The sequence below is a fragment of the Scomber japonicus genome, chromosome 7, assembly GCF_027409825.1.
Source record: "Scomber japonicus isolate fScoJap1 chromosome 7, fScoJap1.pri, whole genome shotgun sequence".
In the NCBI taxonomy this organism is placed as follows: Eukaryota; Metazoa; Chordata; class Actinopteri; order Scombriformes; family Scombridae; genus Scomber; species Scomber japonicus.
This window is the reverse complement of record NC_070584.1, coordinates 22,831,813-22,903,901: the sequence shown is the minus strand read 5'-3', so window position 1 is coordinate 22,903,901 and position 72,089 is coordinate 22,831,813. Positions and strand designations below refer to the sequence as shown.

General features: G+C 39.0%; 4 protein-coding genes across 6 annotated transcripts; all 4 read right to left on the bottom strand.

The window, feature by feature from the left end:
- Positions 1-1,734: 1,734 nt before the first annotated feature.
- On the bottom strand, positions 1,735-7,409 carry ndufs7 (NADH:ubiquinone oxidoreductase core subunit S7). 2 transcript variants are annotated; one of them, XM_053322128.1, is made up of 8 exons: positions 7,381-7,409; positions 6,104-6,140; positions 5,311-5,382; positions 5,096-5,216; positions 4,535-4,714; positions 4,092-4,138; positions 3,525-3,613; positions 1,735-2,862 (listed from the first exon to the last, which is right to left on the bottom strand). In XM_053322128.1, exons 1-8 carry the CDS (start codon positions 7,394-7,396, stop codon positions 2,765-2,767), a joined length of 660 nt encoding a protein of 219 aa, XP_053178103.1. In that variant the 5' UTR covers positions 7,397-7,409; the 3' UTR covers positions 1,735-2,764. The 2 variants fall into 2 exon arrangements, with proteins under 2 accessions (XP_053178103.1, XP_053178104.1); XM_053322129.1 differs by lacking the exons at positions 6,104-6,140; positions 7,381-7,409 and adding an exon at positions 5,697-5,726.
- Positions 7,410-12,153: 4,744 nt separating this feature from the next.
- LOC128361600 (transmembrane protein 79-like) lies at positions 12,154-18,918 on the bottom strand. Its single transcript, XM_053322120.1, has 4 exons — positions 18,645-18,918; positions 16,364-16,924; positions 15,543-15,756; positions 12,154-12,409 (listed from the first exon to the last, which is right to left on the bottom strand). The coding sequence occupies exons 1-4, from the start codon at positions 18,916-18,918 to the stop codon at positions 12,154-12,156; spliced, it is 1,305 nt and encodes a 434-aa protein (XP_053178095.1).
- Positions 18,919-23,628: 4,710 nt separating this feature from the next.
- On the bottom strand, positions 23,629-32,521 carry ctdspl3 (CTD (carboxy-terminal domain, RNA polymerase II, polypeptide A) small phosphatase like 3). Of its 2 annotated transcripts, XM_053322124.1 has the most exons (11): positions 32,249-32,521; positions 28,950-29,073; positions 28,687-28,827; positions 27,813-27,927; positions 27,460-27,571; positions 26,616-26,702; positions 26,030-26,092; positions 25,617-25,696; positions 25,182-25,308; positions 24,867-24,962; positions 23,629-24,103 (listed from the first exon to the last, which is right to left on the bottom strand). In XM_053322124.1, exons 1-11 carry the CDS (start codon positions 32,375-32,377, stop codon positions 24,038-24,040), a joined length of 1,140 nt encoding a protein of 379 aa, XP_053178099.1. In that variant the 5' UTR covers positions 32,378-32,521; the 3' UTR covers positions 23,629-24,037. The 2 variants fall into 2 exon arrangements, with proteins under 2 accessions (XP_053178099.1, XP_053178098.1); XM_053322123.1 differs by lacking the exon at positions 23,629-24,103 and having other exon boundaries at positions 24,519-24,962.
- Positions 32,522-40,366: 7,845 nt separating this feature from the next.
- arid3a (AT rich interactive domain 3A (BRIGHT-like)) lies at positions 40,367-67,465 on the bottom strand. Its single transcript, XM_053322119.1, has 8 exons — positions 67,131-67,465; positions 66,720-67,002; positions 47,821-47,893; positions 45,628-45,811; positions 44,503-44,744; positions 43,864-44,151; positions 41,903-41,992; positions 40,367-41,196 (listed from the first exon to the last, which is right to left on the bottom strand). Exons 1-8 carry the CDS (start codon positions 67,463-67,465, stop codon positions 41,045-41,047), a joined length of 1,647 nt encoding a protein of 548 aa, XP_053178094.1. The 3' UTR covers positions 40,367-41,044.
- Between the last annotated feature and the right edge of the window lie 4,624 nt (positions 67,466-72,089).

Below are 72,089 nucleotides of genomic sequence, written 5' to 3'. Positions count from 1 at the left end.
GCATAGCCCAATTTTAGACCAAGCAGTAGATAAGTCACTACATGTTTAAATGCTTGCTTTGTCATAAACCTCAGAAAATATAGCCAAAGATTCAGACACTGTCTTTACTGTCACTGTTATGCTCTGGTCTCATATTATTCATGTGGAAATCTGACTATAAACACCACATCTATGCAGAACTGCACAGTGTGGTTTTCCAAACTGAATCATAAATACCAAGAAGCTGGAACATTTACGGGAAAACATGTTTCAAAAACATCAAAAACCTTACATTTTAGTAAAATGAGAATTAGACTATTTACAATATACGTAACCGCATACTGCACATTTCATACAACTTTAAAAAATGTTTAATGTTCAATTTTCAGTATGCTGAGAATGGTTTAATTTTTTTTTTTTTTTTAATCATTGTATTAGCTCTTAAATATTCCATTGAGATGCATATTTTTATTCATAGTCAGAAATAACAGATAACATTGTTATCTGCACACGTGGGAATAAGTGACCACCTGGCGAGGACATATTACTCATTAAATGTATGGGTGATGCAACACCAGGCTGCAGACAGGTGGGGAACTACAGCAGCTGGCAGATCTCAGGTCTGAATCAGGAGCTCCAGACTTCTGTATTTTAGCAAGTTGGTCAGCACTCTCATACAGAGAAAAAATAAATCTCATAGCTAAAAGGGCAAGAAATTACCACCAATATCTAGAAATTTACAGCCAACACAATCCCTAGTAGAGTAGGGGCAAAAAAATATAAATATTAAGATGAATTATAGTTAGTTATAAGTGACATATCTTGATATGTTCTGTTGTGATATTCAGTTTTGACTGTGGATATTTAAATAATTTGTGTTCAATCCTTTTTCCTGTTTACAGATGTTTGAAATGACAGCACATGTTGCCACTTATATTGTTAAAGCTCGACCCATACATCAGCATGGTCCATATTTACAGATCTTGGTTTATCACAGAAACGTCAGTGTATAAAATAATAAAATAAAATCTAAGGTAAAAAAGGAGCTAAGCAGCCTTATAATATATGTTTGTTTTGGGGGTTTTTGGTGTAGTTTTATCCTAGTTAGTATAGACATAGATATATATTGTGGTATCAGTAGATATGTTGGCCAATAACTAACAAGAAATAGCAGTACAGAAATGCAAACATTTGTTTGAGGTACTGTAGAAACAGTGTTAGCATTACATATTTTGTCTGGCAGATTTGTTTGCCTTTTGCCTCAAGAGAAAAGAAAAGAAGAATGCCTTCTCACTGAATAGCTCCAATAAATGTTTTGTCTTTATTAGGTGTTTTACTTGATACCATAACTGTAGTTATCAAATTAACTTTTCATTAGCACATATTCAGTTTAGAGCTTTCTTTTTCTCTTAAAATTGGTATCTGGTATCATGTTGAGATGTGAGTAAAACTATCTTCATTTTCAACTGCAAAATGTCCTGCTCAGTACATATTTAAGCGCATGGGATCACTACCAGATGTTTTTATAATGTTAATAGACAAATACTGAGCAGTCCATTGATATATCAGATTTGTTAAAACTCTCAAATATCAACACAGGCCTCAGAAGTCCAGTATCTGTCAGTGAGTTCAAACTATTCAAAATATAGTAAATAAAGTTCATGATTAATCGCTGCTTTCTGGAAACCAAGAATTCTGCGACTCCTTTAATGTTTGAAAGAACACCAGAATCTGGGTATACATTATATAGACACACAATGTGACAACGTTTTACTTTAATCTCTTTGGAAGTGCACAGCCATCACAGCGTAACAGCAAACTATTATCCAGAGCAAATTAAAACAAATAGCCAAGTAGGCATTAAGTGTCTCTCTCAAGAACCCTTCAGCAGCACAGACCGCAGAACCAATCATTCTGTTAATTAACACTGAAGATGCATAAAAGCTACTCTGCTGTCTGTCTGAATACATAATTATAGGAGCAGGTTTAATGTTGAATAGATGAATAAACTAAAACACTGCAGCTGATGTTGTACAGACAACACAAACAGATTCTCACAGACTTGTTAACAGAAACATTTCACTCTGTGTGTTTGGACAGTGTTTCAGCAGACTGTGACCTCAGAGTTAAACAACACGCATAATAAAAATGCATTTTCTTTCTAACCACTGCTTTGTGTCAACACACTGAAGGTCAGAGTTAGTGATCACTGGAGCCATCTAGTGGCTCTGCTGGTGACAGTGGCTACAATGACAACAGATGTTATAATAATGCATCAACCTGAGATCCCAGTTTGCTTAAAATAATATTCCAGATAATAAGATATGATGCAGGGTGCAAAATTGACTTTTTTGCCCACTGGTCAAATGGCTAATTAATGTTCAAATTTTACCAGCCACTCAATCAATTTTGGCTGGTGAGTGAAGCAAATCTACCAACCACTGTAGCATTTGTCTGGTGGCTGGTGCTAATTTTGTGCACTGGTAAGATGAAACACATACAGTATCTTATGGCTATCAGTGAAATGGTTGAGTAAAGATGAATCACACCTATGGTTGAAGTTCTAACAGAAGCTCAAACTGTGTCTGTGAACATAAATACTGATCTGACTGCTGCTGTGTTTAAAAAATTAAATTAAAAATAAGCAGTAGTGCTTCTTGCGTAAATTACAACAATGATTTTTATTGAAGTGAGTTCCTGCAGCTCTACATGGAGGAGGAGCGGCGCTCCAAATGAAACCAGAAATACATCATTTACATACCAGATACACTAACAAATAACACATTTACTTCCTATACCAGATCGTCATCTTCTTCTCACGTTTGATTTTCTTCTGCAACTGTAAAGTCCCGTAGAGAAGAGCCTCTGCAGTGGGAGGACAACCTGAGGACGGTGGAAGAAAATATTAAAATATATATTTTGAACAGTACTGCACAGATTTACTCTGATTCTGAGCATGAGCAGTAAAGGTTGGGAAAAGGTGTTTGGGGTTGAGGTCAACTCTTTTTGGACTCGGCTTTGGGCACAGGACACTCATGTTGAAACAGAATGGGCCTTCTACCAAAATCTCTTACCACAAAGATTTCCTTTTTTGAAACTAAGGACCACATCAGGAAAAATAACCAGACTAAAAATTCAAATCTGTGGACATGCATGTCTGACATGTTCCAGTTTTAATGGACCATAGTTTTCATTATTCTGGTGGATGATGGATTTGCAGATTTTACTTGAGTTGTTCTGATACAGTTACCAGTATCAGAAATGCCTCCAATATTACCTAAATGTTTTTCTGTTCTGGATGTGTACATCTACCACACAATTTTAACACTGGAAAGTCCCACCGGTAAAAAGGTAACAGTATGCATAACTATAATTTCACTGGTCTTACAAAGCATTTAATGACACTTCATTGCTAAAGATAACAATCATATCGCATCCATACAGGGAGTTTCAGGTATCTGAATTGGTATTGGGAAGGAAAAAATGGTATCAAACGTCTCTAGGTTTTACACTTTATATTGTATAGTGAGTACAGTAAACTCTACCTGGAACATAAATGTCCACTGGTACGATTCGGTCACAACCTCTGACGACAGCGTAGGAGTAGTGGTAGTAGCCTCCTCCATTGGCACAACTGGAGGAGGAAAATTATGAGAACAGTGGTGGTTATTAAGACACTTACTGGTGCAGGTTTAGACCCTAACCCTAACCCTACACTGCTATAAAAAAGGCACAAAAAGTGTGACTTTTACTGGCTGGCAGAAAACCATAATGACAATATACAGTATGAGTGAATAACCGGGTCAGATGTTGAGGTACAGCTTTTAAATATGACTGTGAGGTGTAACATTGTATATCAAAGCTTGCTATTAGACTAGAGGCTACAGGGAAAAAGTCACAGAGAGAATACTGAACAAAAAAAAGACGAAGAGAAAACACAGTAAACATTAGTATTAGCTCAGCTGTGGAGGCTTTGTGGATGCTTGAATACACAGGCTACAGATCAACAAGATGACAGGTGCTGAGGCATAAACTGCTTCCCTAAGAAGAGAGCTACGCTAGGAATAAAAACGCTCAGTTGCTCAGACAACCGTCTTCAGGAGTTAGCCTACCTTCCCATGGAGATGACGTATCTTGGCTCAGGCATCTGGTCGTACACCTGTAGGGAAAAGGAAGTTCAGCCGCTGTTGTTATATAATGTCTGACTAACAACTAATCTGTCCTTTCAGATGCAGGGAGGATTCATCCACACAGAGGCTGGTTATAATCCTGCCAGCATTTACACAGCTATACTCCCATCCTGCAGATAGAGAAGTCTCAGCAGGAGCATGAGTATATATACAGTGAAGGAAAATATTTCCTCCACATAAACAGCTGAATTATGTCCCATAAATTACCAGGCTACATATTTAGCCCATTGAGCTCAGTCAAAGTTGAGACAGTGGACATGGTTAGGTTAGTGGAATTAGACATTTAAATGTAAGATGCTAATGCTTTTACATCCCCTCACAACAGCTGCTGTTACATCCTGTACTCTCCCTCCCTCCCTCCTCACCTTGCGCAGAGCCGGAGCCATCTTATTGGTCAGTGTTCCTGCCACAATCATGACATCAGACTGTCTGGGACTTGCTCTGAACACAACACCGAAGCGATCCATATCGTAACGGGGTGCCGCCATGTGCATCATCTCCACTGCACAGCATGCCAGACCAAAGGTCATAGGCCACAGAGAGCTCTGTGAGGGGGAAACACAGCAGCGAGACATCAATGACACACTGACCATTTGTGCCTCTTCAATATACCTTTTTTGCCCTGAAATCTCATAAAAATGGGGACTGTTAACTCACACATATTACCGCTTAGCTGCCTTTGCAAATATGATTCATGGTGGTGGCAGCTTCCGATGATTAAAAGCTGAATCAATGGCAATTAACAAGACAACACGACCAACCATGTGACATTTAAGACCAAACAGTCCCACGCTGTCACATCACAGGGCAGAGGACTTGATCTTATTTTCAGGTGTAAAAATGAGCCATAGTAAAGACTAGAATGATGATTAATCCCTTCCACACATGCTGGGTGTTAAAAATCTAAAAGCCTCCCATCAACTCACCCTTCGTGCCCAGTTAACGAGGTCGTCCAGTTTGGTGATGACATACTCGCCCTTGCTGCTGGCTACAGCTGCTGGTTTGGCTGCTGCCACGGCCGTGCTTTTCTCTCTGACTGGAACCACGCTGCAACAGAAGGACGGGGGGGTTGTCGCTCACTGTGTGCAGAGTCTTCACTGGACATATTTTCTCCACTCTGATAATTACATAAAAGTCTTACCTCGTGGTTGTATTCTCGCTTTTAGCACTGCTGTGCAGGCTCTTCTGTTGAATAGCAAAAACTGAAATGGGCCTGTAAGGTGGAAAGAAGGTCAGACAGATAGTTCAACTTGGTGGCATGAAAATAAATGATTTCAGAGTTAATGGTGAAGTTAATTTAAAGATATACAAAATATGATCATGTCACTGACAAAATGCAGGTACCACTCAGTTTCAGTAGAGGGCAATGGTGTAAAATGTATTAATTCCAAAATATTGTGTGTGATGGATGGCTTTCATTGTAGGGGCTGAAGATTTTTTCCAAAGCGTCTAAAGTTCTAAAAACTAAACTCTAAATTTCTACTGAGAGAAACTAACTAAGTTTTCAGTGAAAATTGTCTGTTTTACCTTGACATGCTCTCTGACAGGAGGAAATCTGACCTTTAAGGAACAGACAAATTTACAGAAATGGAATAAAAATGTGATTGTTTGGCTTTGAGTTGATATGTGTATGACATGTGGAAAATAATTACATATTCTATATATGTCACATGACCTATTGTGATGTGGAAAAAAACAGATTATATTATATATTATATATTTTGAGTGAATATTCTCTTCTACATTTTTTGCCTACATAGTGTGAATCAAATTAGTTGGACCTTTGAGCAGGCTCAGTAAAAACTGTATTAGTAGGTATGAAAGGCCAACTCCTCCTATAAAGGGCACAAAACTGTCACAGCTGTGGGACCAGCAGGGCAGAGCTGGATTGAATTAAGTTTCAGAACAAGCAACAAGATTAAAAAGCTTCTTACCTTGTTGAAAAGGAGCCAAATATGGCTAGGCGGGGCACTGCAAAATAAAAACATTTAACAAACTTAATAAAGCTTATAATAATAAAAATCTAAACAATGTATTACTGTGGACTGCTATGAATGTCACTCATAACTTAGATTTATAGCAGGACGAGTTCTCTTGTTTAAAGTCCTCCTTCACTCAAAATTGTTACTTCAGTTGAGCATTTGAGCTCTGCTGTACAAAACAAAATATTTGCAGAGTTTGATGCTGAACAGCTGTTTTCACATTAATCTGTTGAAAGTGGGACATTTCTCGGTACCACTTGAAAATCAGATTTTTAAGGGTTGAGTGTATGAGCAGGATTTAAGATGTAACAAATAGTTTGGAGGCCAATCCTGGCCCAATATTCAACTGGCACAAGTGTGATGTGGAAACTTTAAGCCTCCAGTGCACAAACACCGAGAACAGACTTTACAGTGAAGTAGGAGACAGCTTGTGTCTTAAATTACAATACTTACATATTATGGGAAAAAAAACATATCAGACATAAAGTATAATTCAAAGTAGAGTATTTTATATACGTCATTAAAATTCAAAGCCAAGAGATAAATCTATTACATGATAAATTCATGAGTTATTCTAGTAAAAATCATAAGTACGTTGCATTTAAATGCAATCTACACATTAACAGCTGATCGACAGTGTTAGAAAGATCCAGTCACCTTTCATGCTGAAGGAAAAAGCCAAAGCGAGTAACTATTTAAACTCTTATATTTACTGAGATTTTACTGCTAGCTGGTGTCTCCAGTTTCGCTGTTACTCTTCGCGGTGTAATATGTATAAGATATAAGTGAGAAACACAGACTGACTGCGTTTTATGAATGAAGTTTAGTTAGACGACACATGTGACATAATAGTTAAGTCAAATTAGATTTTACAAATTTAACAAAATTAAGGGACACAATGAGCATATCAGAGCTGGGCTGTGTCATAATACATGTTAATATGCATATTGATTTTATTATTATTGTTATTTATTGTTGTTTTTCGGCTCGTAAATAGCTGCTGGCACAGTTTGTGTAAGCGCTAACCTGGCTAGCTACCATGCTAACGTAGACACAGCAAGGTCAGTGTGCGCATTCACTAAAAGCTACAAATCCGATCACCGACACAGTCAAAGCACTCGGCAATGCATTTTAGTGGGTTAAACGTTTAACCATTGTGCATATCACACGTCTAAAAAGGCTGATATGGTTTGTAAAAAGATTGATGTTTTAGTCAAAACATTACTCACCGACCAACGCCGCCATCTTTAGAATTCTATATACGTCACACTCCTTCCTGTGTTGTATGTGAGCGCGAGCTGCTGGGGGCGCTGCTGTAACCTTGACAATTAGCAGACGGTCAGATTATAATACAGTGACTTGTTTACATGGCAGCGTGTCTGTTGTAATTTAATATTTTTTTGCAGATGTAAAAGTGTTTTCTAAGTGTTCTTCGCACTTCCAGTAATAACACATTTAATTGGGAAAAATACATAATACGTTATTTCTGTGTTAGCCTATATTCAGTCTTTTAATACTGTTGATTTAAAGGATTATAAAATATGTCACCATGTGTAACTTGGCTGTAAAATGATCTCTTTACATCATCTATGAGCTACTCATTTAACATTTAAAATATGTTTCATGACATTTTCCCCCCTACCTACATGGTGGTTTAAAGGTTGTTTCACATACATGCAAGGAATGTTGAAAAATACTAAATAACTTTGTCCCAAATTTGTGGCCTAAAAGCAGTCAAATTTAATAATATTAACCCTATAAATGGAACAATTTGACTTAGCTCCCACATTCTGTTCATATTCAGATATATTCCCAGTATCCCTTCTTGATTATAAAACAAATTTCTGCATAACAAATCACAAATAAATATCTCACCAGTCAGTGATAAATCTGTAATTAATTCTTAAGAAAGCTTTCAGAGTGCAGAGAGAGTTTATTCTATAGTTTTTATGTTTTTTGTTTATGCATAATTAAACATTTACAGTCACACTATATAATAGACCAATGTTACATAAAACAGAGGGCATAAATTGAACAATGAAGAATGCAACAGTATTTCTTTGTACAAATATGTGTCATACACTATAATTTGTATATCAGCTGCACACAAATGTAAGAAGTTGAAACATTTCTATTTTTTCAGACTCTGGGTCACATTAGGACACAGTTTCAATTTTAGGGCTTAAGGAAAAGTACTTAAGGAGTATTTACTGCTGAAATTTGACCCTGAACAGTATGAAAGGGTTAAAAAAAAAACACCAAGAGAAATATATGTGTAACTGTAGAGTACATGCATGTCATCAAATTCCCAAAAGCAACACTAAGGACATCAATATAACAGGTATTTTTTATTTGAATAGTTTTATACATTCTTTATTATAGCTTTTTAGCACCTCCTAGTGGGTTGACATTCACAGTCTGCATGTAGGAATGGGCACAATTGTAACACTTCATTTTTTAAAGTTTAAATACCAATGTGTAAAATATGTGTGCCATGATTATAAGCTGAGCACTGAACACATGATTGCTGTTTAAGATCTGTCAATTCTATTTGTGCAAAATATAACAATATGTTTGATTAGATTTCATTTATCTCAGGATCCCCGACACTTTCTTCCTGGGGTCCGCACAGCATATCATTTTTGATTATAAGTGACCGATAAAAGTAAAAAAACATGAATTACAACATGGAGACGCTTCATGAATTTTATAGAGACTGTGTAGCCCCATTTATTAAAACAAAACCTGTATTTCATATGAGCTGTGAAAACATCAGTGAGTTCAACTTTAACTTGTAGATCTTGACTAAATATCTCGATTACTTTTGGAAATACATCACAAAGTAGCTGACAGCCGTGCTGTTATGGCATAAATACTGAGGATATTCCATTAAAAGCAACTTTGATCTTCTATTCTCACACTCTGTAATCTGTGAGAACACATGGTCACAATTTTGTGGAGTATGTTTGGAGCAGGATAAACTGTACATGTGTTACTCACAGCAGGACTGATTTTTATACTTTCACTTGCAGGAGTTGGGTTTGTGTGACCCAGATAATCAGACTGGAGCAGCAGCCTGGTTTTACTGGTTCAGCTGCTTTCATTAATGAGTGTTGGCATAATAAACACTTTTATTTGACAACATCATAGAATAAAACACACCTCTCATGTAAGGCGCAACAACCAGAGAGCGATTGATTTAACCTTAATATTTGTGAATTGAAATGTGCCAAAAAGCTGTTAAAAAGCACTGAAGGCTCATTTATGCATAGTGATATGCATTATGATTAATGAAAGGAAGACCTTGTGTAGTCTGCAAGTCCTGATCATTCAGCAGACTATAAACTTCCTGGAGTAACTCTTTATGGGTAATGGAAAAGGTGACTTATAGGCCTAACTGGAGGAAGATTTTGTTGGTTCAAATGCTTAAATTATCTCCAAAGTCTGGACAGAGAAAGACATGCACTTACTTTACTTCTGATATGGTCAATATACAAATACTGGGATCATCTGACCTGCTGTATGTTCTGTATTTCTGCATTGTTGAAACATATATAGGATGTAACCTGCTAATATGCACAATCCTGTTTATGAAAGCTGCTACAGTTTAAACTGTCTGCACCAGCTCAACCTTACAAACCACATTCTTTTATTCATATGTTTTCTACCTTAAATTTAAAAATGTTTCTCAACTTTCTCACCAGAGACTCAGGAAACACAATTTCATGTCATCATATGGGGCATTCAACTGAGAAGTATAACTTATAACTGTGGTGAAATGACAATAAAGGTCCTTTTATCCTCGTAAGTCGAACAGCCAGAGGAAAAAATTCCACCCATAGTTTCAGTAATGTAGTGATGATCCTTCTTACATGCTAGGAAAAAATCTAACTGCAATATTAAATGTTGAAATTCCCAGAGATTGTGAGATGAAAGCTGCAGAAAAAGTTAGTAAGAGGGTTCACTTAAGATTAAGACTGACTCAATGTAAGGAAATTAACTTCCATACTGAAGTGTTGCAGGTTTTTATTAACTAGAATAATCAGTGAAGAGATCATTTGTTTAAATTAAGTTCAACATAGGCGAAGTTAGGCTGCAGTTTTGTTACTTTGCCTCTCGTCACATTGGTTTAAAAACTGCTACACAGCATTGTTGAAGCTCTTGAGCAAGGCACTGAGTAGCACTCCTCAGTGGGTGACAGCAAGAGACTGGTTTCACTGGGCAGCTCCCAGAGCAAGAAGAGAGCTGATGAATGGGAGGTGAAGAGACATTCATCTGTCTTTCCACAGATTTAAAGGAATATAATCATAAATCCAATGAGGCTACGACAAAACCAGCATCACACACGGAGCAGAGCAGCCTGGCACTGAAACTAACAACTGTTTGGATTATCAATTAATCTGATGATTATTTTTTGATGGATCATTTTGTCTCTAACACGAGTCTCAAGATCATATCACCCCAGAGGCCACTGGCCAAATTGAACCCTCAGTAGAGAATAAAAAACTCACAGTTGTTGAGATATAAAGTTTGTTTTGAACTCAGAAGCAGCACTTGACAAAACAATCTCACCACAAAGTCCATTTAGTAGATGTTCTGGAGCTTTTGATTGTTTCACTTGGTCTCCAGCAGATCAGCAGATGGAGTTTGCCCAGTTTTCATGGGATTGTGATATTTCTCGAGGCAAAATTTTACCTGTTTACATTCAAAATTTGATCAGTATATATAGTTTGATATATTGTATTACTGGAGATGTGCGGCTTTCTATTTGCAAATCGAGACTTGAACCTCTCTGTGAGATCAGTCTTTTTTTTTAGCTTAGACATGTTAGTGTTAGATGCACCACAGCAAACTGATGCTGTTGGTCAGAGTTTAAGTGTTTATGTTGCTGTAACAAGTTGTACACACAGCTTGAGTAGAATTCAATAAAAAAAACAATATTTACACTTTTTTTTTTTTTAAATCTAATGTTTACTCTAAAATAAAGAGACAGACTTGAAGGAAAAGTAAAACGTGCTATAAAACTGATTACTTGTGTGACAAGCAGTTAAAAAGTATACATTTTTATTTTATAATAGTAATAAATGGGTAAAATTTGTAAGAAAAGAAAAAAAAGAAAAAAGGTTGAATACTCTAACAGTTTATTAGATGCAACGTTTCAGACACTAAATCTAACCATTTGAGCCTGAAAAAGGTTTATTTTGACTTGATAGATATGCCTTTAGCCAAATAAAATGTCTTTAATTATAGTAATTTGGACAGCTCATTAATCTTGTATTGACTCAGTGGTCCACAGAAAGAATTAGAGCAGCCATCTTTTGCATCCTGTTTTTGTTTTGGCCTCATTTTGACGCCACAAACCCAGCAAGCGACAGCAGCAGCAGCAGCAAGGACGCCAGCTGGGTGGAGATGGAGAGCAACCAGAGAACATCGAGAGCATGTTATCACATAATGACAGTCCCGCCACTGCAAACACACACTGTCGTTTCTCCAGGAATAGCTGCTCAGTCAAGGCAAAAGCAGCAACTGCACGGCTGAAAACCCTGCTGGAAAAGATGAAAAGACTTCTTCACAAATGGCTTTTATTCTGCCTTCATCATGTACAAACTTTTTGGACAGTTGAAACAATAATAAAGTCTGAGAATTGAAGTTGCTTTGCTCGTGGTTTTTTAAGTTAAACCAAAATTCAGCCATATATATAGCAGAGCTTTTAAACATTAAATATAGGCACTGGAAGAGCTTAAAAGAACAAATAAGACTGGAGCATTGTTCAAAGGCTTCCTCTGCCACTAGCAGGGAAAGAGCTCTTGCGTTTCAGATAATAAGCATGAATCCACATTTAAAGAAGTCCTGTATAGGAGGAGCGAAAATACAAGTTAAGCCATCACAGACTTGGAGGTTATAGTGGCAGCGTGTGTAGCTGTGCTGAACTGCAGACCACAGGAATGGCCTATTTTTGGAAAGATCTCCTCCTCTGAAAGAAGAAAGCGCAGCTCGCCTCCTCACTGAGTGTCCAGGATGTCTGTGGGTAGGATGTCTGGTTTGCCACTCGTGCTCTGTGATGTCTCCCCTGACCAGGAAGAGGGGGTGACCTGATTATAGAGGACGTCCTGGGAGCCAAAAAGTGGCTCTTTGAGATTCGGGTTGTACATGATGAACAGATTGAGAGCCACCATGGCGAGGAGCGGGAAGACGGTCAGGCCCGAGCCGAATCCTCGCCAGCTGCTGCACACGTTCAGGCTGACCCAGTAAACGAGCCTGTTGGGGCGAAAATAACAACAAAACAGGAAATCAGATTAAGTTCAAACATCACTGATAAACACTCACAGCCTCCCTGATGGGTGTTTGAACCAAGATTACCGGCTTACTTCAGAAGAAGTATTCAGATCCTTAAGTAAAAGTCCCAAATCAACAAAATAAGTATGAAAGTATAGGCAATGCTTTTGATGAAAATGGCCTTTATTTGTGATATTGTGAAGTTCATTAATCAATAAATCAGCAATTATTCAATGAATCCACAGCTCATATATGATCAATTAATCATTTAAAATCATTTTTAATGGACAAATGTCCAAATTCTCTGATTTCAGCTCCTCTCCTATGAATATTTTCTGGTTTAATTAGTCTTCTATTATATTAAGTAAAATATCTTTGTGTTATCGACTGCTGTGGACAAAACAAGATATTTGAAGACATCATCTTGGGCTGTGGGAAGCTGTTATTGTTAGAACAATGAGAACACAAAGCACATTTATGAGACACAAATCTTATTCATAGTTTGGGCCTTTCTCAAAGTTTTGATAGTTTTTTGTTTTGTTTGAAACATTGAATAATTTCACCCCTTTAAGCCTAAAACCATTTTTAAATGACACAATCTCTGAAGTTTAGGTAGGAAAATCACTCTGAGGTGGACCTACTAGTACTCTGGTCTAAAGTTTAACAAATGTATGTATTTTCACAAGTACACTACCTACACTACACTGGCCAAATCCAGTCTTTGCTGGTTCCCTGGCAACTGCTCACAGTTAAGAAATACTTCAGTCATATAATCGCCCGTAAAATGGTGAATTGTAGAAGCAGAACACTGAAACAAACTGAGCTGGGTTCATTTCTCCTTGTGTCGCAGTTTGAGCTACAACATGCTGCCAAAACTTTTCTTTGGCTTTGCTAATGACAGTGGTTTTGTTTGTTTTTAGCCTTGCTAGCGGCGTGGCTCTAGGGCTGGCAATGTGGGTCTGTTAGCTGATCCATCACTTTGGTCCAGACTGAAATATCTCAACAACTGTTGGATGGATTGCTATGAAATTTTGTAGAGACATTCATGGTCCACAAATGTTGAAATGTAATAACTTTGTTGAGTCCCTGACTTTCCCGCTAGTGACCAACATGAGGTTGAGATTTGTGGTTTTAAGCAAAAGGTCTCGACAGATATTCAATAGCCTGGATTACCATGAAATATTAACCACACATTCATGTACCCCTCATGGGGATTTGTAGGCTCATAACTTTCGTAATCAGTTTTCATACAGCACCATCAACAAGTCAAAATTTCATTTGTCCAGTAGTTTGGTTTTTGACCAAATACGAGCAAAACTGAAATTCCCAAAGCTGTGCTTAACATGTTTAATGCTAATAATTAAATTAGCATGCTAACAAGCAAAACTAAGAGACCAGTGGTAAATATTACCTGCTATCAAAAACTGGAAAAGCTGCACACTTACAATTCCTTTATTTCAACAGATAAAACATAACCTTACAAACTGCCTTCCTCAGGATAAAATACAGCCGTCACCTGACTAAACTGGGACAACTTGGTGCAACAAATCAATCCACTTCAGAGGTCAAGCTATAAGAAGCCTGAAACGCAGCACAGGCCCACATGAATCAGGACATTGAGCGGACCAAACAGACACACAGAGGACAAAGTCAAAACAGAAGCCTGAACATTAGCATGTTAGTATGCTAACATTTGCATGTAGCTTAAAGCACCTCTGTGCCTGAGAAGACTTCCCAAGCTGCCAGCATGGCTGCTGTTGCTGTAATTTTACTCTCCATATTAAATGTTTAACATGTGTGCTACTCTGCAGTCACGAATATCACAGTTGTGTCTTACCATGTTTTCTTTATCGGGAATTTGTGTGATTTGTGTTAGATGTGTTAAGATGTGAAAGTTAAGAATGAACCATTTAAAGACCAACTTTAATTCACCTGTTCACAATAAAGGGGGCGGGTTCACAGTTTTTCAAATCTGTCTTAAAACAACAGTCAGGTGCCTGAATGGACATTAAAATAACCTATTCGCGCCTTAATCATTTCTCTTGTCCATACTGACCATCAGAAGATCCCTTCATAACACACTTAGGGCCTGATTTACTAAAGGTCTGCGTGTGTAAAAACATGTGCAAGCTTGACATCACCTGCAAAAAAAGTGCAAGCTGATCTACTAACGCAGCGCACTGAGGTTTGCGTCTTGAAACTGTGCAAGATAGTACGCGCTGTCCATTTAGTACGTTTGCCATAATGAATATGTAATATGGGGCGTTTCAACCCCAGTGTGCAAAATACAGGGAGGAGAAAATGCAAATATGATATATATAGCACACGCATTGTGATAGTGCGTAATTTCAGGTAATTTCATTTTGCGCTTCTGGGCTTTCTGCTCGTCCAAACTCTCCATAAAGACGTGCAAAACCCTCATCTACACACTGCTGTCTCCATCCTGTTGCACCCGTTTTCATTTGCGCAGTTATTCTTAGTAGATCACCCGCAAACCGCACGCAAACGAAACGCAATCTATTGCACTGTGCACACAATTTAGTACCCACTGTTTGGGATCTTAGTAAATCAGGCCCTTACAGTGTAAATGATAGGGGACAAAACCCACACACCTCCAAACCTAATGTGAGGCTACAGTCCAAATGAGTCAAATCAAGTGGATATTTTTCAACATTACTATCTTTTTAATGCAAAGTTCCTCTTTTTGTTACTGTTCTTACACTGCAGCTCAACAGGGAAACACAAAGAGGGAACGTGATGCTAAAAAGACTGAAAATGTGGCAGATATCCACTTGATATGACTAACTCAGACTGCTGAGGCCTCAAATAAGCTTCAGATCAAATTTAAATTGCATTTAACACACTGTGGATTTTGGGCCCTATCACTGACATTGAAAGTGCATTTGATGAATAGGAGGAATGATGACTGTGAGGAAAACCTCTTTCAGTGTTCATTTGGGCATCTGACTGTTGAATAATTGTAAATCTATCCCGAAACTCTGAGTTAACAGGCTATATGAATGAAAGATGACGTTTTTTAGGTGCTTTTCACAATAACTTCTGTTTAATGAGCCACCTTTATGAAACTCCCCTCTTGTCCACGTTTAAGCCTCACCTTCCTAGGATGAACACGCCGACCAGTATAGGCACCAACTTCAGCTGGTCTTGAGGAAGTAAAGCGGCCATAACGACGAGGTTGAGGACGTAGAGGAGTAACTGTTCCAAGGACGCCGTGACAAACAGCTGCTGAACCGCACGTCTTCTGGGAAATGACTCCTGCAAATTGAAGGAGCCTGTGCAGAACTGGCACGCTGCACCCATGAGCATCGCTGGAAGGGATAAAAGAGCAATAAGTCAGTTAGCATCTTGAATGTGGGCCATTTTTCCACAAACAACTCTCAACTTCAAGCAACCTCTTGCTGCACTTGATCTTGTCTGACAGCATGCTTTGTTTTTCTAATATCTTCATTTGAATACAGAAACTGCCAGCAGACTGGCCTACATGCAAATACTCTTCTCTGGCTGCAATATGTCATCAGCTTGATAAATAGGTGAGAGGAAAATGGTCTGGACAGGCTTTGGTTTTGGATGTTTTTGTCACCTGCCCTCTAGTCCTGGTCGCCCAGGTTGGCAAGTGATTAAAATATTCAAAAACAATTAGGCCACAGCCTGGGAGACGCAGAGAGAACCAGCCAATCTCTTATTGTAGTTTCCATTTAAAGCTATGTGCAGGAGAAGGAAATTATGCTTCTCCCCAGAGGGAAACGTCTGCTGCATTGAGGTTGAAAGCCCATGAAATTAAAGGGGACAGGAGACGTTGAAACATTCCGAGACGAGGCGGCCAGACAAACCAAATCCTCTCTTAATCTTTATCTTTCATTTGTGGTGCTCACATGGCTGTTTTTGAATGTCAGTGTGCAGGTGTTTGAAGCGTACCGAAAAGGATGGGGATGGCTGCCACCACACAGCAGCAGAGGGTGAAAACAACACGGCTAGCAACATCGGGGCAGTCGGGGGGTTTAATGGGGACATAGAAATAGAGTGCATAGAGGATCCCGGCTGTGCACAGAAGAGAGGCCAGGACTGAGAAGAAAGCGGGAACTCTGCCACTCTGGCAGCATTTACACTGGCAGCAGCAGCAGCGGCCCCGATCTGCAGCCTCCTCTGCAGCCTCGCAAGTCTCTCCCCGCCCCTCTGAGCTCCACATAGTCAGCTCCACACTCTCTGGCAGCGGGCCTATCAGAGGTCGACCCTCGTCCACAGAGCAGTCCAGATTGGTGGACTCTGGACTCCATCTCAGTGTGTCTGTGCCATTGGGAATGTCTCCCTGAGAGGCTGGGGTTGGACTGCCGATGCAGTTTTCCGTGGCAGCGTCCAAATTGTGCGCTGTGATGATGGGACTGGAAAGAGTTTGATCCAGCTCCCCCTCGTCTGTCTCGTCTGCTCGTGGCTCTGGTGGGAGACTGTCGCTCGGCCGCTGGTGGCAGGAAGCAGGTCCTGTTCAAATCAGAACAACACTTCATTGCAGCATCCAAAACCAGACACGGAAAGTAATCAACTGCAGGCTTAGTCTAATCAATCACTCACTGCCTTTTGTCCACAACACGAGGCAGAAGTCTGAGTCTCATTTAACATTGTGGAGGGGAAAGCACATGGCCGAATTAACCTTTCAGAGGGCCCTGGGGCCAAAAATTGCCACTGGGCCTCTGTTGACCCCACCTCCCTGTGCTTTATGTGGGTTTGCATCACAGCCACACAAACACCAAATACCATCCAAATATAATGTGACCCTGATTATAAGACGGCTTTTCCAGCACCAGTTTTTGTAAAAAGACTTTGAATATGTTGTAGTAGAGTCACATACTAACACACTCTCCTTCTAGGCTCTTGAAAGTGGTTAAAATTACTCAGTGATATTACACAAGCCTTCAGAACCTCCTGCAGGTTAAACCGAACAGACTCTTACAGACTCACGATAAACACACTTTAAAACACTCGCTGGGCTACAAACAACCCATAATGCAACTTTCTTTCTCCAGTCAAAAAGAATATCTGATGTTGTGAATACATAAATGTTTAGTATGTCAATACAGCAACTCTCTTATTCTGGATTAATATTGTGAACACAAGTTTCTCTTTGCTTGTTACAATAACACAAATTTATTTAGGAATATGCACCATGTAATCATAATAATAAACTAACTATACAATGCAGGTCCACACAATAAAGCTTTAATGTAGGACTCACCTCAGTTGATACTGATGAAATCACATTACCAAAAAAACAATGGACAATACACTTTGCTTTTGAGTTTTTGAGGCCCTTGACTGTCTGGTAGTCAAGCTTCTGTTGTGCAACAGTCTTAAAGTTAAACTGACAAAGTAATGTCTCATCTTTACTTTATATCAGTAGAATTCATTTTTCCCTTTCAATCAAACATCTGGTGGCACATGTGTCAGTATGAAGAAAGAAGACGCTTCAACATAAATCCAAACTGAAGCTCTAGGCTAGGGTGATAAATATCCAGTTAGGAAAAAAATATTCAGATTTCAGCAGCTGAAAACATCTCACCAGGTGTTTCCACCAGTGCTGCATCTGCCTTCGTATCTGTTAAACATCTAAATGTTTTTTTGGTTGAAGCAGGAGCGATGGGAAGGATTACAAACATTCACCCACTTCACATTACAGATGGAGTCTTGCTCCAGCAGGACTGCAGTGTTTCAGACTCTAAACACTTCTCTCATATGTTAAACTATGCCTATTTCTGTGTCTTTTTTGACTAAAGACCAAGAAAAGACTTTTTCTAAGTCAGTATTGGATGCTGACTCAAGTTTTGCCCATCAATTTAAACAAAATCAACCCTCAAAATCAACAAAGTACTGCAACTTATCAGATTTGAATCTGTTTATAAAGGTCTTAAAACTACAAGAATGCATTGATGAGGTGGATGTTGAAAGATTTAGTCCAGAGCTCTTGCAGGTAGATCTGCATATTTGTGAGATTTAAGAAACTCTTTAATCATTATTTTCAAAATTGTAAAGACTTGTGGACTTTTTATTGACTGCTGACTTGCTTTACTCTGTTTTCATGAGTCCTGATTTTGTCTCAACCCTCTTTGGATCCACTCAAATTCACCCGAGGTGGCCTTTGCTAATTTGGCCTCCCCTCAAACTCTGAAGCTCCGTCAGACAGTAAAAAGCAGCAGTAATAACTCACCCCTTGGCTGATCGGTAACTGGTGGCGGTTCAAGGGAGTGCTGGGAGCCGGAGACAGAGTGGGAGGACGAGTGCAGCTCTTCCACCGAGGACTCGGGGCTGTCTGACACCGGTGCCAAGGAGATCTGAGTGTCCAGGTCGAGGAATGGGGAGAAGGAGAGCCTGGCTGGGTCGATATCCTGGAGCTGGTTGATGATGTCGCTGATGGACTCCTTCATGCTGTCAAGCTCCTTCACATTTTGCCGGTTAGTGGCCTGAAGCCCCGAGGTGCTCATAGTCGCACAGCCTGAGAGGAGCAGAAGAGGTCCAGCCAAGAAGAAAAGTCAAAGCCAGTTAAAAACACCAAACTGTGGCCACAGAAAGCAATGATGTCAGCTCCACTGAAACCATTCGAGCCAAACCAGTGAACGCATTTGAAAATAATCTATTTGTTTTCCTTTGGCTTTGTCTTAACTTTTTGTTTGTGGGCTGTATTTCCCCTTCTTTCTTTCTTTATTGTGTCTCTTTTATCTCCATCTTTTTTTCCCTGCAAAGCACTTTTGTAGCTTGTTTTGACTTCACTTGCTTACATTCAGTTTTCCACTTTCTATCGACAGGAGTAGGGTTTACCTTCCATTTTAGACAAGTATAAAACCAAAACTCCACCAGTCGAATGAAAGAAAATGTATTTTCCAGCTATACTCTTAATCAATTTATCATCTCGCTCATTTTTCAAGGCTTTGCTGCTTCTCTCCTTCATATATGATAGTAAACTGAATATCTTTGGTTTGGACTTGTTGAGTGAACAAAACAAGCACTTTGAAGATGTCAATTTGGGCTCTGGGAAAATATAAAGGTCATATTTCACAATTTTATTACATTTTATAGAGAAAACTATTCATTGGACATATTTGAGTTGGAGCCTGACTTGCCTGTATGTGGTGCGTTGATGTTAAATGGTTAAGTTATGTGAGGAAAGGGAGCTTTTCTGAGGTCATGTTTGTAGTTGTACTATAATCCTCACTGACAGGATGTCAGCGTTTATCTTCCTCTGCAAGGTGTGCAGGTTTGATTTGTTATCAGTGACCTTTTCCGTTTTCCTGAGAGCTTTTCTCACAAAATCTTCACATGTAGAAATTATAAAGTGATTTATTTTTGATGACACTTAAGAATAACATCAAATTAGATTGTTAAACCCCTCCACAAAGGACAGGCTGGTGGATGAAGTCCAGAAACAGACTATAGCACTATATACTTAAAGTTGACTATGTTTAGGCCTGCAAAAAATAAATGAATGGAGACTGGGTTACAGCTATCTACAGTATATCAGTGCCTGTTAAACACTCAAGTCTGGAGAAACCTATTTTGACAATTTTTCACATTAAGGAAAAGTTCAGGAAATGCACTTATTCACTCCCTTGCAGAGTTAGTTGAGAAGATTGATACCACGCTCATGTCTGTGACTTAGCATAAAGCTTTGAATCCCCAGTAATAGCTGTTGTAGCCATGTTATATCTTGTTTGTTTAATCCATTAAAAAACCTTTTATTCAACGCACATTAAACAAGCGATGAAAAATGTTATAATTAATGAGCTTTAGAGGTTTTGGTGGTCAGATTTATTATCTAGTTTCCATCGTTTCCAGATGTTATGCTAAGCTAAGCTCTGGCTCTATAGCTTTATAGTTGATAGACAGCTTTCAATCTTCTCATTTAATTCTCGGAGAAAAAAAAGAGAATACATGTATTTTCCAAAACTGTGGAACTATGACTGTAACAAAATATATAAAACTGCTTAATTCATCAGAATTAAAAATATTTGCCTAAATAAACAGGTTACAAAGTTAAAAAGTTTCCTACTTTAAAGCTTAAAAAATAGTGTTTTGGATAATATCAAAGTATTGAAGTTTGATCATCAGCATTTATCCACCAGAATTTAACAACTTAACGGCTTCATGCTGGGAAATAAAATGTAGATAAAGTATATTAAAACTATTAATCTAAAAAATAAAAAATCCAAAATAGTTGTTATTTATATGTATTATGTCATGTAATCCCATCCCAGATTGTTAATGGTGAAAGTAGCCAGTGTTACACTTATTTTAAGGTTATGTATAACCACAACAAGTTAGAGTATCTTAGGCTTAATTCACTTATTTTAAAAAGGCCTGAGGACATAAATGTATCCAGTATTGAATTTCATGGATTTTAGAAGAATTAAGGAGTATAAAGGATAAAAAAAATAGCACAAAGTAAAAAAAACTAACAGATATTTGTTTTGAATCCCCTTTATCATCTGATCAAAAGGCAGCATGAGGACACTAACAGGGCAGATACAGTGAGAGTGAACAGACTTAAAATATTGTGTGTATATATATACCTACTGTATATACAGTATATATATATATACAATACAGTGCTGCCTCATGAGTAAAAATAGCTCAAATCACATATAGGAGTCAAAGGCACTCTGTAATTTAGCACAGAACCGTTTGGTTGGCAGTAATGTAAAGTAACTAAGTACATTTACTCAAGTACTTGAATCTCATCATATTATATTACATATTCATTTTTATGTAGTTTTGGACTTTAAACACAAAACATTTTATAAATTGTTACAGATTAAACGACCTAACACTCACTAAAAGTAGTTTAACCTCAACCTACTACAATACTTAAGTACTTACATATTAGATGATGATACAATAATATTATTAACACTGACGAGCAATTCTTATCACTACTTGTGCTTTTAACCATTTTACTGCCAATATTTATGCACATTTATTCAGGTAACATTGTAATGGAGTACTTTTATAGAGTGGTATTGATATTTTTACTTGACTAAATGATCTGAATTGGCTTATTTTCTTGTCATTATCTTTATATAAAAACGCGTAAAAACGCATTTATTGTACGTGGCTTTGTATAAAGGCATCTGCCAAATCAAAGTAATGTAAAATAACACCAATCACGCGCCTTTCTTTGTCGGTTCATTGGGCCAGTGTGGTGATTTTCAGAGGCTCTCATTAACATCTGCAGATTGGATTTGGAGCATTTTCTTCTGGGGTTTTTTGGCTCAAATCCAACTGTGGCGCAGAGTCGGCACGCAAAATCAGCGGCGAGGATCTTTCTCCAAACAAATGTGGACTTTACCATGTATAGAGGCAATTAGGACTCGTCGCGCTCTTTGGGTCGGAGGGGTATAAATCTCGCTGCTTATCAGAGCTGGCGTGGAGGTGGAAACGCGCGTAGGGGGCCAATGTGCTCCTACTCCCCGCTGAAAAAATAACTTTACCCGCTGCTGAGCAACTCTTTCAAACTGAAAAAAAAAGGTTTAACAAATCCTCCTCCTCAACGAAACTTAAAAGCCTGATTCTGTCTGGTCTAGTGAGGGCTGCAGGAAGAACCTAATTTGGTGATAAATTAATCAAATTAGGCCAAAATGCGCCTGAGCGTGCGTGAAGCTGCGCGTAAAGACACACGAGTCCTCCTGAAAGAGCAGCAGGTCTCAAAATCTGATATTTTCTGGCCATTCAGCAGCAATTATAGCAGTGAAGTGGGAGACAAATGAAGCAATGTGGCTTAATTTATCCACTTTAAGTGCTTCAGTCTGTTAGAAACATGCTTTGTATAAATGGACTTACTTTTCTCGGAGGTTGCAGAGTCTATTTGGTGAGTTTACTCTTCTCGCAGTATAAAAAAACAGAAACCCTCCGTCCTTCTCTGCCTTTCTTCCTTCCCTCCCCCTCCGTTTGCTTTTTGTCTTCCAGGATCCTGAACTTCTGAATCAAATTTCAGGACCGACAAAATACTAGGCTTTTCCTCCGCCCACACAGGAGTTTTTTTTTTCTCTCTCTCTCTCTCTCTTCTGGGTACCATGTCAAACACCATATGGAGCAAATAAAGCAGAGGAACAGCAGCAGGAGGAGGAGGAGGAGGAGGAGGAGGGTTAGTACTTAGGCTACTTTCAGTTTACCTTCAAATTCAACATCCATCTCCAACACACGTTTGTCTAAACAGGACATTACACTGACAGTAGACTTAAGTACTTCTCTAATATTTACAAGCAGGATGATGGCGTGTACTACTGACCGATGACTGTACTGTGATGTGGAGCCCGACCAATATATCGATCAGCCGATATTATCGCAGATATTGGCCTATTACAGATATCAGTATTGGCACAAATTATGTCAATTCTATGTGCCAATATACCTTTTAAAAGAATTTGATGTATATTTGATCCTTTTTTCCTTATTCAATTATAACATAGCCAAACATGTTTTTGGTCATTTTTAAATATATCATTTAAAAAAAAAAGACATTCCTATATATTACCTCATCTTCCAAAACAGGATTTTTTAAAATGACTTTAAAATAATTGTTTCCCAAATCTTTCTCAGCAATAAGTCAAACTTTTATTATATAGTTATTCTAGGGATCTACAATCTGACTCATTCAGTAGTTTAAAACTTCATGTGATTATCATATTAACACAGTTCAGCTGCTCGAACAGTGATCCCACATATTTCACAATCCCCCCCCCCCACCCCCATTTGCTGCACAGAAAGTGATGAGTTTTATTTTTTCAGCAGAAGAATGAAGTTTTTTCGGATGTAAGAAGCCAACATGTAGCTCTGACTGACTATGGGGTCACAGAAACTCAGGAAAGATGTCAAACAGATAAAAGTATAACTAAACCTCCACTTACATTTATGACTTTGATGAAACTCCAGCCGCTGTCATTCGGTCTAGTTGTTGGGAGCTTCAGCAGAACATGTACGTTTTCATTATTTTGATGTAAAACAGTTAAAGGATCATTTCACTGTAACTTCACTGATAATTTTAACAGCCTCCAGTGTGATCTGCATCAGTCTGGAGAGTCTTCATGTAAAATAACTCAGCTCACATGCTTAGAGATGCAGACCTATTATTAATAATATACTAATTATACAAACCTTAGACAGCTTGCTGTGAAGAACAACATGACTGACAAGTGTTTATAATCCCTTTATCATCAGGGGTCATTTTATTGCATAAAAAAGCATATCTAAAATATACAGAGATTACAGCAGTTAATCAGCGATATAATGAATAAATTAAAAATTATGAATATGTACAACATATTTAAAGTTCTGTAAATACACAGACGCTGGCTTTACTGCCCTGTGGAATGTGTCTTAGGGAAAAAAAAGGGAGCAGTGGGGGGGGGGGTTTGGTGATCAACGACCGGCAGCATGTTTGAAATACCAGTCTGCTGTCCTTTAAAGTCATCAGGGAGACGTGCAGGTCCACCACAACGGGCAAATTCCAGCTAGATTCTGCTTTCAGCCAAAAGCAAAAAGAAATGCTAACATGAGCTGTGAGAGTCACGTAAAGTAGTTAAAGCAGAAGGGGTGGAGGAAAGAGTCGTTTTAGTCCTCTGACAGCAGCCTGTGGAAGTGATCCTTCCTCTTCTTCAGCACCTCCCGAAAATCCTCCTGAAAAAACAACAGGAGATATTCAGACGGTGTGATGAAACCGGAGGAGAGCAGACAGTAGAGCAGACAGCAGAGCAAACGCTGCTGCAGATATCCAGCTGTTTTATTCACAACCAACAGTCTGGTAAACAAATCTCTAATATCTACGTATGATCCAGGTCTTAGTAGAAACCGAACTTTTAACTGATCAACACAATATTAATCTAGAGCTCTGATAACTGATAACCCTAACTGTTTCAGCCATTCTTTGAGCAGAAGTAAAGTTTTCTGTCCAAGTTTCTCAAATTTGAGCATTTTCTGCTTTTCCTCAGCTTTTCTCTCATTGTAAATTGAACATCTTGTTATAATATTTAGATTTAAATCTTCTTTTTGTCAAACAAGATGTCATCTTTGGCTATGAGAAATGTTAGTGACATTTTATAGACTAAACAATTTCTAATGATAATGATCGTTTTCTGCAGTTCTGACTCCTAAACATCAGGTATGTTTTTATTATTGAACTAAGATGAAAATGGCAGGCAGAGGATGTGATTAAAAGAGGAGAGCGTGGGCACACAGGTGGTCGAGTGGTTAGAGTGCATGCCATATATGCAGCCGACCCCGGTTCGAATCCCGATCGGTGGTCCTTTGCTGCATGTCATACCCCCCTCTCTCTCCCATGTTTCCTGTCGGTCTACTGATAAATAAAAGCGTCTATGCCAACAAAATCTTTAAAAAGCTGATTTCTGAGAATTTTAAAGGTGTAAAAACACAGAAGACGCACCGCTGTAGACAGTTTCTCCATGTAGGGGACGAGCTTGTGCAGTTCTCTGTCCTCTGACTGCCCGGACCAGCTCTTGATGGGAATCGTGTTCATCAGCTGAAAAAACAAAAACACCATCTTAACTTGATTCAAACTGTTTTCACTGTTTTCAACTGTAGAGAGAACTAATGTGGAGGAATTTTAACTGGAAGACTATTAAAAAAACATCTTGAGAGGTTCGTAAATCTTAGCAGTGACAGACGGTAATGAAAACACCACCAGGGAGTTTGTCTTTGTGAAGATTTTAAACCTGGCATCATGAATGAGATCTCTTACATGGTACGGGTAGGTGTGAGGTGTGTTGTCCAGAACCACCGTCTTGGTGAGATCTCTCCCAAGACCATCGAGATCTTTGATGTAGTGGCCGAGGACACAGGCGCAATCATCTTGATACAGACGATGCCTACAAGAGAAGATGTTTTTTTTTTTTAAATCTACACGTACCTGCTGCTTTGAACCAAGTGTGTCTAGACATCAAAACACTTTTATGTAATATTTATTGTCTGAATAAGGTGAAAAATATAATTACAGCTATCATCACCATAACACAAACTGTAATTCACTCTGGATGCCAGACAGTCGGATAAATCCACATTAAACAGGTTAGCAGCACGCTAACGCTACCTGGCTGAGTCTAAAAAACTTGACAGAGTGAACGTCTCTGCAGTCAAGCGAAGAGTTTATGAAACACGAGTGGAGGCAGGATCTTACCGAAACAGTTTCCTCTGCGGGTCCAGGACGTCCAGTATCTTCTCAGCGTATTCCTTCTTTGCACATGTGTAAACAAACAGCTGGAACAGAACAAAAACAGCAGCTGGAACCGATTGTACACGAACCAGAAGTGAGGGGACATCAGGACGTCAACAACACTGCGTTTCATTTAATTTATTTCACATATAAAAAAAGGTAACTGGCCGAGAGATACGTTTATTACTTCTGCAGATAAAAATAGGACAGAGGGGGAAAACAGGAAGGTATGAGTAAAGTAATATCAGACCAGGCTTCAGTGTTTTTCACTTTCTTTTTTTGCAGAGTTAAACTTTACTTGATTGTCACTGAAAACGAGCAGATAAACAATAAACATCCAGACACAATCATTTAAATCAGATTATATTTCCACATACCTCGTAGACTTTAGCCATGGCCTGAAGAAACTCCTTTACATATGGACGCAGGATCATGTACACCTGTTGATAACAAAGGAGCAGGGAGGATGAAGTTAAACACATTCATTCATTTCTCTTCAGTTGTTTTTCAATCATCTAGAACACATGCAGGAAAGATATTTTATTTGACCTTTGCAATTTAAAAAAAAAATAAACTAAAGACATCTCTCTGGCTGGCAGACACAGCTTAATGCCACAGCTGTTAGAATGAGCATACACTAACATGCCACAATAGTAGAGGGACCTTTTTTTGCTGCAACACTTCTAAACTATCAGATGGTTTGCACAGTTTAGCCCAAAAACTACTAATCATATGTACTCTGTGACTGTCAACACATCTATTTGAAATGATTGAACTTAACTTGTTAAACTACATTTCATCATGGATTCATTTAAACTTGACATTGAGATGATGCAGATGATGCTCTTGTTCATTCTATTACTCCAACATTCCTCATTGAAATTGAAGTGATTCCTCCATCTAACTTTCGCAGTGCCTTTATCTGTTGAGTTTAGTGTTTGAACAGCAGCAGTGAAAGCTCACCTTGTACTGATGATCCTGGAAAGCTGTGTGGAAGGTGAACTCTGCGTCCTCGATCACGTTCAGAGAGCTGAACATCAGAGTCTCCTCCTGGAAACGAAGGGATTGATTTATTTTATTTGATGATTTAAAAAAAAAAACATACAATAACTCTATACAGTGGAAGGAACAAACATCAATAATTAAGTCTCAATAAAGCCTAATGGTTTATTTTATTTCAGTCTTAAAACAGAAAACTGTCTTCTCATTACAGTGCAGCGGTGATATGACACAGTCTCCACCAGTGTTCTCTTCGCCCGTCCCCGTTACATCCTGACTAGTTAACAAAGGTTATCTCTCCAAATAAAAACAGGTACACATTAAACATCTTTCTTTTGTAAAATCTCGTCCACTGTAGCACAGCTTAAAAATACAATTAAAGTAAAAGTTTAAGGGCCCCATCTTTTGATTTACATCCACATCACTGCAGTCCCTCTGATAATGTGTTAATGATTTTATTCATTCATTCATTAACCATTCATTAACCCAGCATCATCATCATCATACACTTTCTACCTATCTGAGGATGCCGCTCTCAATAATGATCACTTTTTGCTCGGAGATTGTCAATATAAATATTTTAGGCATACTTATTGTTATGAATCTTGTAATTAGACGTTATTCTGCATTACATATTTACAAAAGCGCCTGTTGATAAAAGGTCAAATTTAAAACATGGCCATTGTAAGCTTGTAATCGGACGGTGAGTTTAAACTATTTTTTATAAAAGTCCATTTTGGTTATTTGTGGATCTGAACGGTTTGGTCTCTTGCGCGGCGAGTACAAAGGTCCAGGGGACTGAACTCACCAGGTCGAGCACCAGCGTGGCTTCTGGAGTGCTCCTGGTCTTGGGGGGAATATCTCTGAGTCTGGGTTGGGAATGCTGGGACTGTGATGGTATGTTCTTGATGAAGGTAAAGCTGGAAAAGAAAAAACAAAACATGGAGCTTTTAGAAGAGAAAGAATCACATGAGAGGAGTTGTGTGCAAAAGTACATAAAACGGTGAACTGGTGATAAATGTTGACTTTAACATCTTTACTGTCTGTCTCTGTATCTTGGGATAGTTATCTGTCTATGAAAAAAATAAAACATCTGGGATGAAGTTACAATAAAAGTAGAAGCTTGTTACTATAAAAAACAAAACGAGTGTTAAAACTTACGGACTGAAGACGTCCTCGTCCTCGTCTCCAGCCAAAAGGTCGATGGAGCCGTAACCAAACACACCTTGTTCTGGACTCATCAGCACGTTGGTTCCTGTACCTGCACACTTTACATCTGGACAGAAAAAAAAAAAAGAAAAAAAGAAAAGATTGAGACTGAAAGCAGCACAAACGTGTTCATCTTTAATGTCAGATTCCAGTAATTAATTCTTCCTCATAATGTTGAGATTTCCTTTAATGAAGAGTTGCTTTTCAAGCATGAAAAACTACATTTTGAGAAGCTCATGCAGACATTTTTCTACACGGATTCATTTCACAGCCTCCGAAGTGAAACTGAAACCAAAAGGGGTGAGATTCATTCATCGAGTCACTGATGACGCTTACAGCGTGAACAGTTTCAGACGGGAATGACCAGTGTCTGAAACCGAAACTGTGACACACAAAAGTCCCGACAGTAGCACAAAAATCTTGGTTTTAACCAAATCGTTACACCCCTACTATGAATGACTCATACTGGATCTGACTGATAAGAGGACACGGAGTCCTCTGCCTATAAAGTAAATAAAAACTGTCGGCTCGTCTTGTCACGTTGGTGTCTGACGAGAAGCTCACGTTGTCTTTTTCTTCCCTCTGAAGCACTGACAGTAACACCAAACTGGTGCTGCTAGATAGACGCTGTGGTCGGTGAGCAAGTTTAATAAAAGCAGTGAAAGTGTTTTTTTTCAATGTGCTACAACATAAAATATACATGAAATATCCAAAAGAGTTGTTGATAACTTCTTGAGGTTTTTAATTAATAAATATAAAATAAATATTAAAAAATGGTTTAAAGTCTTTTTAACCCCCATGACGGGTTAGGGTAACCTCTACTCACTCTCTTTGGCGGGTGTGAGGAAACGCACAATGGGCGTGTAGATGTTTCTGGCTGTTTCGTTTCGAGGCGTAACTGAGTTGATCTCTGACAGTATGTGCTCACGTCGCATGATGGGCCTGACTGGAGTCTTGAAGGACAAATCTGAAAAAACCAACAAACACAAAAACATCAGCAGGAGACAGGGTGAAGAAAAAAAAGTCTTCAAACATCTCAGAGAAAAACAAGCAGTGAGCTTTTGATCTCAGAGTGGACGCTGCTGTTACCTGACTCTCTGTCTTCGACGGCGATTGCTCTCTTCCTCGCTCGGCCACGGGGCAACGGTCGCCTCGTCATGGTGGGAATCTCTTCGTCCGAGTGGTTTGAATCATCTTCCAAAGTCTTTTCAACCTACACGGTGAGAAAGAGACGTCATAGATTAGAACTTGACGTTTCTCCGTCATTGATCATTAAACTCTGCCATGCAGGTGGTTTAGTCGCTTAAATTGTGATGATTCAAAATGAACTCATTTCACCTTTGAACATTAACAGCAGTGATAGCTGATACTTACAAAACCAAATGATACAATAATCGTGATTTTTCTAATTGTTTTGCAGCATTTCAGCATTTATAGACAGAAGATAAGATAAGATTAGATATTCCTTTATTAGTCCCACAATGGGGAACATTATTACAGCAGCAAGTGGAAGGTAAAATAGAAGAGCAGCAATAAGAAAAAGAATAAGAGAAAAAATATATAATAAAATAATCCTGACATTATTTACAAGAGTAATATTGGTTTTGAGCAGCAATATACCAGAGATGATATTCTTACTGCACAGATTAAAGTAAACAGTCAAAATATGTATGCGTTATATATTATATGTATATTACACAGTTGATAGATAGTAGATAGTGCAGTGCTGTCACTAATAAATGGTATATTAACAGTTCAGCCCCCATGTGAACATATTAAAGGGGTCACTGCGGGTACATTCAGAATAAATTTAAAGCACAGGAACATTTTGAGAAAGAAGATCAATACTTATGAAGATATGATAGACAATGCGGTAGAGGAACACTTTGTTCATTTTACATACATTTGTGCATGGAAAACATTTAGATAGCACTACGTGTAGCCAACAATAACAAAACAGTGTCACTACTGCAGAAACTCTGTTTATTACTGCTAAATAATAACCTGAAATATGTCCCGATATCTGTGTGGAAACATCTTTAAAAACACCAAATTTCAAAATCTCTAAAGAACCATGGACTGTAACGTTGTGTAAAGAACCTGAAAAGACATGTAGACCACTGCTGGGCCGTCAGTGAAAAAGGACAAAACTACGATGACACAGAGCAGTTAAAGAATTTAAATGTCTGTAAAGGAAAGAAATGAGGGACTGTACCAATACTGAACACCGGGTACCGGTACTGGCATCGGTTCAAATGTGAAAAGGTACCCAACCCCTGTGGTGGCACAAATTAGATTATGGTGGGCCACCACATTCCATATAAATAATGGGAAACACTGTATGTATGTGTGAATGTGATGAATAAAGTCTATCTATCTATCTATCTATACAGTGATTTGGTCTCTACGTCTGTCATTTATTATCAACAAGACGGTGCAATAAAGTTAATTAAATGATAGTATCTGTATCAGTCTACAGATCACACATCACTGTTTATCATCAATCATTTATGAGGAGTCATTTGTCATTACCACAAACTTTTATTCCCGTTTAGTAAATATGCTTTCATCTTTTTTTTTCTTCAGTAATTCTTCAAATAAACCCGAATTTAGTCCTTCACATCTGATCCACATTAAAGCTTACGACACATCGCCGAGTGTAAACATGCAACTTGTGTCCCGCCGACCTACTTACTGGGACCCTCGCTCACATGTAACTGGGCGGTTTAATCCTCTGTCAGACATCACGTTGTGGCGGTCCTGATTCCTCACGACGTCACGCAGCGAGGGAGCCGTAAACTCAGCCACAGAAGATTAAAAGTGTCTGAATGATGCAGATTTAAAGCTGTGTGTGTTTTTATAATGTTGGATTTTTACTGATTTAAATGTTTAATTTGAGAAATACAGAACCGACAGAGATAAAGTGGGTCACTGTATGTGTCATTTACAGTCTGTCACCCAACAGGCAGTTTAATCGATAATAACAACAACAGCTCACAACGATTATTTTCATTATCGATTCATCTGTCAGTAATTTTTTCGATTGATTGATTAGTTGTTTAGTCAATAAAATGACAGGAAATAGTGATTAACATCAGCAGCTGTTTCCCAAAGCTTATAGTGATGTCCTCAAATTTACTGCCATATAAGACTTAGAAAAACTAGAAAATATTCACATTTAAGAAGATGAAAAAAGGGACATTTTTCTCAAACAATCAACAACAATATTTGGCGATTAATGGCTGCAAACTGATTGATTAATCAACTAATTGCTGCAGCTCAACTAATCTGTATATAATGCTGTATTTTAGCAGTTTTGGTTATTTTATTTTACTTTTCTTTTGTCTTTTTAAATCTATCCTAACCAAGTTTTTCTTACTCTAACTTTTTCTATCTTAGTTTGTTTATCTATTTTATTCAAATTTTCTAAACACATTTTATCATCCTTATTTTCTCTTTCTTCAGGTAGTCATTTTTATCAGCTGTATCATCTGTAAAACACTTTGAACTACACTAGCCTGTATGAAAGGTGCTATGCCCTCCTGAAAGCCTATTTTACTTAAATCAATACTCACCTGTTTTTTAAACATGCTAATCATTTACATGTAGGTGAGTTAAATTGTGCTTTTCTGATAATGTGGGAAACGTCTACAGTGTAGCTGTATCATATCTGGTGGGGTTTACAAAGTTATCCTCAATCGTAAAGTGACTCATATCACTGTGTACACACCACAGACTGTACGGTACACACAATATGTTCAGATTGTGGCTAAATATTGTGTAAACCGTGTGCTCACAAAGCCAATAATCACCCGGTGTGACTAGACGAAGTTAACGTCTATCATCTGTTTACATTTGCGACCGAGCTGCAATAATATTTAAAAATGATGACGAAATATGACTAAAAGAAACGGACGAATAAAGTACTTATTGTTCATTTTAAAAGGACAACAAACGTTAAGATGTTATGTTTCTTTCTTTCTTCTATAGCAGTCACTAAGACAACCACGGACGCGCTCAAAAGTCATCAGTTAACACGGTCACTCTTTAAACCACAACACCTGTAACACTGACTGGCTATCGCTCTCTTTATAATACATTGTTTAACTATGGCATTTATTAGTTTCAGATGGTCGTAAACCAGCATTTTATGCAACTCCCGAGAATATACAAGTATCGTAGCTCGGTAGAAACAGGGCCTCGTATCGTGTAACAATAACAACCGACAGATGACTGAATTGGCTGTAACCCCTGTTAGCTACCATTAGCTTACTGGCTAACTCCGTTGCACACACACGACGGCTCGGTTAGCTGAAAACACTTGAAATAGGTATCTAATGTCAGCATGTCCTTTCATGTGACTAACAGTGCTATAACAGCTGATGTACCTTGTTGTGGAGCGGACTCTCGGTCGCCGATGGGCTCGTTTCTCTCGGGGTCGCTTTGTTGGAGCGTCGGGGTTTGCTCCTCGGCGTCTCTGGAAATGCCGTGACGGTTTTTTGAGACCTGAGTCTCATGATTGCTTTTCATATATATTTATATAACTCGTAATCATTAAACATATGAATACAAGCCAATGAAGGTTATCGTTTCGTAGTCCGATGGTATGGTATGGTATACTTTTTCTTTTTTTTCTTCTTCTTCTTCTTCTCCGCCTTGCCTGGCTGGGTTCAGATCATAGACTGTATGGGTAGGCTTGATGTAGCTCCGCCCCTCTCACCGCCGGCTCTTCTCGAATCATTTGACTGTTTAAATCTGCCGGGGTGCGATAGGTTCACCACAGCGGACACTTTTATTGGGCGGTGCTTCAGAAAACTCCAGCGTAAACGTGAGACTCGAGTCACGTTGCAGTGTTTGTGTAATTACTTCATGTAAAAGCGGTGGGTGGGTGGTCGTCTAGATTAATACTGATAGAAATGCTTTAAATGCCCCCTTTACCGACCTGACTCTCTTTTTTTGGGTCAAATAGACAACATATAAGAGAACATAGCACTTTACTCTCGGTTAGATAATTATGGAAGCCGATTTCAGCCAATATGATGAACATTTCTTTTATGTAGGACTAGGTCATTATAATGAGAAACCATCTCAAAATAATGACTAAGTATCTCAAAATAATTACATATTATCTCAAAATAAGGACTTATGACTTATTAGTATCTCATTATTTTGAGTTACTAAGTCTTTATTTTGACAAGGTTTCTTATTATATTGACTTACATGGTCTCACATTGGTGGAAATGGGCATGATAAATAATAACTGAATTTATAAGAAATGAAGAAATGATTGTTAGTCCTGAAAACGGTTAACCCAACCTGATAGATTACCTTGATATATGCTAACATAAAACTTTTCATGTTATAACGTGATAGTTTCTTGTTCTAACATAAAACTTTTCATGTTATAACGTGATAGTTTCTTGTTCTAACATAAAACTTTTCATGTTATAACGTGATAGTTTCTTGTTATAACATAAAACTTTTCATGTTGTAAGAAGTGTGTTGATTTGGGTTCTTAGAAAAGTCAATGAGATTCCCATAGTGTATTCAAACTATCCAAAATCCCAAGACCACACAGATGTGCAGAGACATATAAGCAGCAGTTAATAGTAAAGAGTAAAGGTCTGACACTAAGTTCTTCATCTGACCTTGTTCATCTAATATTTTATGCATGTTGTGTATCCAGGGAACGCCATCAGCCATCATGGAGGATCACAGCTGAAGATGTTGGAAATAAGATGAAGCAGGTGAATAAAAGTAGTACACAGGTCAGTAAAATAAACTAGGTCATTACTATCATAGATCATCTCCCCATGTTGATTGTGATTTCTGTTTAAATCATATTTTATCCGTTGTAATTTGAAATTATGTTGTGATATATGGTTTATATGGACATATAGAAACAAGAGTGATAATGACGTAAAAATGGGCTCATGAATTTTGTTATCTGCTGTAATGGCAATTTTTTAGTCCTGTTAACAACAATAATTCATTAGGCTTAATCAAGCTTCAGTCACTTCAAGGAGGAAAACCACACAGTACATTTAATTTTCTTTTTACTGATAAACTAATGCTATAGCTAAGTAATCTACAGCTGTAACGTTTAGTCAATTAATCGATTAGTTGCCAACTATTAAATTAATTGCCAGCTATTTCATCGTTTTGAGTCATATTATTATTGTCTGACTACAGCTTCTTAAATGTGAATATTTTCTGGGTTTTTTTTTTGTCTTCTAAAACTGTAAACTGCATATTCTCTTTGGGTTGAGGACGGTTGTAGACATTTTTCACCATTTTCTGACATTGACCAAAACATGTGATGATTAATCAATAAAATGATTGGCAGATTAATCAATAATGAAAATAATTAGTATTCGCAGCCCTGAACTAATCTATGGTTACATTAAAAAGATCCAAAGCTGTGGTGACATTTAAGAAAGGTGATATTTTTTATTAATTTTAGATTCAAAATTAAAGTATTCACACAAACACGTATTGAGTAAATAGGCAAGAATAGCTCTTCACCCTTCAAAAACAAAAGAAAAAAAAGAAAAGAAAAATAAAATAAACAGTTGCATTGCCCGCCGCCACTTCACTTGTTACCGTGGTTACCGGAAAAAACATCCCATTCATCAAAAAATGTAATCACTTATAGAAAAAAAAAGAGGAATAAGCACACATTAATAGAACAGACTGAAAACGACTTGCAGTGCTAACAGTGGTACTAGAAGCAGTACTTGTTGTAGTACTAGTAGTAGTTAGCTGTTGAGCTGTAGGTTCCCTGTTGTTGGTGCTCAAATAAACGAAATAGCAGAAGTGTTACTAACCTGTAACACCGAGAGAGAAGCAGAGAGACGAAAAGAGGCCTTTGCAAAGTCCAAAATGAACCTCTGAGTTCTGCTCCCAGAGTGAAAAACGACCTGCTGAGAATATATTGTATTATCCAGCCAAGATCATGATACTAATATACCAAAATACTTGTCTTTGAATACAATCTTGTGTTTAATCATCATGCAAACTATCTAATCTAAACTGGTATGTTTTCAGAAGTTCATTTTGGACCTTGGTGTGCGCCCCTCTCGCCCTCTTCGTGTACCCACTAAACTGTAACTTGAGCCCCAACTAGGTTAAATGCATCAAACTGGAGGTAGAGGTAGATTTTCCTGAGAAGTTGTAAGAGACAAGAGACAGAGCCTTGTTTCAAATCTGAAGTTACCTGAAGACACGTGAAGCCCGCACACACATCACATGCTTCCCTAATATATATATAACAACATCATCATCATCATCATCATCATCATCATCATCATCGCTATATTAATAAATCTGCTCTAAATGTAATCTCTGCGTGCTGGGGTTGCTACAGCATATATGTAAAAGAAAAAAAAAAAAGCAAAGAAAGAGAAAAAAAACAAAACAAAAACAATATAAACATGATATAATCCATAGCCCTAAAACGCCACATTTCAGAAATATTCTATTTAATGAATTTTAGTAATACAGATTAATTCAACAATTGTCACAGCAGAAGGCATCTTGTTATTTTCTCATCATCATTGTCCTCATCCGCAGTCAGATGTTAAGTCAGTGAGGAAGTCCAGTCAAAAGCCCCACATGCACCATAACCTGTAAATGCTCCATGTCGGCCTCACGTGGGAAAAGGCGTCAGAGTCAATTTTCCATGCAAAGACGCTCTGGTCGTTTGCCAGCTCTGAACCAAGTAAGATGTCTAGAGGTTTTTTTCTTTTAAAGCTACGGCTCTGGTGGGAATAAAAGCAGCAATATTTCAAGGTAAAACACTTTAAAGTTGTGACTTTCTTACGTATGACTTTTTTTTTTTTTTTTTTTTTTTTACAAAGAAGCCGATCACATGAGACTCTGAGGGTTTGTGCTCAGTGGAAGCTACAACATCTCCTGAACCAAACTTAAAACTGTCGGAAAAAATCAAACTCCAAGACAGACAAAATGCTTTGTGAGTTGAGAATGTGGAAATTGTGAAATTGAGTCCGGTGAAGTCATTTTTCAGATCTACATGACAGCACATGTATTCATCATACAAGAAGACTTTTGAAATCAAGCTTTCAAACTGCATAAACACACAACAACAATGTAACTTTGACAAAGACATAACGCCAAGAACTGCACCGCCAGAAGTCACATTCAAGCAAGTTTGCTTCTAATGATGAAAACTTCTTTACATCAACGACAAAAGATGCAGGTTGCAAGAGTGAAAGATACACAGACACGTATATGCAGCTGGTAGCATTCAGAAAAATATCATAACTCTTCTTAAAACTCAGAACAACCTCGCGTTTCAGACTTGGTGATACAGAGTTAAGACTGATAGTTTTCACAGCTACATTGTTCCAATATTTCCTAAAATACTGGATCAGCCACCTCTGATGTGGAGGCACCTGTCTGACCACAGCTCCAGAAAAATAGGCCAGTTTGATTATTGATTGGTTACGAATTGTAATTTAAATATGTAATTTTTTTTCAGTAAATAGTTATATTGAAGGACAGTCTTCAAACACTTCAATCAGACCTTTCTGGGTTCCCATTTAGGAAAACAAAATTGATTGTGCGTCATAACAAAACCTGCCACAGAGGGGAGCTCTTACTACAAAGGTTGGAGCTTAAACTGAGTGCTCAGCTATCTCTGGTTCCCATTGAAACATGGTTAAAAATTAAAGGTGAGATTCTGATTGTCTGTGGTCATTACAATCTCTTTCTTAATCAGTGAGCTCTTTATGAACCAGAATCAACATCATCTTGATGAGGTTTTACTGTAGGACACTCTGTTGCAGCCAATGTAATGAAATCTGAAAAAGCTTTTAGTCTTTGAGGTAGAAAGGTGGCTTAATTGTGGTTGAAGGGATGTCAGAGTGTTTGGGGGTATACAGTGTCACCATAACATCTCCTGATTGTCGCTACCACGCAATTAAAAACATGCTGACCTTTCCTGAAGATGCTGTTGTGTACATGCTGAGAAGAGAGAGAGCTGCAGTGCCTCCGCTGTTCAAATGCAGATATCTCACAGAGCTGCTCAATAGATATACGATAAACATGGATCTATTGAAGGGGGCAGGTGCTTGAATGTTGCCTCAGGGGCCAAAGGTCACAGGGTCAAATCAGAAGGCAAATGTTGATCCTTTAGATCAGGATTGATTGAATTTTGCTTTCTGCAGAAGCCCTCCCCCTTAAACCAATTCTTTCAGCCACAGCATGTCTCTATTTGATTGTCTGCCATTACCAGCAACTGTGACATCTGCTACTCGTGCAGAGATGGACATCAAGAGAAATGTCAATCCTGCTAAAATGGGTTACAAACAATTCCAATCTTAATTTAACTAAAAAATAGCTCGAGTTTTTAAAAGCACCCAAATAATTCAGTACAGTGAAGCAAATAATGCTATGCTTACCTACAGTAGAAGTTTGTTCACCAAAATTAGGATATTAAGAGATTTGAATTTCACTGAGACTTAATGCTGACTGTGTGCAGATATGTCAGATAGTGGATAATGCTTTTCATAATGGAAACATAGAGCATCAGTGTGTATCTGAAGATGTCTATTGTCAACAGTGAGAAAGCAGCCTGTTTTACATGTTACCGATATTGTTAACTGTAACTGATTCACTTATAAAGAATCTACACTGAGAACCTGATCAATGATCAAACTCCATCACGTGAGTCCAAACTGCATAAATGTAATCCATGTTTAAATAATTAAATTCATTATACAAATAATGCATTTGACTGTAAAATAATAAAAAATAAAAAATTCTCCAGAGATAAATATGTGAATGTCTGAACGGAGTGATTTGTGTACACAACAAATAAAACGGAACATACTTTTGAATTTTCTTTTATGTTCCACTTATGAAAGGCTGCTGATAAAAGCTGTAATCTAGCACAGACTGGAGTTTCAGTTCTGCAGACGTTTCTCTGACACAAAAACAATTTCATTGGTTGAGTTAAACCTCCATTCTCAGAGCAAAACACCCAGGGGATTTAAGTAACATTAGACCGACACCCAGTGAGAAGAAGCAGAGGTAGCAGAGAAGGAAACTAATGGACAGAAAATCATGCAGTGTAGTTCTTCTGTGTTATCTCTGTTTGTTCCTCAGCCAAGATAACATCTAGTACATTTAATAGTCTTGCTAACGCCCCTTTCTTAATCTATCACCTAAACCCCATGAATGTGAACACACAGTGACACTGATGCCAAAGCACCTGAAACCAGCTGCAGCAGTTTCAGAAATGCAGGTGCAGAAAGTCAAAGCTGCGTCCCCTTAAGGCACCATTTTAGCATTTTAAATAGGAAGAAAAGTTTTAATGTGAGGACATTTTCTACTAAATTTAATAAAAAACAATAATTAATAATAAACAAAAAATGAAATCCGTAATGAAGGTTGTTGCATCTTTCTTACTGATTTTCTGTCACCTCTCTACAGTCCTCATCTAATAAAATGCAAAAAACCCAAAAAACAAAACCATAAAACAAAATAAATAATAGGCTAAGTTGGTACCACATAAAGCCAAGAGTGGAGTTATAGTTCTGTTTAACACCTGCTGAAGGTTAACGATGCTCCATTTATAAATTATTTTAGCTAGCAGGTGGTATAACAGTAAAACGTAAAACCTCAAACGTCCACAGAAAGGAAACAGAATCTAAAGAAATAACAGTGCAGCTGTAGCACCCATTGCCTGTCGATGGTGACGTGAACAGCTTAATTCGCTGGTCTAAACAGTCACTGCTGTTACTTTTCTTTGCCTACAGGTGGCGCAGGTCTGCACATACGCATCTGGCCTGGCAGTGAACAGCGCCTCCTCGTGGAGAATATCTAGTCTGATATATATGAAGGAGTGGGTTTGTTAACGGAGTTTCAAACATTATGATTTGTGTTTCAAGATTTTTACGTTTTGACCAGATTTCAGTGACCCGCATGGTTCTGTTTCACTGATCTAACTCAACCAATGAGACCCTGTTTCTGCCCCCAGAGCAGCTCTGCCTCTGACAAGCTTGTTTTTAATAAACTTAAGTTCCACTTTGCTTTTCTAAGAAGTAGTAAAAGAGCACAATTTGATAATGTGTCTCTCTATCCGAGTAGAAAGAGTATTCTCCAAAACTGGCCAGTGTTTGTGTAGCAGCTGGTGGCGATTTCCCACTGAGAAGCAAGTCCAGAATCAAAGTAACGACAGCCATCTGGTGATATTTGACTGGAACAGTAAAAACTGATTAGACGGAGGTACTGTTCGCTCTCTGGTCATCTCATGCTGTGCTAAGGCCTCAGAACAGAACCTACACACAAAGCCTGATTTACTTCCTAGTAGGAATGAGGCTGCTTTGCGTAGAGGTGGGGTCTCGAGAGAGAGAGAGAGAGAGGGGGGGGGGGGGGGGGGGGGGGGGTTGAGTAACAATTTTTAACAGCTGACAGTCCAGAGAGGTAACACAGGTTAAAGTTCAAAAAGCTGAATGATTGATCTACTTCAAACTACTTATGAAGTGACACAGAATCTCTGCTGTGGCAGATTTAACATTTTATAACTGCAGCGAGTGTTTTCTACAAACACTAAGACACATGCAAGCGCTCAGCTGCATATATGATTACCTCTGAGCTGACATTGTCAAAAGCCCCAATTAAGCAACATTTAAAAACAGTCAGAGGATCACAAGACATTCTCTGTTAAACCCTTGATAGGTGGCAAGCAAGTCTCAAGGAGACCTGGTACTCGTCACAGCACAAGCTAAGAAGCACTTGGATCAGAAGAAGCACTACATCATGCAAAACACAAAGCTGAAACAAAAAATAAACGTCATTGATAATACAAAAAGCAACAACAAAACGTCAGATATGAGCTGAAATAACTGTCAGGAACAGTTTCTTTTTTTAAGCACAGATAGCATCACCTGATTGTCCTTGTGAGTGTCTCTGCAACAACAATTTAGTGGACACATGACTCCTGTGAGCAACAGGGACAATTGTGTGGATGCCGGTGAGACTCGAGTTGAAATGCAGCGAGAGGGGGGAAAAAAACCAAAGGAGGGTTTTGGTTTGTTTTCCCACCTGCACAACTGACCTTACTCTTACAACGGCCTTTCTGAACACTAAACCTGACAAACTTTCAAGACTGGCATAGATAGATATGTATTGAACTGGACTCATTTCAAGAAAAAAGGTGAAGATTTTGTATAAAAATGATTAAATTAGCGAGCTGTCTTAGGAAGAACCACAACAACTGCTTGAATTCAGCAGGGATGTCGGCTACGTAGCATTCTAGTTAATAAGCTACTATCTCGACTTGTAGCCGGCAGTAATGGACCAAATATATTAAAAAGTGAACTGAACTGCTCACAGATTCTTGAAATCCAGTTGTTTCAAAGCTGCGTTTTACTACAGAATCTGTGGCATTGATACGATGTGTATCTTAGTACACAACCGGTGCGTAGACCTTGACCAGACTCGTTCTTCCACATAGAGTCCCCAAATGGCTGCCATGTCAATAAGGTTATAAGGTTTTACACAAAATGAGGTCACAACGGTACATTGTTATATGCCCTGAAGAAACAACATATACCTTTAAAGCTTTTCTGATTAAAAATAGAGGATATTCATATCTTTTTTTTTTCATAGAATTCTAAATATATAGATTTTTTTCCTGCAGTGAGAGGATTGTTAAAGATTTAAATGATAAAACACAATAATGAGGAATAACAATAATGATAATAATGACAATGAAAAGGTAAAATAAAATTTAAAAAAAAATCTCTCCCCTAGAGGATAAAACATCGCTGTCAGTCAGTAGCTGTGTATGTGTGTGTAAACAGTGCATTACCCTTCCTAGTTATTACTTTCTCTTTTGTTCTCCGATAGTCTGTACATTTATGCAGAAATAAATAATTCACAGGATGTGCATACATATTTGTTTAGCATATACTGGCTCTAAGTTGGGATTTTTTTTAAAAATCATTTTGGCTGTGAAGAACAAAAGAGGTGAATTGGTGAGAGAAAACCTGAGATAGTGTACTTCAAGTGATTTGAGTTTCAGTTTGTGTCTTTGCGTACGGTTTACGGTTCTTCTCTTTTTGGCATAGATTCTGTAGAAAATGAGGTTGATTTTTGGCTTTACTTAGCGTGGTAATAAAAAAGAGGGAGTCGGGGGTGGGGGGACTGAGGGTTTGTTAAGACAATGGGTTGCTGGAGGTTGAGGTTGAGGTAGGTGTGTGCTGCTGCTGCTGCTGCTGTGGAGGAGCGACACGGCCGCTGGCGACCTTGTTGGAGACGGACGCACCAGAAGAGGCCAACCCTGCTGCTGCCTGAGCAAAAAGAACGCCTAGAAGGAAAAGGGTAAAAAAAAAAGATAAAAATGTAAGTAATAAAACAATGTAGAAATAGTTCAACATTCTAGGGAATACGTTTAATACTTTTCTTTATTTTCATATCCGTGTGTAGTATGGAGGTGGAGCCATGAGAAAGTTGGCTTAGCTTAGTTTAAAGACTGAACACAAAGTTAAAAATTAAAAAATATTAAGCACCTTTAAAGCTCAATGATTAACACACTGTACCTTGTCTGTTTAGTATGCACTCTCCAAGTTTTAAGGAGAGTTATGTGCTGTAAGTTTTTTTTTGATGATGGCACTTCTATCCATCTCTGGCCACGTGGTCAAAGAGACTCTCCCTACCTTTCCAAAGTCAGTATTGTGGAGCTATGTCTGACTGTACCTTTTTGAAAACAGCACCCTCATATTCACATCCTCTGTCACACTTATCAGTCACACTTATCACTTGTACGTTTGCACTACTACTGTCATTCTTCCTGTAAACTTACAAACCAATAGTGACTTCCAGGAGTTTGAACACATGGTCTACTCTCCAAATGACTTCACCCTGACTTTAAGTGTGGTAGTCCTCCTTCTGCCTTCTGATGACAGACTTTTACAAAGTCCAGCTGCTGTTTTCCAAAATATTGAACTATTCCTTTAAACATAAAATACTTATCAATCTAAGAAAGGCAGCGACTACATGATGGAAGAACTCACCTGTGTACACGACTCCATTGAGCTCCACTGACATGCTAATGCTGCTTGTGCCGTTGGTGGTGAGGTTCAGGGCCGAGTCCTGCCTGCCGTCTACGAGACAGACAAACCAGAGAGTTAAAGGTTTATTCACTCACACTAGACATGCTCACAAAAATATCCAAAATATCTTTGTATCACTAGTTAAGAGTGACCCCCCCCCCTTTGAATTTTGCCTCAACCATCTATAAACCAAATAATCAAAAACAAACTAAAAGGGGACATATTACTTTTCTGGTTTTTCGGTTATTTATATATTGTGATCATGTCAGATATCTACTTTAAATGTGTGGTCAAAGATCCAAAACTTGAACTGACTGTATGTAGAAATGCTTTTCCAAAAGTCAAAAGTCAGGGTTTCAACCTGCCCTGAATGCTTCATTTTTATCTTGCAGATGGGCTGACGTCAGCTCGTCATGCATGCTCGTAGACAGCCGTTCGTTTTGTAGCCTTTGTTGCTAAGGTTGTTGCTAAGGTTTGCATAGTCCACTCTCATATTTCTGCTTAAACATGCACAAATGTGTTTGAGAAGTTGACATTTCAGGTAAAGCACAAGAAAAAGTAGTGCAATCATTCTGCTTTAGTTTGTGGTTTGTTGACGTAGCCTCCGGAGCGGCCAGAAGTTGGCCATGACGCAGCTTCTGAAATCTAACAAATCAGAACAAGTGGGCTCATCAGGGGGTCTTAAAGAGACAGGAGCTAAAACGAACTGTTTCAGACAAAGGTTGTACTGAGGGGCTGCATAAAGGGTTAGTATAAGATAAATAAAGTGATTTTTAAAACTGTAAATTATGCAAAAGATAGACCCCAGATTTAAAATATAGACAAGGAAATGTGCATGCTATGTCCTTTTTAACTCAATCTCAAGTACACAAAAGTCTCAGCACAAGCAACTCTGTATGTGAACATTTGCAGAACAATCCAATTGAACATTTCTTTGAAGTCACCTGTATAATCATTACTGAGAAACAGTGTGTACTATCAGATAACTGAGTCAAACCCAGCTATAAGATCAAAGTACCCGCGAGCAGAAAGAGGGAATCCCCCAACCAGACAAACACATGAATGTACTGTGTATATAAGTATGTATGCATGCATGCTGCTTGCTAAACAGGTCAACATATATATATGAGTTCCTTCCTCACTGTTGGGTGTTGTGGCTTGTGGTAAGATAACAAGCCTGTTTTGAGTTACTAACTGCCATCAAGTGTGAGAATATGTGAAATCCAACTTGTAGACATTTTGGGGTACAGCAATGAAATGTTAGATGTGCATGACGCCCAAAAGAAATTCAGATGTAGAAATAGGGATATGCATTAATGCCTCAATTCAGCAAAGAGCACATAAACGGTGCTATGCTATGGATTTCTGGCTACATTTTCTGGCCTAATCCAGAGCGTAGCGGATCTCTGTGGAACAATACACTTTGTGCAGATAGATTTTGGAATTTCTCACAGCAGCATTGTGCAGCATCTCTTATAATCCATATACATGTATCCTTTAGGCGATGCCATTAATCACCAGGAGTTACATTTTTAACTTAAAAGCAGATCATTCTAACATATTGATGTCTGTTGAACCTAATGACCCCAATGCTATCAAATATAGATAGATGGACAAATATTAAGTTGCTTGAACCTAACAGAGATCAAATATAAATCCAAAGAGATTTCGCAGTTTAGTTTCTCCAGTAAAAGATGAAGCCTAACATCTAAGAGGAATTATGTGAAAGTAGTAGTTCAATCTTAGAAAGCTAAAATGACTCCTGCAACTCTGAGAAGCTGGTTCCTGATTTCATCATAAAGTTGATTAGATAGCGGAGGAATTTCTTCAACTCAGAGGGAGCATTCTCTCTTTGATCAGATATGAAAACATGAAATCTGGTTGTTTTGCTCTGCTCTTATAAGCGGAAGTGTGTTCAGTACCTTGATTATTGATGCGGATGTTCATAGGTATCTGGGCGGTCATTGCCAGCAGGTTGTGTTGCAGTGCTCTCTGCAGTAGTCGGTGGTGTTCCTCAGCTGGCAGTGCCATCTTCTTCTCTGGTGGTTCCCCGGCCTCCAGTTTGTCCCTCAGCTGCTCCAGAGCTGCTACCTGAGCTGCCATCGCCGCCTGGGCTGCTGCTGCCTGCACAGTAGCCACCGAGTGACCAGCCAACGCCCCCACTGGCAAGCGAGCTATACCGCCCCCCTGCAGTGGATGGCCTCCCTCCTCTTCTGGTCAGATGCCACAGAGCAGGAGGAAAAGGGGAAGTTGAGTCAAGCCCACTCAAGAGAATATGATGCGTTATCTATCTAGCACAGATATTATTAGGTTCCTCCCTGATCACAGTGACAAAAACTGCCACAAAAACCCTGACATTAGAAACATATAATGTTACTGCTGAGATGTTTTTTAGCCAACGTCTGACTTAGACAGTTGACAGTCAAGTGCAAGACAGATGTAGTAATATCAAAATTATACAAGAATGTTAAATAATAAAACAACTAAACGCAATATGCAAATTATTTATACCTCAAAATGACGTCAATTTCAAACACCTCCTCCTTCCATGTGAATCTTACCTTTCTTGATCTTCTGAATGGGCGTCAGCGAGGCCCCGTTGGTGCCCACCGTCATGCCCACATTGGGGATCTTGGGCGAGGAGAGCATGGTGGGCGTCCCATTGGGGGAGTATGTGAAGAGGGAGCTGCCGAAGCTCTGTCGTCGACCCTCCCTCCGATTACTGTCGATGGCTGCCTGGAGCTCGTTGGGGTTGCTCAGACCCCTCTTATCACATTCATACGGGTACAGGTACTTCATATATCTGATAGGGACACAGTGTATTTATGCTTAGTTAGCAGCTTCTTAAAGTAGTTGAGTGTATTTGAGACATTTACATTCAACCTACAAAACATAAAAACATGTAAAGCCTTAAAATGAACTTAAACTCAACCTAAAGGGCAAGTCGGACAATTTTAAACATCAAGATCAGTTTACGCATCATGTTTAAAAATCAGATAAAATGATGCAAGTGGTGCCATCGGGTTTATCCCTGCTCAGGCTTGGAAACGTTTCATTTTTAAGAGGAAACCTGCGTAAGAAATGTAAGGCAAGGAGTTTGACAGACATGAGCTTTTACTTGGTACAGAGGGCCTCACAAAAGATGTTAACGAGTTGCATTATGGGAAGAGTCGTATCCATTATTTTTTAGAGTTTGACCCATTCTCAAGACTACACATGCCTCTGTTACTTTTTTTCATTTATCTGACTCTCACAAATCACCCAACTTTATGAAAGCACTTCTAATTACTACATCATATACAGTAACAGCTCCAACTTATAGCAGGTGGACATTAATTACTTGAAAATGCAAGTCCCATTCCTGTAAGAGGAGATGTGTGGAGCAGTTATCAGGAGTGAGAACATGCTGCAATCTTACACAACTACGGGAAATGACTTCAAACACAAGGGGTTAATTGGTCAAACGAAAAGGTTGTTGAAATCTGATACCCAGCAGCTCCATATGCTTGAAAAGCTGAGCGGGACAAAATGATTATGGCTGACGGTTGTGGCCACCTAAAGTTACTTGAAACTTGAAAGGCAAGACAATGGTCAGCAAAACTGTCCAATTATCAAGCTAGATGCATGTTTAGCCTGTAAATGTGTGAATCCAGCGAATCAAAATGGAATAGAGTAATGTTACTGACTGTGTGCGGAGGGTGAAGGCTGCACTGGTGATTGAGGTAGGCAGGTTAAGTCCCTTGGTGATCTCCCTCCACAGCTTCTTGTTGATGACCTCCACCAGGCCGCCCTTCTCTGTCACCAGTCTATAGAGCATGTACAGATCCAGGACCTGCTTGGCCATGATGGGAATACGATTCACAGGAGTTCCTGCAATACAGATATACACAGAGGTAAAACGAGACAAAAAAAACAAAACAAAAAAACACTATCATGGCAGCAGGTTTTTGATATCTACAGCACGCAGCTTCCTCTACATAGACAACAGGAGAAAAGCTAGAATAAAAGCATATAATGTGAGTATTGCAATAACAACCATGAAAAATAACATTAAATATGCTGAAATCTCTGTTCAATAAATAAGGGGCAGTAAGTTGAGAGGGGTTACCCTACATTATCTATGTCCATATATCCTTTACATAATTAAGTCAAGTCAAGCTTTACTGTCAATGCATCAATGTCAATGGAATTTGCTTCTTCCAGAACAACATACATACATATATAGACAAGAGACAAGTGTGCTGATAAATACTGAATAAAAAATATAAAATAAACATGACAATAAATACAAAAATGTTCCCATTATACATAATAATGGGAAAAATGTTCACTTTAAGGTGCGTACTATTATATGCAAAATGCAAGATGTAAGCAAAGGTGTCATTTGGCTGCTGGATAGATTGTGAAATACTCGATTATAGCAAAAATCTTCTTGGACTGGATCTTACTGGGAATCTTTGAAGTTCGGAACATGTTTGGAAAGAGTAAACTTCACTCTTACATATTTAATGACCACCCTGTATATTTTACCCGAGTGACAAAACTATATTCACCCTCCAGCTGTCAAAGGTGGCTGCTGGAATCTCAAAATGTAAAGGTTTCTTAGTTTTATCAGACAAACACAATCTAGAGGAGGAAGGCTTGTTTTAAACATGTCTCACAAAGTGGACAAACTAGTAACTGTCTGCTTGACATTCCTAGGATCATAAAAGAGATAATGAATGAAAATGACTTTGGATGAGACGTGATCAACAGCTACAATTTTGTATTCATCTGTGAAAATATTTATTTTTTCATTATGTGAGATCAAAGCCTTCAGTACTCCCTTCAGGAAATTACATTAATTTAGACATTGACTGGTTCCAAACACAATCTTCAGGCTGACATTAAATATGATTATTATATTGAGTAGTGATGTCTCAGTCATCAACCTGCAGAGGGTGCTCTCAGATTCTCAGAGTGGACCCGGCAGACCCGCCCATCTGCTATAGCTCTGACACTGTAAACATCTAGTGCTGGTTTTTCAGTTGTGAGCACATGTCTGTTGTCTCTCGTGTCAGTTGTTGGCCCACCGATGTGCTTATATAAGACAAACCTGTCAAATTAAAGCAGCTGCCTGGTATTTAATGAACCGTTGAGCATTTCTGCTGCCAAAACATGAAAATACAACCTTGCACAATTTGTAATTGGACAGTAATGTCTGGATGAGGATAAATTATGCCTCAGTTCACAGTTCTGATGTTGTGTATGGCACCAGTATAATTATCCCACCGGGTGGCTGAGTCAGTGTTTGTGTGTGTGTGTGTGTATGTGTGTGTGTGTGTGTGTGTGTGTGTGTGTGTGTGTGTGTGTGCAATCCATTCTCAGGCATTGATACGATGTGTCCCTTCTAGTTATAGCCTGGGAACGACGAAAGGCTTGCACGACCATAAAGCAATCATATCTGAAATGAATAAAGACCCCACCCATCGGAGTGAAAGACGAGCAGCCAGCACTGTGTCGTATGTCAAGAGAAAGACGGGTGGGAGATTGTCCTCTCTATAGCCCCTATCTATTAAGCTACAAAGTCTCTAGGACATGATGTAGTGAGGAGATATAATACAAGATAAGAAACTGAATGGATAATATTCTTTCAAGAGTGACAACAAATGATGATGTTTTGATGCAATACTAAAATGCAGGAAATAAGTATGCATAAAATAGGCCATATATAAAAAAAACACATAAAAACTGTTAACTGTTAAAAACATTTGAACAGCAATTTTAATGTAGGATAAATTAAAGTTCGAAAACACACACCCACACACACACTCACACACACACACACACACACACACACACACACACACACACACACACAGAAGCACACACATACACACCTCTTTTCTGCATGAAGCTGAAGAGGTCATCCAGAAACTCTTTCCTCTTTGGGTCTCCATCCAGTTCATACAGCTGTAGAGAGAAAACAGGGAGTTTTACTATCACAAAAACAATCTGACCGATAGTACAAAAAATTCCCTCAATGTCACTGTTACTATGACAACCAACACCACAATGTGTGACAGCAAGAAGAGCGTAAATGCCAAAATAAAAATTGCCTTAAAGATCAGTCATGAGAAACCAATCAGCGGCCTTCTGATCATACAGAGAGATGACAGAGGAACAGACACATAAGGAAATGTTGTGGACCAGCCTGGCTTGATGAGAACCTCATGTGGGTCCAGCTGCTAGCGGGGCCCCGGGCTCCGGAAAGTTCAGTGAAAGTTAGCAGTAAAAGTGGGGCACCCACTCGGGGGAGTACAGTAAGGCCATTGAGCCTGTGGTTGTTTTTCCAGCCTGGTTTGCCAGAGCGACAGCGAAATATCATGTTGGAGGTCTTTCTATTTATGTGTCAACAAAACATGGCACACACTTAATGCTAACATTTGCTCTCTCATCAGAGAGTGAGTGGTGCACAGCTTCAGCACCTAACAGGATATGTCAGCACGGCTTACAGGTCTGTGCTTCAAGTATGAAGTGTTAAAGTCTTAACAATATCACACAGTATCTATGTGAGGTGAAGCAGTTTCATAATCTGTTATAGAAAAGGACATGTTGTGAAACAATGTACAATTGAGCCTCACCAAACAAAACCACAGAAAACAGAAGTAAAGCAGCATATTATTACTTCATCGGCATCATAATAGCCCACTGCTTGCAGGCCAGGCCACTGCTAACCCTCATGTTGCAAACATCACATCACAGGAAAACATTAACCTCAGCACAACTTACCATGATGCTCTGCAGCTGAAATAATTTGGGTAGCAACCAATGTTTATTTTCATTATCTATTAAACTACAGATTATTTTCTCCGTTCATTGTTTAGTCTTTGAGGCCACAGTGATGTCTTCAGTTTGTTTTGTGTGACTAACAACCAAATTGTCACATTTGAGAAGTTGCAACCAAAGAATATTTAGGCATTTTTGCTTAAAAAATATATTTAAAAAATCGCACCAGTGTATAAGACACAGTCTATTTTGGGGGGTGTCATGTTGGGGAAAACACTGTTATATTAAAGACTGATTTATTTGAATGCACCAGTAGCTATTCTTGTATAAACAGATATGTTTATACTCCAAAACTTTCAATTTACTTTTATTTAAAACACAATCAAAACACACATATTACACCTGAAACAGTGTGTTGGGTTAATGGTTAATGGTCCAGTAATGATTTGCTTAACTGAATTGGCCCTGTATATTAACTCAGACTGTGTTCAGGTTAGGCTATGACTTTCAATTGAACCTTTTAAAAGAACACAGTAAATGTATATATTTAACACAGTGTGTAGCTGTATGCTCACTTAGTCCAAAAAATCTTCATCAGAACTATCAGCAGTTCATAAGTGTGGACACTCACATCATTATGTTCAAAGTTATAGTTATTGTTATAATTATTGTTCTCAGTGTGGACAGCCTTTTACACACCTATGATCATATCCAGATCCAACCTCTCTGTATTTTACTGGTGAATAGGACACACCGGTGTATAAGAAGCACCCCACTTTTAAATTAAAATATATTGCGTCAAAGGTGCATCACGCACACTGTTTTTTACGGTAGTTGAGGGTTAGGGTTGCAGATTAATTTTCACTCGATTGATCATTGATCAATCAATGATTATTGATTGGTTTGACTGACATAAAATAATTTGTATCAACTATTCTGATGATCAATGTATCATTCATCAATAGAAGTCATCAATAAAACATTCTCTGGTTCTCAATTGTGAGGATGTACTGTTCTTTGTCTTATATGACAGTACATTTAATGTCTCTGGGGGCTGGACTGTCTGACAAAACTGGAAACTTGGGGTCACCCTGGACTACTGGAAACTGTGATGGTGGTTTTTCACTATTTACAAACATTATCTCAATTAAATGATAAATCAAGAAAAAAAATCAGCTGAATAATTAATAAGAATAACCATTAGTTACAAATGACCAACACTGAGAAAACAGCTTAGCATTCAACAAAGACAACAGGACTGTATTGTTTAAGGCTGCAATGAATGATTATTAATTAATCGTTGAGTCTATGAAATGTCACAAAAATTTAACCCAATGTAATGGATATAAATTACTCATTTTCTGTACTGAACAGTCAAAAATCTAAATAGATTGTGTTTATGATATAAAGCAGAGAAAAGTTGAAACCGGTGACGCTAAAACCAAAGAATATCTGACTTACTGGAAAAAGAAGTGAACAGATTTACATTGCAGTAAAACTAAAACTGGTCAGACCATTTGCATAGGGACTTATTTGCCAACTACTAAGAAACTCTGCCACCACATCCCCGAATTAAAAGCTTTTCCCCGCCTACAGATCCAGCAGAAGTCAAACTGCAGTCAGTTACTATAAGATTTAACCCGGCCAGAGAAAATGAAAATGAAAAGCTTGTCCAGCTGAAGTTGTGTATGATGGCGACAGTAGTGGCCTCTAACCACTAACAGACTGACCCTCATTGTGGCACTCAGCCCTCATTAGTGACGCCAAGTCGCCATAAGATCTTATTATCTAGTGGGTGGATGGGGGGGAAGTAGAGGGGTGGAGATTGTTGGACTGAAGAGGGTTAAAGTGGATGGGGTGGTGGGGGATGCCTACTAATGTACAGGCCTGCTGGAGGCAAAGGGGAGCTTTAATTACAGGATGCATGCATTTCGTGAAGTGCCGCACCATAAATCTTGGAAATTACCCCCCCCCCCCCCCCCCCACTCCCATCCCCCGATGTTGCTTTATTCACTCTCTATACCTCTCTCTCTCTCTCTCTCTCTCTCTGTCCTAATCACACAAACAAATATTTCCCTAGTGACGTGGTGGATGTGCTGTCACATAGAAACAAGACAGTTTAGATCCTCGTTGCTCCAGATGTAGTAATAAGGCTGCATACTAGAGAGCATAAATTAATTTCAGTACTAAAGTGATTAAAACCAACAGAGCCTCAGACAGAAACAAAATGTTGTTCTTTTACTTTTCTCATATGACACAAACAGAGCAGAGTGAACAACACTACATGAAATCAAATATTAAAGCTGAGATTTTCATGTGATTCACAGCGATTTATAGATTTGTGTTTGTAGTGTTATGGTGCTGAAAGACGACGTGTTGATTAGCTTTGCTGTTTCCCTGCCAACTGAAGGGGCTGGCAGCCTTTACTTGCGGTAAAGCTTTTACTCATGCGTATCCAGTTTCAGGTCTCATATAGTATTGACAGTTAACATAGACACAGCAGGCTGCTTTGTAACAGTGAACATGTTCTGCCTGCTCTCATGTTTGTGACTCCAATTCACTTTTTGACATCAGATTTTATCATGTGAAAGTTTGCCTGCTGGAGCTGACAGTATATAAATGACGGTATTAAGACCGCAGTGGTCACATGTTCAGGTGTCACAACTCACGCTTGCATATCCAAGTGATGGTATTTGGGTGTGAAACATGGATGACAGTTCGCCCAGGTTTTCTTTGTAACTGATATATTCAAAGGAATACTGTATTTAAAGTCACAGCCTATGATTACATGACATGAGGTTTTTTTTGCCACTGTTGCTCATGTGGGAATGTTAGGCCTCTCTCGGTTTAGAACCTGCTCTATGTGTAAAGTGCCTTGAGATAACTCTGTTGTGATTTGGCGCTATACAAATAAAGATTGACCTTAACCTGAATAAGGACTCAAAATAAACCAATTAATTCAATTTACATCAAACTCCTGAAGAGGATTTAGATCCCATTTATGCCTTAATCAAACCATAATCAGAGGTCTCACTGCAATTTGCAGCTCTCAGCAGGAAGCATAGGGCAATCAAACTGCTAAATGACGCATGCGCTGCCATCTAAATTTAGACACATCTACAGCTGCAAAAAGAACAGCTTGAGACAGTGTTTCTCACAAAATTGAGGTAAACCGTTTTAGCACTATGAGACAAAGGTGGGGTTTGAAGTTAAATACTTGAAGTAAACTGAAGCTGTAACAAGCTGTGGAGGCTAAACTGTGCTCTATAGTATGTGTTATACGAGCAGATTATGGGAGGGGTTTCAGACAAATATTGTCTTATTTTCAACAAAGTCGATAGTTGAATTACTGCAGTCCTTGTAAATTCATAATTTTTAAGCCTTTTAGTTGAACAGCTTGACAGTAAAAAATAGGGAAATAATGTAGAAAAAGTTGAAAAAATGAACCGAACAGGGTTTGTTCAGTGGCTTCAAATGTACATCGCTCTTCATATAATAAGTTCGCTTAAAAACACGTCAACCTGCTAATGGACCAGCTGCATTATGGAGAGCGAAAGCTGGAAACTATGAAACAGTTATGGGGTGGTTGGGGGGTGCGAGGGAAAAGGAAGGTTTACTTCCTGACTAACTACTACAAAGGTGACATCATCAGAGGTTGACCAAAAGCAGCCAATCAGGAGTCTTCCCAACCAGCAATACTGCTGTCGTCCCCTCCCCCATTCATCGTATCTGCTCTCGCTGTCTGTCTCTTATCTCTATTTTTCCCTCATTGTTCTTACATGTCTTTGTCTCTGCTGGCCTCGTTACTCTGTATCTATATCTTTCTGTCCATTTCTGTCTCATTATGTTTGTCTCTTTCTTCTCTCTTGTTCCATGTATATAATTAGTCTTATGTACATTATTACTTCCCTGCCACCCATCCACCCACCCACATACAGACTTTATCAGACTGAGGTGGGTGTGGTTGTTGCTGGCTTAGGTTTCCATGTCTATAGTATGTGCGTTTGGGCAGGGGCCCCTCCTGGATTAAAGCTCTGCTATACAGATAAACGACAAGAAACTAGATAAACGACTAGAAACTGGGCCAACTGGTAACGCTGGGAGCCAGTTCACATCCATTCAACAAATCCTTTGCAACACAAAAAAAAAGCCCATTAAAACTGCAAAGCTGACTTAGAGACTAAAACTTTCCAGATTGTTTAATAGGTTGCAGACATTTTAAAATTTCAAATGTAATTTAACCTTTTTCCAGCAGTTCAAAAAGCAGACAGTGGTAAAAAAAATAATCACAATCACAGACGACCCGGTGAAGGGTTACACACATCTTTTGGCGTGTCAAAGACAACATTTTGTTATAGTGACAAATGGTGACAGTGGAAAGTTAACCAAATGCTGGCTTGTTAGATGCTGGAGTGCCAACACTTCAGAATTCACAGCCACAGATGAACAAGTATTTAGTGTTTGAGTGATGTTTCCCACGGTGGCTGTGTATGTAGGTCAGCAACAGGCAGCCTGTCTGCGGATCAATTATAAACAGGCCTTCGCCACAGACAAAAAGTGGTTTTATACTGCAAATAATCAGTTACCAAAGCCTGTAGCTACAGCTTTGCAGCAACCGAAGCAGCGGTGGTGGTGATAGGTAATACTGTATGGGGACAGGGGTGTATATGTGTGTGTGTGTGTGGGTGTGTGTGTGTGTGTGTGTGTGTGGGGGGGGGGGGGTTCACTTCACTGTTAATGCAAATGACAATTAGCAAGCCAGTGGCACACAAGTGTCACATAGCACAAAACAGAGGCCTTGCAACTGAAAACCAAAACTGAGAGGAGACTGGGGGTATCATTATCATCAACATGCTCCCTTACACCTGCCAATCACCTCTATCACTGTGAGTTGACACACACACACACACACACACACACGCACACACAGTGTTCGAGAAATCAAAATTCAAATATCTCTGAAACTCTGGCTCATGGTTTTAGGGGTGGACAAATTTACATTAACATATTCTTTTCGATATTTAACCTGTGTTTTTTTAGTGAGATCTGGTTCCTGCAGAGGAAACATCTGATGCCTGAACAGTACTACTGCACATACATGTGAAACTGCATATAGTTTGGTGGGGGGGCCTTCCCTGCTGACATGTTTTCAAGCTGAATGTAAAGTTCCTCTTTATACAAACTGATAGAGCATTAAAGACGGTAAATCACCAATTTAAATATTTTAACCCTAAAACTTCAAAACAAAAAGAGGTGGAAACCCTCCCAGAATCACTCAGCACCATCTGATGTGGTTCTAGGAGGATTTCCACCTCTTTTTATGTGTTGTCCCTTATGTGAGGTAGCTGTCTTTTAAGCCTAACTATATCAAATTAACTCTGCTGAAATATAAGAAAAGAGACCTGAAAGTAACTTTAAACAAAATGTAAACAAACACACACACACACACACACACACACAAAAGTGGGGGAAGGGAAATTATAGCGAGCAGGGGAGAAGGGTTGTGTGTGTGTGTGTGTATGCGGGGGGGGGGGGGGGGTCTTGATACGCCCCATGAACACATGATCAGCCGTGTTCAAACAGTGCATTGTTTCTGACCAAAGCCCCTTTATGGGTGTCATTAATGTACCAAAACAAACACAACCACCAGTAGGACCTCGCCTCAATATTCCCACAAACAAATTAGTGTCCATAGCATGTACGTTACTTTAATCCCACAATGCAATGCACCGCCTTCGTTCCTATGGCGACACATGTTAATTAGTTATGCATTAAAGCAACACACAAACTGATTGATGATTCATTAATGTCAAACCCTCATTAAGAGCTCATTGTAAGAACACCGTGAATTTGTATGATGTTGTTTACGTAACATTTACATGCATTTTAAAGTCACAATCTAACAAGACAAACTAAACCTGAACCGGGAGGCACTTCAGTTTCTAGTGTGGTAAAATTACACATGACCAACAGCACAAAGGTCAGAGGAATACAATTAAATATATTTCTATTTAATGTCAAGCTATTCTGGACAAAAGTGTTTATAGAGAACAGAGATCCCCACTGGAGACCGTTTGAGGTCAAGGCTAAATTTAATCCTGGTTTCTGAAGACTGTTCATCAGCTTTGGGTTCTTGTAAATTTGGCCTCAGTGGAGACAAGGTTTCTTCTGTGTATAGAAGGAATTTCACTGAGTGGGCTTACAGGCAAGCTCGTAATTCAATTTTATTGCAATGACGGCTATTGAAGCTATTATGTGATTGCCTTCATCACAGTAAGGTCATGAACTGAGCGGGCAGTTTAGTTTACACAGTCAGCTTTCTGCTTAACTTCTTCACTATTTTAGGTACATAAACAAAACTAATATCATGACTCAATACACAGGATGGAGAAGCAGAAAGCTTTGTTCCTTTTCTGGAAGAACTTTTTAAATTGAGATTATATATATATATATATAGGGCATCAACTAATGCTTAATTTCATTATTGATTAATTTGCCGATAGTTTCCCAGGTTGATTGTTTTATCTATAAAATATCAGAAAATTGTTAAAAACAAAGAATATTCAGTTTACTATCATGTACACTAAAATAACCATCAAATATTCACATTTGATAAGCTGGAACAAGCATTGGCATTACTGCTTAAAAATACTAACTATTAATCTACTAATTGTCGCAGCTCTAGACTTACATTTACAAAACATACATATACTGAAGATAACCGGAGATAATACAGTCAGTAGTAACAAACAGTGAGTCAGCTGTGATTCATACTTGGTTTTTCCAGGGGAGAAACATTACAAAGTTCACATTCACTGTGTCTCAAGCAGAGATGGAAAAGTTGATTCATGTTTTTATATCATCCAGTGTTGACTAGTGCCCCAGCAAAACATCCCTGTGTTGTTTACGAGTGGTCCAAAATGCTGCTGTAAACTGTAGACTATGTATGTTTATGCTTAATTTCCTCTGTGAGGCACTTTTGACGTCTCTGCTCTCGAAAGGTGCTATATAAATACAAATACTTGCAAATACTTATAAGAAAAAGTCGTCCACGGAAGAAAAGTGTTTGTTTAAACCTAAATCTTAAAGCAACCTTTCTATATTTGGCTACAGGTGAGTCATTAAAATTAATTTTCAATGTACTTTCTGTTCTGCATGACTGCAAAATGATAAGAATCAGATTCTTACAATGACAAACCCGTGTTCTTGTTTTTCTTTCTCTTTGTTACTAGGATTACTTTATGCCACTGTTTGCACACCACATCTCAGAGATCACCTGTTAATCAAACAGTGTGAGCAGACCTGTGACGCTTGTGGACAGTAGCACTTGTAGGTGGTGCTCTTTTCTTTGTCTATTATTTGTCTATTCTTGTTAGACGCCATGGCGACTAACAAGCGTTAAGAACAAGAAATGCAAAAGATTTCTATCAGTCAAATGTTATTGATCAGTGCTTGAAACTGCAGAAAGGACACACGAACGAAAAACCTAAAAAGAAAATGGACCAGAATGCAATGCAGCAAACTGAATGCTGGTCATCTGTTTGTTAATAAAGATATTGTTCTTTGACCAAAGGCAGCTAATATTACACCAATCTTCTTGAGGCTGTCAAGAACCAGAAAAATCATCTGCCTGTTGAACACATCAATTAAAGTGAAAATAAGCTGCTGCCCTTGGTTGTGTCAGCCTGATATTAAATTGCTTCCTTGTGTATCTTAAATTCATCTGGAAAATAGCCTAATCCAGTCAGTTGACAGGGCTGACAGCAGCGTGACAGAAACCGCTCTGCAGTGTCTCCATAAATGACATCTATAATGAATCTATCTTTGTCTTCTGTCCCCTGTGCTCTGCCCTCTTCCCATCCCCCCTCTCAACAGCAATAATAGAGCTGTCTGATTGCAGATGTATTGAACAGTGTTTTATTGACATGTAGGATCAAACGCATCATAATCCTAACTAACCAGCTGACCTCGTAAATTCAAATCGACTGAGGATGAGGAGCCGAGCCAACAGCCAAAGACAAACAATGCTGCTGTGACCGACTGAATCAGATGTCGCTTTATCTGCGGCAGTCACACTTAAAGGAAGAAAAAGATAAGCAAGTTAGAAAATGACACTGAGAATGAACCACAGGCAATTTGAATTGTTAAATAAAACTGCATATTTTAGGGTGCCAACTGTGGCACACCACCAAGAAGCTGTCATTCATAAATCCCCTGCAGTCATCTTTTTTTCAAGGTGTGTGTTATGGCTTTGATTTAAGATTTTGCAAATCTAAAACAAATAAAATTCATGAAGAACAAACGTTATTTGACTGTGGTTTGTTAATAAAGCTTTTCAGTCTGGTTTCCACCCCAGCTGAAAAACATCAAGGTCTAAAACCCAGTAACAGTCAGAAGTTTGGACACACATTCTCTTTCCAGATACTGTGACATTCACTATCCTAAAATAAACCTCTGGAAATTCAATGATGTCCCAGAAATTGAATCGTCTTTGATGGCACGGTTTCTGTAAGGTGTGAGAGGTTTGCAAATAAGGGCTCTGAGTCTGTGTGGCTTTGCCAGAAGGATTTGAATGCTTGGCTTCTGTTGGATATAACTGGATATACACTATCCCCTGCTGACATGAGTAAAACCAGTTAATGAAGACAGGACGTGAAGCCAGAATGAACACTATCCCACATCAACATTTTATTTTCTTTATCCTTTATTTAGCCAGGAAAGTCCCATTGACATACAAGAGCTCTTCTTCTGGGAAGTCCTGGTCATAATGGTAGTATAAGGAGTGAAGGTTAGGGTCTTAAAAAAACAACAACATACACTCCATTACTGCTGCCATCAGCTGCCATGGCTCGTAGATTTGGATAAGAATCAGAAATAGCAGCGAGCTTTCCCAGGCCCTGGAGAACCTCATGTATGTAGTTGTGAGCAATCCGGTCTAACCACACTGCTAATGAGTAGTATCATGATGATAGATGCCAAAACAGGGCAGGGCCAAGCTTAACAGACCGAAGGAAGGGAAGTGGGTGTAGCAGCAATTTAAGATTATAAACCTAAGTGTTGAAAGAGAGCAACCAAATAACTGATACTCTCAGAATCACCAAAACATCAGATGCATATCTTTAGATCAGCCTTCTACTCAAAATGGCAGAAAAATTCTGACCCAGATAATCGTCTATTGAGCGCCTGTGTGAAAGCCGAAGGTATTTATTCAGCGCCAGTGCAGATGCCGTGATAATGTTTGCGCCTGAAAGCAGAGAGATGGAGACAGAGATAGAGAGGTAGCTGAAGGTTCAGAGATAGGTCTGTAACGGTTCATAAGAACAAAGAAGACAAAGACATGCAGGAGAATGCAAAAAAAAGAGTCCAAGTAACACCTAATTCAGCTTCTCACTATACTTGTTACCTGTATGTTTCAGAATTGGTTTTATAATTTGAATGATTACTTTTAAAGCATGTTAGGTTTGGCGCTTGATTATATCAATGATGTACAAACCCCTTATGAGCCTGAATGCAGCCTGAGATCCTCCTGAGCTAAAGGAGACTGAGCCTTTGGAGTCTAGGTCCTGCAACTCTGAAATGACCTGCTGGCTTTTAAATCTCTCTTTAAAATGCACCTTTTCACTGTGTGTTGGATTAAGTCAAACCTCACTTATCATTACTGTAACAATTCAACTTTCATGTGTCATTTATCTGTTTTTTTTATGCCTTTGTAAAACACTTATTTTTTGAAAAGTACTATATAAATAAAGTTATTATTATCATTGTTATTTAGTCTGTGCTAAAAAAAAGGCATTTGCTGCTTTGCTATGGAGAGAGGATGTTTGCACCATCAGTCAGAGTAATGAATGGGCAGGAAAATTAGTTTAATGGTTGACAATGGTGACCTTATAAACATATCTGGCCCACCATGTGGCTCACCAGAGACTGAGATGCTGTTGCCACGTGGCTGGGCCCGCCCCAATCAATAGGTGGGTGGGCTGCAGTTTGACCTCAAGCAGCTCCTCCTTGGTTTGCCTGTGGAGGTTGTCTATTGTCTGTGGAGCAGCAGTTTTTAGACTCTGATCTGGGACACACTGCAGCACAAAATCAAACCCCGGCAACTTAAAAGCCCCCTGTGGAGTTCACGAACGTATTGTGTGTTTCTATGAGGCCTAATTAATAAGTTGAATGTATTTTCCTCTTCATAATACATCTGCACAGCTGGAAGAATTTGAAATGGACATTATTTACATCCAACTATGCTTATTAGCAATCTTCCTCTTCTTTGTATCGCTACATTTTCTTGGCAGCCTTACTGTTGGTTGCTGAAATAGAACCAAACCAGACATACGACTACGTATCACATCGAGCACATAAATGTGTGTCCTTGTGCAAGATGATGAGATACAATCAATGGCATGCAGCCATAATTAATATCATCAGTTTCAAGTGACTTTATTTCAATGAAATGTCAAAAAATCTGCAGAGAAAAAGGTTTATGATCAGTTTATATTAGTGTGAACTACAGCCGAAGAATAAGTATTTGTATTGATAGTGTGACCAAATTCAGAGTTCCTGCCATGCCCACACAATTAAAGAAGGTCAGCTATTATATACAGGCAGGCAGGACAGCTTGAGTGTCATTACAGGGGTCAAATGTACCTCAAAGATCATGGATCAAAGCACTAATAGGTTTCTTTATCGGAAGAGAAGTGTGTCCTGCTCTGCATAATGTTTGGGTAATTGACCGCACAGCTTATTACAGCTATATATCCTAATACACCGTATATTTTTCCATTGCTTCCCTCTGCTTTTATTTCACAGCAGGACAAAGAATGTGCAGCTAAGTGTCTCTGTCTATGTTTGACCTATTTCTTAATTGATTCTTTCAAGACGGAGAGCTTTCAACACACATCACCTTTTCAGAGGCATCTGAAGGCAACAGCACACATGGGCTGCTTTTGTTCGAATGATCGCCTTTCACTGGCGTTATGAAAAGATGTCACTTAGGGTTTTGTTCATTGACAACTGCGACCCTTCAGTGCAGATGTATTTCTGTGCTCATATTGAGACACAAGGCTACAGAGTGCAGGATTCCTTATGCAGGGACAAAAAGGGAAAAAAAGAGAAAGATGAAGCAGCATGCACATGTTCTGATAAGAAAGGAAGAAGGGACAGATCAAAACTAACATTCACACATAATGGTGGAAAATGTTAACTTTCTAAATTTATATAATGCTCGTGGAAGTCAGGAAGTGTGTGGGAGTGACCACATAGTAATTGAGGAAATTGTCAAAATAAAATAAAATGACAAAAACACACAACAGCCAAAGTAAGAGACAGGATGAAACAGCTAGCCTCAGCCTTTATGCAATCTTTGTTTACATTCCTGCTCCAGCGCCCCCCTCCTCCTCCATATTGAGCGCCTGCCAATTTCCAGAATTCCCATGGCTGTACAGTTTCTGACATCAGCGCCATGCTGCACGCTAAGCGTCGGACACGATTCAAATGCTCTGCAGGGCTTCACAGTCAAAATGAGCATGTACTACACTTGGCACTGGTTCAAAGCTGAATGCCATCTCACTGACTTTTTTTTCCTGTTCCCTTAGTCACACCTACCCTTTCCCCTCTTGTGCTGCTCCTCCTCCACTCAACAGGAAGACTTTCATAGGTCTTCCCTTGCTGCTATGGCCTTTGTTTTTGGCCCTTTGTTTTTGTGACATGACCAGGGACCATTAACCCTGGTTTTATTATTGTTAAACACAGATTGCTGCACATAGAGGTTTCTGCAGGCAGGGTGTAATACATTTAATGAAAACTGCGTTGTACCGAATAATTCAACCCCTGCCGATTCAAGTTAAAACTGTTAAATCCAAATTGAATCCAAGAGAATGGGTTGAGGAAAATAAACTGATAGTAGTGTGTAAACCGTGCAAAGACACAGCTTCATATAGACTGATGTCAGTTATTCATTAAAAGTAAATAGGTCAGTGGATTTGGTTATCTAAGAAGGACATTTAACCTTAAGTGTGTTCAGGGAAAGGATAAAGAAACAGTTATGACGGACATTCAAACATTTAAAATAATTTACTCTGCTCAATTTTCCAACTTAACAAACAAACAGATCTCTTCATGCAACCCAAAGACAGATCAAAAGGCTTCAATGAAAACTGAAGTGGAATATAAACCCAACGAGCACTTATTAGACAGCTGTATCAGCAGAAACCTGGCGGGCAATCCCAATAAGTGTCGCTCCCAATTGGCTCTCATTCAAGCTACACTTCCTGTAGTCACTAACAGCCCCCTCCCCCTGCTCACAATGAGTGTGTGTGTGTGTGTGTGTGTGTGTGTGTGTGTGTGTGTGTGTGTGAGCAATTTAATGTTTAATGCCAACTCCCCTCCATTCTCCCTGATCATGGTGAGTGCCATGAATTTTTAAAGACATCCCTACTTTACTGTCCATCTGGGCTCCATCTGCCCAGCTGCTGGTGTTTAAAGCAGACAGAGACACAGAGGAGAGGAGACTTCAAAAGCTCTGCGTGGCCTCTGGACAATTTCTGGCCTGAGGAGGATATTGTTTATAAAGGGGGGCAGGGGAATCGGGCAGTTATATGGGATGTATACCACTGGATTGAAGAGAATACACAATAATGAAACAAGATAATATTTGTACATCCACAACCATTTTTTTAAGATAAACAGCTGCTCTGGAGGCAAAAAAACGTAGTTAAACCTTACTAGAGATTACTTATTGGCATTCATGGAGTACAGATTAGCTAATTAATGAGGCCTGCATGGTCAAATTAAGTAAAAATTCTAAAAAGTATAGGCTAGGCTAACAAGCTAACATACCTAATGCAGCTAACATAAAATGGCTGCATTTTTACTTAGTATCAACACAAAGGTATTCATTAAGGCCATTAACACTGTAATATTAATAAATTAGCTTTTTTTGTACAATTATTCAATATTAGTTATTTAACTATGTATTATGTGGTTAGTTTTCATTTCAACTAGAGGGTTCAATTTCTGACGGCTTCAAGGGTCAGTTTACCTTAATTATAAAAGAAAATCTTTCCTCTCTATGGTTTCTAGCCATGCAGATTTAAGTTCAGTATTAGGTCATCTAATGAAATTCTACTAATGAAATTGTGCCTCCAAAACTACAGTATTTGGTGAGATAACTTTTATAATTTGGGTAAACTCAACCTTTAATAAAATGCCTTTAAGGTTTGAGTATTGTACTTGGTTTAAGTGAAACAAGTTTTACACGGATCATTGGATCTTTCGAATTATTGGAGTCTACCTTCTTGACAGGAACACCATTTTTATGTCACAACTTATCAATAAACTACAGAGCTAACCTTAAGAAATAATGTTCTGTACCGTACAACAAATCATCTGGAAACTAGGAAATTCTTAAATAATATAAAATAAATCAAAGCATAATCAAGCTTTTACTGTAGTCCAGAGCTATCTAACTTAAATAATAGCTGGTGGAGTCCACAGATGCAGCTTCCAGCATTTAACTGGTGGCTGAAGGGAACAGATGCATGTTAGCCTATTGGCTGTACATTTAGGATGGCTCAATGCCATTAATGGTACCATTAATGTTAGAAGGAGTGCAAATATGTCCTGGAATGTAAAAATGCACAGTGCAAAGCAAAGTGTGATACTGATATATCAAGGGGCAGATGTGGAACCCGAGGTATGGTGGAGGGTTGCATCAGTATCACTGAAATAACTCAGTTGAAATGGCACCCCACCTGCGACGCAAATCAGTTTCAATTACAAAACAGTCCAACGATGCTGGCATAATTTGATACCTGATATAAATCCTTGTCCTTATTTCACCACAGCCAGATATGACACACCGATGGACAAAGTGGCTTGACTACTTTGATTAATTTACTCCAAATGACAGTGTAATCAGACATCTGAACAGACAGTGCCTCCTGGCTTGATTTAGTCTGACCTTTCAACTGAGAGTGTACAGAGAGAGGAAGGTGGCCGGATGATCCGCCAGGAATGCAGGTTGGCTCTTGGGTGATATATCTTGGCCACGTTCAGCCTGTGGCAAACTTCACCTAAATGTTGGATTAGTGCTCATACCTCCTCACATGGCAACTATGTGTGAAGATTTGATGTGACTTTTATTTGAGCCCATTTTATTGGACTTATTTTACTGGACACATTTCTTGGATTTATTTTTTACTAATCTTTACATAGTGGCTTTACATTGGATTAGTTCTGGACCTATTCTAATCCTGTTACCAGACTATATTCTTATTGCTGTATTTTGTCATTTTCCCAACAACAGCACCTATTGTTTCCCTTGCTTTTCCATTTTCTCCCTTCGTTTTTTTAACGTACATTTTTAACTCGTCTTCTTTAAAAAGTTGGGCTAAGTCAAAAACCATTGCTGCTGTGAGTCTGTAGTGCTGATTGACCTCGTACGTGATATCAGGCTACACAAATGACGCAACTTAAACGTAAGAGAGAAAAGGACAGTTTTCAGTTTGGAAGAACTCCAACTGCATTAGACTGATAGAGGCACACAAGGTTTCTGCTGAGGATCTGGGGTTCTCAGTGGCCACATTATCACCCTCCCTCAGGCACATTCCAGCAGCCTCCACCCACCTGCCCAAAATAAACTGTACAGCCTTAACCCTTTCCTCCCCACACCGTGTCCTCTCCACACTCAACCTAAACATTAACTCACTACTCATCAACTCACTGAGTAATGATCATCTTTTGCTTTTGGGCTCCGTGCTTCCAGAAATTATCCATTAAAATGTGCTCAAATCATTACCATGACAGATATTACTGTGAAATGTCAACATTTTACATTTATAGTCAAATAAATACAAGTTATTTGTATTCATTTTGCCTAAAATCACAGGATTTACAATCTGTATACAGATAACATCCTCTACTTTGACCCTCAGTTCAGATGGATGATAGTGTGATAGATCAACTGAAACTACAAGTAGATATATCAGAGGATGTTTACTGTTTATGTCAATGCAGAGACGTTGAGGATGTTTTCAGTTTCAATTGTTAAACACAGTGCATTTTGGGACAGAGCAGGAATGTCAGCACCACCGACAAAGACAGGATCAATCAAATATCCAGGAGAGATGGGAGGCTGGCTGGAGTGATGGCAGAAAAGAGAGTGGACTCTGTAAACTATGACTAGCTGTCTAAGATGTTCTGTAGCATCATAGAGGATAAAGGACATAGTGCATACTCTGTTTTACCTTAAAACCTTTACATTCATTTCTTACATTTTCAACTGTTTTGATATTTAAAAAACATATATTTTAATGCAATATATGTTTGTTGTTGTCTTTGACAGTATGGAGTGTCTTACTGAATACAATGGTACATTAAGACCACCCATCTTACATAATAAACTGTATTCTTGCTTTTTTATCCAAAAGCATACAGCAGTGCAACCAGAACTCTACAAGGACATACTGAGACTTTAATTTATATTTTTAGTTATATGTTTTCAACAGTTTTTATTATGGACTAGAGTTTAATCTGTGGTTTATTAATGGGTATTTATCTCTTGCATTTTGATTGATTCAGAGGGAAGCAGTGCAATTTCCATGTTTTTATGGATGAATAAATAGAACTTTTGAACCCTGAGAAAACTCTCCTAAAATCTGCTTAATGGTGAAAAAAAGACCTTTCATAACTTACTGATAAACCAAAGAGTAACTGGAAAGTTTGCACTTAAAATGCATTTAAAACATTTGTAGATTGTAGATTGAAAACTGCCACCTTTTCACACACTGAGAATAAAATCTGTGTACTCAGGAGGAGGGAAAATAAAAAATGACACACACACCAAATACAAATTATGTCTCAAATCACAGAGTATGATTTGCACAAGGTAAGAATTATCAGGGGACAGACTGTCTTCATCATCACAGGGGGGGGGGTCATTTCACTTCACGCACTGCAGACACAGCACATTCACACAAGATTATAATCACTGGGCATAGCTGCAATTATTACTGATCACTGTTATCATCCAAGGGCAAAATTAGTCCTGTGTGAATAATGTGCAAGATTCATTCCTGGACTCCTGACTTTATAAAACATCAGTATTGAGCAGACTGGGGGCCACATCTCCCTTACATACTGCATGTCTGTGTAACATTAAAATGGAGAAGCTTTTGATTAAAAGTGTGCAGTTTGGTCTTCCACCCTGCTCTGCCTCCATACTTGAAGGGATTCGATGTTTGGTAGGCGTGACATAGGTTTTTACCAACAATGGATTGGGTAACATTATCTTTCCAGTCAAGATACCGACTGTCATGATTACATAACTGCCAGTTACAGTAAATTCATGCATGCATGATCCACTGATGAGCCACATGACATTATAGAAATGCACTGTACGTCCTACCTGATGAATAAAAAAACAACAACTATGGAGTAATTGACTGGAGGCTTTACACAGGGAGGGGTGAACTGTTTAGAGAAACTGAGGATAGGTTTTTTGGGGAATTATAATCCATACGGACTCTGTAATTACAAGATATAGGCCTTAAATTACAGAATCTATGGTTAGGGTTAAAATAAAGCACATGTAAGCTGGGTGCAATGTGCTGGAGCTCCTTTGCATAAGATACCTTCAACATACTGAAAGCGTGAATACCGTTGTACCGATACCTTATTTCTAAAGGAGCTTCATAATGACTGCTCATGATAAAAGATAACCTGCTGCTCATAATGTCAAACATGTTTTGTCACAAGTGTGTTTGCATTTCAATAATGACTTCATTTATGTAACATAAAATACCTTTGTCTGAAATGGTGGCTCACTTTAATGGCAGTAAAACCGGTGTAGTTTTCACACAGAAACACAAACTGAAGCACACTCAAAGGGTTTCACTGATGAATGACTTCAATTAAGCATACTAAAAATACTCTTCAGTGTTCCCGCTTCACATTTGTAAAATACACAAACCAGTACTCTCTCTAAAATTGTATTATCTTAAAGGGTTAGGGTTAGGGTTAGGGCATGAGTGAACTAATAATTTCAATTATAATCAATAATTTGTTCTCCTATGGATTGTATATCATTACAGTAATTATCAAGTTTCCCCAAAACTAACGTTTTAATCTCATTTCATATTACACTGATGATGGGTGATAATCTAACTGGTAGAATTATTCACATACAGTATTTAATGTGGCAAATATGGCAAAAATGCAAATAAATTAAGTGTTAAACAACAAGTATTTGAGGTTTATATCAGTATCAGTAGTGAACAATAAGTCTCTCAGTCTCTTTTTATCAACAGCAGCCCTCCATCTAAACTTAGCTGTTGACAGACTTAAATCTCTTCACGTAAACAGGCTGTCTTATTCCACTGGGGCCTCCCTCATAATACCCAGCCCACTAGCATGTTTACGGTAAATGCTAGCATGGTAAAGCTGTTAACATGTACCCCAACCCCCCTCTCTCACTCCTCCCGCTGCCCTCAGCTTTTTCCTCAGCTTGCAGTCCTATTCATGACAGGAAACTACCTTTTTTAACTCTTAGGCCACAGTTTGTAAATGTCAAACCTCACTGGTCACTGCTCAGTGCTCCACCAGAAAAACTGATTGTTTCAGACCTTAAGTTTTAACCAAATACCCCGTAAGAGTTTCAGGTGGCAAAGACAAACATAAAACCCTCAGGTTAAAGTTTATCCACATTTGGTCAGTGGCCAGTGTTAAGCTCCCACCCTGCTTTTTGCAGAAAGTTGCACATGGTCTTAATGTGAGGGGTGCAAAGGCCCAATGTAGCTCCCTAAACACCAACCAACATTAGATTCATTTAATTCCTCAGTGTATTTACCAAAGCTGACTTAAGGACATTTAAGGCATCTACTGTAGCTGCAGCAAAATGAGAGCAATGAATTCAGTACCTGAGATTTTGACAAGACATTAATTTAAATCCTCACAGTATAATTAGTGCAACGGCAAATTCCCAAGCACAAAAACATTTCCACACAAATCAGATTCCTACCTGTCTGAACTGCTCCTCATAGGTCCATTCTCCATGGTCCTGTCCCCCCAGGTGGCTGTGTGTGGCATGGGGAGGCAGGATGGCAACGCGTGGCTCTTGGTCGACACTGGGACGAGCCTTCAGTAGTTGGGAGTGGGGGTGGAGCTGGCGGTGGGGTAGCAAGAGGATGCCTTTCCCAGGAACCACAGCATTGTGACCCGTCGGCAGACCTTCCTCCGCCAGGTCATCATCAAAGTCTTCTTCCATCTCGCCTTCAAAGTCCTCCTCGTCCCATTTCTGTTTGCTGTGGGTGTGTGAGTTAACAGAATGACATTGTTATAAAAGTATGCTCCAATGAAGGTGACCACTGACAAAACCACAGAAATTTTAAACAATATCATAATAATGTGTCCAAAGAGATTTGGTTCTTACATCTGCTCCTCCTCGTCTGACCCCATCATGTCCTTGTATTGCTCCTCTCCGTCCTCATTGTCATCATCTTCCTCCTCACCACCACTACTGCGCTCTGACATGGGGCTGTCCGACACTCTTTGCAACCCGGCCGCCGCCGCTCGCATGGCTGCCAGCGCTGCAATCTGGGCCTGCTCTGCCTCAGGGGCCGGGCTTCCCATCGGCTCATCCCCTCCTCCCTCACCTGTGCGGACATGAGTGAGTTGGGCAGCAGCTTGCTGCTGCAGCTGCTGCTCCATCAGCAGCTTGGCCCTCTGCTGCCTGTGCAGGTTCTCCATGACAGCCTGCAGCTTCATTTCCGGGGAAAGCGGCACTTTGCTCAGCTGCCTTCCTTCCCCTCCCTCCCCCACTGAAGGAGTACCAGCTGGGGGCTGATCAGGGGATGGTGGTCGATACTACTGGCCTACCTAGGGGGAGTGATTGCAAATAGCACCTGCAATGAAACAGCTGACAGGTACCTGGAGGTTGGGATATTTTGGTTATGTGGAGATGTGGGTCCTTGAGGAGAAGTGGATGGAGGAGGAGGAAAAGGAGGAGGAGGAGGAGGAGGAAGAGGAGAGGGGTCGGTCAGAGCTCTGAGACATGCAGTCAGAGGTCGGCTGCAGTTCTAGAGACAGAGGCCTCTCTCTTGTCTCAACGGTTTTTCCTGCAGTCGGGGGGAAACCAAAGCTGGCAGCAGAGCAGTCTCACAGAGTTCAATGAGGCACAAGCAGTGGAAGCAAAGGTAGGAGTGCTAGAGTGCGTTGACAGGCTACAAAAACCTGTGGGTGAGAAAGAAAAACAGTGTCAGACCGTTACTTCCCCACTGTCTGCTCAGATCAATCCCCTCACTTTTAGATTAAACACTTTTTATTGTGATGGCGCCAAAACTGCTTTACAACTTTCCCGCAAAGCATCAGTATGTTTCTATTTAAAGACGTGTTAAAAAAAACTTTCCTTTCAATAGCCTTTTACTGAAGTTAATTTAATGCTCTCTCTGATCTGATATAACACAGAAAACATGGCTAAAATGAATGCTCTTATTTTGATTATGTTGTAATTCTATTGTTGCTATTAGATTGTCTAAGTTTCCTTATTTTTTTAAGAGTCATATAAGTTTTGTCAAAAACGTTCCTGAGTTGCAGAAGAGCAGCAAACTACAGCAATGACTACAAAGGCACCCTGTCAACTCAAATCACGAGGTAAGACAATGTGACAGAGAAGCAAATGTCCAATTTCACACACAAAAATGCAAATTTCAGTGAAGCCTAAATGCAGTCGCTGAGTTCATGTCCGTTGTGCAACATGTGCAAGATTTTTAAAAAAAGAAGAAAAACTCAGACCAGACATGATGCTCACAAAGGACTGAACGTTTTAACCTCAACAACAAGAGGAACTGAAATCACAGGAAGAACCGTCACTTTCTTTACCTGCTTGGCTCAGACCCAAGTTTAGTTTCAGCCCAGCAGCAAAAATGAGCAACGTCAGTCAATATTGTCTCAAAGTAGTTAAAACACACAATTAATATTCAATATTTATATTTAGTATTTGCTCGGGACTGACTGTTACAGACTAAGTGGGGATTTTGTTATTTTGCAACTTCTGTAGGCAGTGTTTCTTCTCCTGCATACCTGTTCCCAAAAGTGCTCTGATATGCAAAGCATCTACCTTCAGTCTCATAACAATCATGTCTGTTTCATATTGCCAACAATCATTTAATTTGAGGAAGACTAACTGTCTATCTTGCTCGCTCTGCATTTACTTAAAAAGTGTTCAAATTCTGAAGAAGTCTAGGGTTTGGGGAGGCTGTGGCTCAAATCAGTCAGGCAGAGATAAGAGCTACACACCAAGTCAACAGCACATGGGGAAATAAATTAGTGGCACAGGTGCTGGACATACTGAGGTACCAGTCATGATGGGAGGCAGCGGTGACTGTACACCAGCACTCATTCAGCTACGGTGACTAATACGTGAAAATACTCTGTAATCACCACCTGCCCAAACCTCACACTCTCATAGACCTCTGTCTGCATTGTACTTGTGAATTTGGTGCACTCTGAGTGAAAGTGTGACTAATGTTTGTGGCTTACAGTTTAATTTGTATTGCTATTACAGGAAACTCAACCAAACTACACTGATATTTCTGTTTCCGATATTTTGCACCAATATTTGATATTTCTCCAACATTGATTGACTGTAAAGATATGTTGCTATAAGACACCACAAAGTATCTTTCATGTGTGATTACTTTACAGACGCAGGAATATGATAATCTATCGTCTCTAACACTCAGGCTGATAATGGCTGTTATTTACCATTATTAACCCAAAAATGAAACATAATGAAAAATGAAAAAATGCCTGGTAGTTAGTTTTTCAATTTCTATTAATATCACAGTGTAAAAGTCTCTCAAAGAGCATTATTTTTCAGTTGGCAGCTTTGAGGCGAAATGAACACCAAACTATCAGAGACGCCAATAACTACCACATACATGCAGCCGTGCATTTAACCTGCCCAAAATGTGACCACTGCTGCAGTCCTCGCCCTGCAATATTCCAGTACACGTCATCATTGCATTGCAATGAAGATATAACCAAAAGGGATCATTATTTCTTGGGAGGGTAGGGAAAGAGGGTTGTTTCCTCCCTCTTGAGTAGTCGCACTCTCTGGAAATACACAGAAAATCATACACGGGTTTCACAGGAATAGCAGGATAATTACGTTGTTTGCATGTCACAAATACATCACGAGAAGACAGACAACCCTCAAAATAATTCCGGTTATCACAATTTTTCTTTAAAGGAGAGATTTTGGCCTGTAGATGTGTTTCTCAGTCAGCCAGTTCAATTATATGAGATCTAGCTGAAAACTAAAAACAGCTTGTGCAGCATCACACATGTTTGACTCATCTGGGAGATCAACCTATCATTCATTACACAATATCAAAAATATCCAAGTGTGTAAAGATGTGTATATGCACACAAAAAATATTTCCAAGAGGTCTTGCTCGCACGCAACAAATACATTTAGGTGTGGATGTTGCTTCAGTGCCTTAAAATAAGGATCACAGGACGTGAAACAACAGTAATATAGACTGACTTATACATAAAACACAACAGACATGTTTGAAGAAAAACAAATACAGAGATAAATAACCTCAGTCTTCTTTAGTTTCCGCCACCTCTTTGACTACACACCTGATCAGCAACAATAAACATGCAGTAGACACCCTGCAGCTCCTTGGTTTAGTTCCACCGGTCAGACGCCCGAGCCGCAACATTTACTTGAAAAGCACCAAAGTTCTGCTAGTACTTGAGAAATCTTACCTGCCTCAGAAAGCAAGTAATCATTCGACTGATTGCAAAATGTTACATCAACTCAAACCTCTAAGGCAACACTTAAAAGAGCATAAATGTGAAACACAGTATTCGCAGAAAGAAAAAAAAAAATTGTCACACTATACTATGGCTGTATGTTAGAGAAATGTTGCGCAAGGAAATAAGAGCTGTGAAACTTGTGTTTCTTCAGAGGGTGAAGGAAGTGACAACTGACGGAGCAGATGCAGTGAGGCAGCCGACAGATATTCAATATTGATTCATTGCATTCTTTCAGGACCATAGAGGCACAAGTGAACGCCAGCAGTTGTCAGATGGAAGAACAGCACCAGTATAAGCAGGATTAAAACATCTTAACTAACTGGATCTGGTTTGACGGAGGCAACTTGTCTGTGTGACTTACCGTAACTACAGTTGAAAATGTGAGAGTGGAAAGACAACAGGAGACAGTTTGAAGTGTTTGTGTTTTCTTTATAGTCTAGTGCAATTTAGACAGTTTCACAAAAGTTTAAACCCTACATTTATCCAGCTATCCAAACTCTGAACTAAGAGATAAACCATTTAGGCATTAGCTTAAACGCAGACGTCTGTCTGAAGTCTGACTATTAGAAACCAGCCCACGGACTCAGACGCCTCACCTTTAGAGTAACCGATTACTTTACATAAGTGAAACAGAAAGACTCACTCCTACACAGGCCATACATGTGCTATACGTACGCACACTTTATTACTTACAACGTCCAACAAACAGCACTTTTATTTACTCGTGCAAATCAAAAGTCATAATATTTTAACGGTGTCTCTCGTTCTCTGTCATACATGTAATTTCAAAGACAGAAGTGATTACAACAAAGCTGTTCTGTTGACTCTTCCTGTTGAGAGGGAAGCAGAAGTGGTCGCTTTGTTTCATGCCAATGTTCATCGTAGGCATCATGATTTCCTACATGCTAGATGGTGCAAATTACATTGCGCCACTTCACATGTTCTCCCCACTTCCCCAAAACGAGGAGGCTTTTGAAGAAACCTTTTAATGAAAGCAATAACGGTCATGAAATGGCAAGAGTGCTTAAAGACATGGTACTAGACCTGGTGTTTATCGATATACTGTGAGATATAAAGTCACATGTTGCATATGTATCCTGCCTGAAAGGACAAACCTACTAGTATGAATAATTTAATCTCCTCGTTTTCAGTCATGTTTGTCTGCTGGTTTTTTTTAATTCACAGCTGATCTCAACCTATAACCTGCTCCTTAGGCTCGATTAATCATGTTAAATAAATGAAAGCAACACACACTTTCATAGTACTTAAGGAAAAATTCCGATGTGTATGTGTGTACAGATAACACTGATGACAAATAACCTCAGATCTAGATTAGTAGTGCATCATTTATATTACAGTCTGCAAACCAGTATTTAGTGTTAAATAACTGTGCTTAAAAGGGGTGATATCATTTACCTACTAAACCTTTCTGATGCAACTTACTGTGAAAAATGTCTGGAGGTTGGTTTTGGTATCTCATTCTCACACTCTGTGAATAACCAGACTTGGCTACAGTGATAAGGCATTTGATATCTAAACTATAACTTGGTATGAAACTGAACAG

Bases quoted from the DNA above. Each gene is read 5' to 3' on its own strand.
- ctdspl3 (XM_053322123.1), bottom strand. From the start codon at position 32,377: ATGAGACTCAGGTCTCAAAAAACCGTCACGGCATTTCCAGAGACGCCG. The intron at 28,828-28,949 runs GTAACAGCAGCG...TGGTTTTTTCAG, and splicing joins CGTCGAAGACAGAGAGTCAG to ATTTGTCCTTCAAGACTCCA. The intron at 27,928-28,686 runs GTGAGTAGAGGT...TTTTCTGTCCAG, and splicing joins CCTCACACCCGCCAAAGAGA to ATGTAAAGTGTGCAGGTACA.
- LOC128361600 (XM_053322120.1), bottom strand. From the start codon at position 18,918: ATGAGCACCTCGGGGCTTCAGGCCACTAACCGGCAAAATGTGAAGGAG. The intron at 16,925-18,644 runs GTGAGTTATTAC...TGATTTGAACAG, and splicing joins AGTTACCGATCAGCCAAGGG to GACCTGCTTCCTGCCACCAG. The intron at 12,410-15,542 runs GTGAGGCTTAAA...TCGCCCCAACAG, and splicing joins GGCGTGTTCATCCTAGGAAG to GCTCGTTTACTGGGTCAGCC.
- arid3a (XM_053322119.1), bottom strand. From the start codon at position 67,465: ATGAAGCTGCAGGCTGTCATGGAGAACCTGCACAGGCAGCAGAGGGCC. The intron at 45,812-47,820 runs GTGTGTATGTGT...TCTGTATTGCAG, and splicing joins CAGCTTCATGCAGAAAAGAG to GAACTCCTGTGAATCGTATT. The intron at 44,745-45,627 runs GTCAGTAACATT...TGTCCCTATCAG, and splicing joins GCCTTCACCCTCCGCACACA to ATATATGAAGTACCTGTACC.
- ndufs7 (XM_053322128.1), bottom strand. The intron at 5,217-5,310 runs GTAAGACTTTTA...CTTCTGTTGCAG, and splicing joins AGCGAGAATACAACCACGAG to CGTGGTTCCAGTCAGAGAGA. The intron at 4,715-5,095 runs GTGAGTTGATGG...TCCCCCTCACAG, and splicing joins TCGTTAACTGGGCACGAAGG to AGCTCTCTGTGGCCTATGAC.